General features: G+C 40.4%; 1 protein-coding gene across 3 annotated transcripts; it reads right to left on the bottom strand.

Moving 5' to 3' along the window:
* Positions 1-4,061: 4,061 nt before the first annotated feature.
* SFSWAP (splicing factor, suppressor of white-apricot family) lies at positions 4,062-46,879 on the bottom strand. 3 transcript variants are annotated; one of them, XM_010194067.1, is made up of 19 exons: positions 46,507-46,879; positions 43,890-44,059; positions 43,192-43,329; positions 40,093-40,178; positions 37,985-38,214; positions 37,417-37,525; positions 36,459-36,594; positions 34,907-35,144; positions 34,445-34,576; positions 33,993-34,086; positions 31,442-31,619; positions 28,583-28,816; positions 26,863-27,053; positions 17,173-17,438; positions 11,950-12,105; positions 10,964-11,089; positions 7,522-7,692; positions 6,886-6,958; positions 4,062-4,471 (listed from the first exon to the last, which is right to left on the bottom strand). In XM_010194067.1, the coding sequence occupies exons 1-19, from the start codon at positions 46,764-46,766 to the stop codon at positions 4,403-4,405; spliced, it is 3,057 nt and encodes a 1,018-aa protein (XP_010192369.1). In that variant the 5' UTR covers positions 46,767-46,879; the 3' UTR covers positions 4,062-4,402. The 3 variants fall into 3 exon arrangements, with proteins under 3 accessions (XP_010192369.1, XP_010192370.1, XP_010192371.1); XM_010194068.1 differs by lacking the exon at positions 11,950-12,105 and having other exon boundaries at positions 37,417-37,532; positions 37,989-38,214; XM_010194069.1 differs by lacking the exon at positions 11,950-12,105.
* Positions 46,880-72,089: the final 25,210 nt, after the last annotated feature.

The following is a 72,089-nucleotide window of genomic DNA, read 5'->3' on the forward strand; positions in this document are numbered from 1 at the left end:
CTAGCACGTCTCCCGAGCAGAGCATGGCAGTGACCCAGAAATGGTGGATTATCACCATCCTGGCAGAGCTTTTTATCGTGTTTGTCACGCTACAAGAGATTATCATCTTCATTCAAATTAAAGATATTAAATTAATACCATGGAAATTTCAAGTTCACTGGAAGATAGATGTGGACTTGTTATAAACAGTCAGGACTTGCTTTGAGATGACACAAAATCCAGCAGGGTATTTTCGTACCTATATTCACCTTCTGTGTAATCCAGAGTGGTGAAAATTAAGGCAAAAATCAAAGAATTATCAAGAATCCTTCGCTGGTTCACAGGGAATAACAGAAGCAATACCACAATACCTGCGTGCAGGCAGGTATTAGTTTCCAACCAACTGCTCCAATAAAGCCCTTCCTTTTACAGGTGATACTTCACTGGACTACACTTTTGGTGCTGAAAGTTCTGTCTAAAAGCAAACCAAAATATTCAGAACATGTTCATAGTTAAATCACAACAGAAAAAAGTTCAAACACTGAGCTTTCAACTTTCAAGAGCTGCACTTAGGAGAATTTCAAACAATTTTTCATGAAGTTATAGCCAAGTTAATTTACAAGATGAAAATCAGGATGTTAGATCAGTGCAGTGCTGTATTTCATGCTTTCAGATCATGAGGCAAAAGAAAAATTAGTAAAAAAGATGCTTTAGCATTTCACTAACCTCACTCCACAGGTCTTTAGCTTTGTTTTGTATAATTAGTTGCTGGGCAGAGAAGGGAAAAGAGGAATAGATGGTAAACACAGCTTAATTATGTAGAAAAGTAATTAAGATTTCCTAATAAAATTTATTCACAAAAGATAATAGACATTGCCTTAAATCCAAGAACACATGAATTCGCACTGTCATCACAGTGAAAAATGTAGAGTACGGCTTTGTCTCTAACGCACAAAGTTTAGAAGTGAGAAAGTGCATGTTCCCAAATAATTGGTGTCAGACAAGATGTCATGGTACAAAGAGTTACAGGTGACGATAGGTGTGAAATCATGGTCCATGCCAAGAGACCGCAGAGAGACCTCGATGGCTGCCAGCTTCTTGTCAGAGCCGGGACGCTCAGTGCCATTAACTCAGCCTGACAGGAGGTGCCCTAAAGTGGGAGCAAAGTCTCCTCACCTGTAGAAAAACAAGAAGTATACGCTGAGATGGCCAAATCAGTTTACCTCTGTTTTTATTAATAGGTCATGCACCAGCCGACTGAAGAGCCAAGTAGGAAGCTGTTGAACTTGTCTAATTAATTCAAATTAAAGCATCTTCAATACAAGTTATCACTCTGGACAATCACAGAGAAATTAAAGTCTTGTTGTCTAAGCTGATATTTTTTTTTTAATCTTCAAAACTATAATCTGGAATTCTTAAGACAGCAAGGAAAGACCAGCTAGCACATTCTGGAGCAAAAGAAAGGCCCTTCTGAAGTGCTTTGACAGCATTAGTACCCCAAGTCCTTCTGGCTTGTCACATGTACACAGCAGCAGTAATTCAAAGTACCTACAGCTAAAGAGTTGCTTAAATTACTGTATTTGACCGAACTGAAAGCAAAGCAATCTCACATTGTATTTTTTCTGAAAAGCTGGACAAATGAGAACCAGTTGCTGACAGCTCAGCTACCACAGTGCCTTCCTCACGACCCCTCAAAGCCCCCCTTCTTCCAACTGAAGCTCTCCCAAATTCTGAACTCCCCATTGCAGCAACCTCAGGTATTTCTCATCAGAAACAAGACCCTGGCCATGCAGCCAGGTGATGCAGGGCCTCTTCAGGCCTCTTGGTGCATGGCCACATCAAGGAATTGAGGACGTACAGATTTCATGGATGGGAGATGCAGCAAACCCCAGACCTGCTGCTGTGGTCCCCGATGCTTGGGCAGGGTCCTGTAACTGCGTCCTCAGAGAGGTCTCTCCTAAGGTTTGCACCAAAAGATCACACCTGGAAAACAGAAATCTGAAAATTTTCCATTTTGAAGTTCTTGAGACTTGTTCCTGATATCGGTTCCACCTTCTCCTCATACAGCAGCCACCACAAATCGTATGAGTTATTCACAGGCTCCATGCTGTATTTACAAGCAGTTACTACACAGCCAGTGCCTGTGAAAACAGACCAAAAAAAAGCAGCAGAGACTTCTAAATGTGAATACGTACAAGGGAATTATTCCAGTAAAGCAGTTCAAACCTCTTTAATGTGGTGAAAATGTCCTTTCTGGTTAGAAATGGAAATAAAGAAAAATAACACAGTAAAGCACTACTACTTTTTAAATTCTGGAGAATACAACTACCCATGAGAGTGCTAAATGCAAACAAGCCTCAGTAAACAATAAAGAGTGCATAAAAATGCAGTTTAATCTGAATTTTCCTGGAGCTAAGCGCTCCATCTCACTTCATACCACAAAGGGGAATAAGGAGAAAAAAAAAAAAGGAGGGAAAAAAAAAAAAGAATAAAAAGAAAGAGTCGCTCGCAGGAAGGGAAAACATTTTAAGAAGTTGTTAAAGCAACAACCTTCTCCAAGAAAATAAATCTGCAAAGCAGCAGCAAAACAAGCGGCCCAGTCTATTTATCAGAGTTGGGCTTTTCTGCTTCTACATGACAAACAGCCGGCATCCAAGCTGCCAGTTATTTAACCATGGCGACTTTTAACTCCATTTAGGAGGGAAAAAGAAAGCTGCTGTAAATCTAACATTGCACAACGATCTACAGCAGTTGCCCACAAAATTTACTTCGTGTCCTTTTTTATCTCTGTCTCCACTAGTACTGGTTCATCAATGCGTACACAGAAAATCTTATCTTTCTCATAATGCTTGAAAATGGATTTTCTCCTAGTGAAAACATTACAAATAACTTTGAATTAGGTAAATAGTGGATAACATAATTCTACATTACCATTTAGATGGCTGTTTCATCACAGCTTATGTGCTCAGAGCAATTTCTCTGCATCAGACACAACATTTTATATTGCTTGTAGGAGTGCGAGCTCTGCTAATTAAAATTCGAAATTAAAAATGGAAAAGAAACCCGATCGATTACGGTTTCCAATGGTTTAAATGTTGTGCTCATTCCAAGTGGAATACCGCACCAACTCCCACCTTGGCCATCACGTTACTCAAAGCTGGAATTACTGTTTCTCCTCCCCTTGCTTTGAGCAGAAAGGTTTTGCACTGGAGTTAATAACCTGTGCAGTCTTACATAGTGAACACACCAACCAGTCTGAGTAAGCATCAACTTTGCCACATTCATTTCTCTAACCCATCTCCGACCTCCATCTACTCTCTATAAAATTTGAGAAAATTAGGATATGAGTCACCAGAACTATAATCTTTCTGATTATAGATCACAGAGTTTTTCAGGGGTCATTAAAAACCCCGATTCCACTTTTTATGGAATCAGGTAATTGCCAATAAGGGCAGCTTTTGAATACACCAACTATTACAAAACCTCATAGTTAAAGCAGGCTTGGGGAAAAATTCACATATGCCTTCGTGGACCCATTTGAAGAATGTGTCAATTAGAAAATTAAATAGTCTCGGTGTACAAGAAGGAACGCATAATAAACAACTGCGCAATTCCACCGAGGCCACGAGCTTTCTGAAAAGGGTTAATTGGTACATGTCAGCAAAACATATGTTAGCAAGCATCTTCCTCAACTGTGTGAGAGATGTTACAGCACAAAAACGCTGCATTTCTGTACAGTATGCCTACTGAATGACCACAACAATCCACTCTTTTCTGTAGCTAACTAGGGAAAACAAGGCACACTAAGACAAAGGGGCTACTGCCTTCAAGGGGTCAGCCCCTCCAGTGGAGGCTCAGATCTCTTTAAATGATGCCCCAAATCGGTCCCCTATTAACACCCAAGCAAACCAGCATTCTTCTAGGACTGCTCTGTGCATGATGGAAGACAAAAAGTGCTTCTCAGCTTAAGGTGGTCAGGCAGCCTACAGAGCTATTTTAAAAGGCAGAAAGTACTAAAGAATAAGAAGACTAATCCGTAACAAAAGTCAACCGCAAACAATTAAGGACTCCACAAGAACTCCAGCTAATGAAAGATGTTTCCTTTATTATTGTGTAATACTTCTTTCACAGAAACATGGTATTTACAAATATACACATATAGACCGCTGATCATAAAATGTTACTGAAGAATTAGTCAAAAAATCAATTTACAAAAACCAAAAACTTCCCAAAGGTATTCTGGCTGAAAAAGTTTAATGAAATTTCAAGGAGACGCTTCTGTACAGGATTTAGCTCCTCGAGTTCTGGTAATACTAGACGAGCTGTGAACCAAGCGAGCTAAGCTCAACTGTACGTTTGAGATGAGGCAGTTTTTTATATTGTTCTTTTTCACACGATTCCTCGGTGGTCAGTTCAACAGGTCTCAGGAGGCACTGGTAGTTTGTATGTTTTTGGAAGCTGCAAGCATTGCTCTCACTTTGGCCATAAGATCCTGTAGAAAATAAAAGGAAAACGATCAGAAGTGTGTGGGATTTGAGCAGAGCTAAAGCGTGTGATTGCACAAACCTGCACAAGTGATTGGACTTGATCTTGAAAGCCTTTTTCAACCATAATGAGCCTATGGAAGGGTGAGCTTATGCTCCAGCCACACAGAATACTTACGTGCATGATCACCAGATACAGGAGTCCCTAGGCTAACGACTGGAATAACTGGAGAATGTTCCTAGGACAGTTCCTGATGCTCCTGAAGTCTGTTTTTACTACAACTACAAAGTACTCTGCGTATTTGGAGCAGTTTCTGCACACCAACACACAGAAATCGCCTTAACTGGAATGGAGAGAAACGAGGACCATATCTTCACAAAAACCGTAATGAACTCACGACTACGAACACCGAGGTTTAAAAAAAGGAAAGAATAAAGAGCAAGCTGCTAAGAAGAAAGCACCAACAATTACCCAGTAACAAAAAGCTTTTTTTGTTAGCTTTGTAAACCTGGACCAAAAATTTACATGGCAGTGGTATTTTCACTTATGAAACATTAAGAGTGTTGTGAAACCAAACAGCAACTCTCCATCTCGTATCCAGTGGGAACAGCACTGCAAAAGGAAATGAGGTTTCCTGCAAACGGCATCAAATAATTGGGTTGCAAAAAATGATCACAAAAATAAGAAGTGTGTATCAGTAATGAATTAAAGTTACTTAAAACATTTCTTCACAAACGCAACACAAATGAATTAAAACTCTCAGTTCTTTTAAAGCGTTTTTCATCTGAAGCTCTCAAAACACTTCACAGGGGAATCCAGCATCATTATTCCACTTTACAGATGGAAGGATTTTAATGAGAAAAAATACTGAATTGGTCAAGGTCAGCCAGCACACTGGCAGCAAAATTATCTGACTAATAATTAGGTAAATTACATTTCTTTGGGCCCTCAAAGATAAAAAGATGCTAAACCAATCTGTGTTGGGAAATAGCTTGCAGATTCACAAAAGTTTCATTCCTCTATTTTACTTTTAGCAGACTGTAACTAAGAAGTGGATTTTTATGATTTGGGAGCTATTCCTCAGAGGTGTTTAAACTGCACTGGAAGTCGGTGGCCAGAACTAGTAACCTTCATCCTCTTGCAGCTACACTCCAAGCAAGCAGACTAGTACTAATAAAATAAACTAGCAAATGCTGTGCCATAAGCAATATTTAACCCAAGAAATGCATGAACCTATTGCTGTCATCTGAGTGCAGATGAAATGTGCAGTTTTAAAGGGTGGGAGGCTTCCTCTTCTTTGAGGACCATGATGTAGTTCACATCATTTCTCACACAAGGAATTTCCACGCATTTCTTCGGTAGCCCAAGAAGTGCTATGGTGTTAATTCTCCATTTTCTTTCTCCGGTGACTATACGTGCTATTTTCTATTTTCCTGAATATTCTATTTTTGGGGTTTCTCATAAAAACCAGATCAAATATGGTATGTAAGGTACTAGCCTACTAGTATTAATTCTGAACTATCACCATTTCCCTGGTGGAACTAAATCTTTGAACAATATTAATTTATGGAAAGAATAATCCATCCACTGAAGAAAATAAGAATACAAAAAGCAAGTCTGATTTTATACTGTAAATTTTCCAAAGCATAATTAGGAGCTTTCTTCCTCTCAAGTTGGCATATTTGATTAAAAGAAAGGTAAATACGCACGAAGACGAACAGTATGAGTTAAATTAAAATTTTTGAAGAGAGACACCATGCAGTAGCTTTTAAAAAACTAACACAATTATTTTGACAGAGGTTGGGTATCTTAAAACTGCTAGGGAAGCTGAATGCATTTAGGTTATTGCACAGCATCCAGAGGTACATACTTGATTCACAGCAAACTTCGATGTATCAACAAAGTCATAACAACAAAAGTTCAGAGAAATAAACAGCGGCAAGGGAAAGCCAAGTGAGTTGAAGATGCTGCTTAATGCAAAGCACATACTTACTTCAGTTTGCAAGAGTGTTTTTCCTCTGCTGCCAACACTACAAATTTAGCCTTTGCCAAGGTTATTTCTCCTTCACCTTTCTTCCACGAAACTTAAGAGCACTACATAGTGTAGTAACACCTGCTCCCAGTAATACTTGCTATGGGTAACCGGGGTATTGTAGCATCATGTGGACTTCCTTATCTTAACAGGATATACTGCAGCATCATGAATTTAGCTTGGTCTTTAGAGGCTTGATTAAATTTGAACAGACAGTAGCTGGAGAAGGAACAAAACTGTGTTCCTTTTAAGCAAACAGATTAAGAATGACAACAAACACGTCTCTACATCATATGCAAAGCTCGGAATTGTACAAGGTACTAAGAGAAGAAAACGATATGAGGGGCACGCTTCATTAGGCAATATACGATGATTTTTTGAATTTGTACCTGAGTGATTTTACTCTGCACTGAAGACACAATTGCTGAAGAGATTTGGCCATCTTTTTCCTGAGAAACTCCCCTAAAAAAGCAAAATTAGAATTGGAAATTTATAGTAAATGTTTAAAAAAATGCATTTCACTCTCGATGGCGATTTCTGGTTTTATTGCCCAAATCTCTCATGTTAGTCAACAGTTCTCTCAGTCAACCAGAAGCCGTAAGTCAGTCAGAAGAGTCACTCGTACAACTGATAGGAATCTGAACGGCAGAGGAATTTTTAACAGGACTGTTCTATATTCCGTAGAAATAACTGAATTATGAATCTTGCACACACATTACAATTCAAACCGCTCTATTAAAATTCTACTTCAAAGAGTTATCCCATTTAGTGAGTTTCCAATTTCTAATGTAGAATTAGGTTGCAGAATTTTCTGCACCAGTTTTACTGTAAAAGTATGTTGAGATGTTTACTCCAGCAGGCAACAGAGACCTAATGTCTTCATTAAACTGATGTTTGGTGCTGTCCTCTACTTTTAATACGCACACGTTGCACACACAGAGCTCCTCACCACACAGGTTAGGTCAAAAGACACTCGCAGCCAAGGGATATCAGCAGTGCAGTGTGACAGGAAAAGAGCCCATTACCTGGAGCGTTCCTGGCTGGATTCCCTGCTCTCCACAGGAGAGACACTAGTCGAATGTACAGAGTTTTTGTGTGTGGATGGTTTGCCTGGTGACACGGATGGTGAAGGAGATCTAGCTTTGGACTTGGTACGTGATCTAGACCGCCTCTTCTTCTTCTTTTCATGGGGACTTCTGCGGAAAAAAAATAAATAAAATGGAAGGATATTTGAAGCAGTATTACATGAGCTCAGTTGAAGTTAGTGTTCACACTCCTAAAAGCTTATGTAGCCCTCTTCCACAGGATACTTCTCATGCACTCAGCAAGCATTAGAGTCTTGACCCAGTACTTCACTTCTATTGTTGTGCAAAGTACCTTCTCAGAAGTGCTTTTTAACATATTACATTAGGCAACTACTAGTCCCTGAGGTTCTCACTTGGAACACTGCTCCATGGGTACACAGGAATTACACATTGATAGTTTGAAGGGTACCACTGAAAGGTCTCTCATTGGAGATTTTGCAGAATAACTTTGCTAGAGGGAAGTTCCTTCCCAAAGAACATCAGACACTTGGAATATAATGGGAAATGTAAGAGTTTGGATCCCTTACAATTTCCCTAGCTTGTAAATGAGCAAACCATGGAATCACAGCTGTGTGAAAGATCTACAAGGCAAATCCATGGTTTGTCTGCTTTTTAAAAGAAAGTTACTCCTTTCCTTGTGATCCAATGCAACAAACCACAGGCTCAAAATGATAGACAAGCTTTTGTATGCCCCTAAAACAAACCTAGGCCTAGCAACACGTTTTAAGTGCAAACCGTGACCTGGAAATGAGACACAAACATTTGCCACTCTGAGACCTGGAACCGAGGACTTACGGGCACTTGATGAGTTCATTACTGACAGACGGGGGAAACAGAGGCAGCCTCCTCCTATGCAATATTGAGCTCAAAGAGAATTAAATCCTCTTTATATATACTGGAGATGGAACTATCCAAATCTTTATAAATAGCTATGAATTTATTTCTGCATGATTTACATACCAGTATTTGTGTTACTGCAATTAGAATTACTGGAGTAATGCCTTAACTAGTTAGGCAATACCTCATTGCAGGCATTTCTCTCCAGCATGCACTGCTAGAAGTCTATTCACAAGTGCTGTTGAAGCTTCTAGAACACCTGAAAACACTGCAAAACTTTGAGCCATCTTTTAAGTATCATGTTATAGCTTCCTTTATTTTTGGTTTCTTAGGAATTTGCTACTTTAAAGGCAGCTACGCTATCACTTATTAAATTCCCATATAAATACTGCACACCTCTAATACTTAGAACTTATCATACCAATACCTGATTTTCACGTAGAATTTAACATTCAAGACTTAAAATCGCAAAACCTCCTTACGCTTTTCTTGCGTAAATAATCATTAAGTGGCAGAAGAAAAACCCCACAGCTCTGCTGGCCTCTAACATTTTCATGACTATACAAAACACATCAGCTACAAAGTCAGTTATTCCTTGACTAGCTCATTATGTATTGTAATTGCTCATTTTCTTAAAGCATCGCAATGTAATCAAGCTGTGAGCATATTTCATACTTAACTCTTAAACATCTCAGCCAACATTCACCATGCGACTATTTACAGAAAGCTTTTCCAGTGTTGTTCATCTCAGATTATGACGAACAAGCATCATAACAGCTGAATGAATGTGCCTACCAATTGCCTATTTTTAGAACAGTCCATTTGCTAAAACTAGGTTTATTTTTAAGTATTTGTCTAGGTACAAAAGCTAGCATGAAAGAACTGTATTCTCTGTGGAAAGTAATGCACTGTAGTCAGATTAAAACACTAATTTACATTAGACTTCTTCTTAAAGTGACTATGTTGGCAACTGAGGTACAGCACAAGCAGAAGAAAAAACAACTGCTGTATTTATTCTGAAGTACATCTCATTCTACAAGCAGTGAGCCTGTAATTCCCAGACAAGACAAGGTAAAGCATAGCTTCCTAGGTCTTACATATTTTCTTCTGAAAACAAACCTAAAAATGTACAAGCAATGTTCCCCATTCAACTACTGATATCAGATTAATGCCCTGAGCAAGTTTAACACATTGCAGTGTTTATCAATTCTGATTTTCAATCCTTTGACAGTATTAGATTCCAAAGCTTGCCTACTTAGTGTGACTGTGGTTAATAAACACCACTCAGATGGCTGCTGCCATGTAAGATTGAAACCTGCTCTGAGCTATCAGGCAAAATACACACTACTCGCTCATAGAAAGCTCAACTACTTTGCTTTTATCAGACCATTACACCACTGTGCACATCTGCTCCATAACTGAACATGAAAACTGGTCCATCGCAGCATCTACGTTTTACCTGAAAATGTAACCTGGCAGTCCTATCAGGGCTGAAACAGGAGGCTTTTGGCAATCACCGCTGCAAACCAACCTCATCTATGTTTAAATACAATATTCTTTCTTCAGTCTACATTTTTTACAGTTACTGCCATATTTTGTTGTTTAGCATTCCCTTTTCCTGTTTGAGGTCTAACACTTTCCACCTATACAAACAATACTGATTAAAGAGGAATGTAGTTTGTTTCACAACTGTCGTCGTAATTTACCACTCGGAGTGGCACAACTCTACAAGTAATACAGAGCTGAAAATGCTGAATGGCCAAGCAGCGGACACACCAACACTGCATTAAAAATAGCACAGGGTGTGAAAAAACTCTTGTGCGTGTTTACAGGAAGAAAAATATTTTAAGATTCCGTATCTTTTCTACTTAACCGAATTTGCTGCTGAATTCCACAGAAGCCTCTATTATCTCGAGTTGATGAACGCGAAAAACTGAATCAGCTGAAGTCTACTGATGAAGTTCTCAATTATACCTACCACACATCAGTTAATTAGAGGCTGTCAAGGGATGGAAAGTTATCTGAAGAAACAATTGAAATTTTTTTAATAATCCAAGTTTAAAGTGATCTGTTTGCCTCTTATTCCACAAAATATAGGGAAAAACAGGTTAAGGATTACATCTTCATCAATGAGAAGAATAATTAAGTATGCTCAGTTCAGTAACTTCAGGGTGTTGGGTTCTGTGTTCACTTTAGGTGCATACATACAAGCATGAAAAACGGTCACTTCCTTGCATGTTGGAGACACAACATGCCACAGAATATTAGAGACACAAGACATTTCAAAGCTGTCTGGGCACACACTTTGCAGATGTTTTCCTTCTATAATTGGTGAGATGAACTAATGGTTGGTATGCCATTTCAATTAGAATAGGTTCAGAGCGAATATAGGCAAGGTGCTCTCAAAAAAGGCACCTCTTGATTCCTACTTCAGTCTATTAAAACAAAGCTCCAGGACAGAAAAACCTCAGTTCCGCCTGGGGAGCACACAACCCATCGGGCAATGTTGAAAGTCCCTTCCGACGCCAGGGCCAGGTACACTCACTTGGAACGGGGGCGCTTCCTGCTGTTCCCAGGGCTGTTGCTGATGCGGTACGCTGTTGGGACACTTCTCTCATCCCTCCGCCTTTCTGGGGTGTGAGCCCTTCTCCTGGGTGACCTCGATCGTGACCTGAGCAGGAGAAAACCCTCCGTAAGTTTGCTTCTTGTTACTTATGTCAGTGCTTTTACTTCAGTGCAATGGTGCTGTGACCATATGCAAATGTAACACCTTTCAAATGCTATTTCATACCAACACGGGCCATTCAGTCTCCAAGACTTGTCAGCTGCATAAAACTTTCTTACCCATTCAAGACATTTAGGATGTAGTTCTCCACTGCTTTTCACTCCCAACAGAGTGGGGGGGGAAAGCAATTATTTTTTGGTATTTTGTGGTAATATCAACTTGTGTATTGGCAGGCAGGAAAGTTTTACTTTAGTCCAGTCACCTTTTGTGGCAACAGAGTTCACCAACATTGATACGCAGATATTTGGCTCCAAGCCTGGGACTTTGTCTCTCAAATGAGTGGTGTGTTTTTAGAACTGCTGCATCCCAGAGATAAACACAAGTTTTTGTTTTCAGCACATCTCCAACACTGACAAGTCCAGGAAATTTTGTCCCTGCTGCTGCAGAGTAATCCCAGCACAGCCAATATTTCCACCTGTGCAAGTCACCAACAACATCATCGGCGTTATTGGCACTAGCACTTTGACTTGAGAGATTTTTCTAAAAAAAGTGAAAGACAGAAAGAGAGGAGAAAGAGAAAGCATGCCCAGTTAAGATCAGAGATCAACACACACGCTCCTGGAGCCGTTTCTTTTACACCTACAACAAGAGATCAACTGCAAAATGAAAAAAGTAATCACAATGGCAGTTAAGTGGTGCAAATTAACTGCTTTGTCTCTTAGAAATCTGATCTTTACCAGGCCATTCAGAAGGATTACAAAAGGAAGCAACCCAACAGATGGTGAAGTTTGGGGTCAGTCAGACACCTTGCCATTTTACCAGGATGTCCCTCACAAGAGCTCCAGCAGTCAACTCTTTTCGTTGTCCAAGTTGCCTGATAACTTCCCCGCTCTGCTGCTGCTGCCACTGATGAGCTGCGCAGACCCGGCTCCACGCTCAGTGTCCCTGCGGATGCTGTGAGGCTGGGATACGGAGGCACACACTTCACATGCAGAATTAAATGCGCTACTTTGGTTATTAACTAGACTCCTGAAAAGGCTCAGGCCCTTAACCAAAAGCTGAACCTTAGTGAAACATGTCTATATGGACCGGCCTAAAAAAAGTCCAATCAGAAAGAAAAAGGCATTAGCTTCATTCTTATGAGCTGGCTTTTGTGGTTCTACAACATTCTCCCAGTCACCAAATGTTAAGAACTTTGGCCATTAGCCTCAAACAATTAGAACCAGCTTAACAGTTTCACTGCAATACACCAACTATTACTTTCAGTAGAGTCTTATTTCAAAAGGCATTCCATTCCTTTGAAATCAGTATCACCCGTGTTTAGCACAGTCCCAAAAGTTCAAAGGGTTATGAAGCCTGGCACGCCTCATTACAAAATAGGAATTAAAAGTGAACAGACACTGCCTCAGCAGTGAGAAAATCAGTTCGGAAGGAGGGAAAAAAAACCCCAAGCAACCATTTTTACAGGAGAAAGCTACTTCCAAGTCTCTTAAATTTCTAATACTGAGGCAAAAAGCCTCACACGAACACACACTTAGGTGCACTCTATCCAAACTTACTGAAAATGTCTGTAATGTATGCCACTACTAATTACTGTTTATAAATCATTAACTGGACGAATGACCTGCTTTAGTACTACTCCATCACTAGACAATACAAAGAAAAACAATCAATACCAAAGAGAAGTTCAGACTTCCTACATCTGCTGTAGTTCAAAACACCCAAATTTCACCTAAATCACTGAATCATTGGGTACATAACGAGCACCTCTGCTTCCCTTCTTCTCCTTTCACACACACCCCCCACACTCACGCACACAAACACATCATTAGCTTAGATCACTACTACCAGGATCTACTGGTAGAAACCAGAGATTCAGCTGAACGTGGTCATCATTTACACTGAGCGCCGACCAGCTCTGAATCCCAATGTGTCCCTGTGCTGCTGTGGAGAGCACAGCTGCAGGGACACCTCACACCAAACTTTTAATGGGGCTCTGAAGTCGATTAGAAAGACACTGATGAAGCATCTACTACAGATGACCAAAAGCTGTTTGTTTTCCAAGGCAGATTTAACAGATGTGCCCCATCTTTGCCTCTACAAGTGATGATCTCTTTAGGACTGACAGCTCCAAAGCAAGTCACTGCAACACCTTACAGCGCTTTTGGACACGGTTTACTGTGTCCATGACTTTTGTTAACTTTACTCTGTCATCTTGGTCTATAATTAAAACTGTACCACACCAGGAGCTTTAGGGGACTCATTCTGGCCAGGAAAACAACATACATTTATATGGAGAATTGCTGCTAGCACACCGCATGCCACAGTTAAGCCAATATATCTGGGATCCTTACAGAGCTACCGTTTTTTAAACTTGTTTCTTAAAAACAGGTTGGTTTGTGCTACCCAGAAAAATACAGATCCAAAATACACTGTGAATCAACTTGATATTACTAGAACAGAACTTTTCCACTTTAACAGTGCTGAAGATGCATTAGAAAATACGACAAAAATGCAAGAGGACAGCAATTTTATCTCACCACCAAAGACTATTTCTAAATGAAGCAGAGCCTCTAGATCTCTAACAATGCAAAAATAAATGATAAACAAGCGATATAAAATGGTACACAGAGAAGTATATTGCAAAGTTCACCTATAGGACTTCTAAGCACAATACGCATTTTGGAATAAAAAACCACTAAGATACACCCAAAAAAATAAGAGTTTGAAAGGTATCTTGAACATCACTTGAATAAACAGCAATGGAAGTTACTGCAAATTTCTGTGTTTAGCTTCACTCCCCACGTCTCATCCCTGCCCACTTGTCACTATAAGTTACACGGTAACGCTGATTTTTAATCTTACTTTTTGAAACAACTCACACTACTAAATAGCATCTCCTCCAAGTGTTTTTAAGCAGAAGTTCAAGTGATGTCTACATGAAACCTCACAGAATCTAAGGTTTTAAGGCCGTTCCCCAAACACAGGGCACATCTTGAGTGGCCATTATCACAACTCATTATCATCTGAGTGCAACAGAGTCTAATGAAAAACTATGAAGTGAGCACAGCTCCTCTTTGGGCTGTCACGGTTAATTTCGACATAACAGTTTAAACAACTTCAAATCCAAAACACTTATTTTCACTGTGCAGATACATCAAACCTAATAAGCTACTCCCTAAGAAAGTTGTGAAAGTTTGCTTAATAGGAGAACGATCTTGTTTGTTATTCTTAATTATTTGATTAACAGGAACTGGAGCAGTAATTACTACAGGTTTTTTCAGTCCACTCCTGGGGTAAAATAAAGAACCAATAACCACTTTATGTTGAGATCTGTAGGTCAGAATATACACTTTGAACAGGATAAAATAAGGCAATGAAATCTCAGACATGTAACATTAGACTGAGACATTCAAATAAAGCGCAGTTACTCAAAACAGGGATGTTCCAGTACAATTTAGCACCAATGTCCACACAATAAAGCCGTCTCTAACCTCCACATTTACATAACTGTTCATTCACCACTAAGCTGTAATAACAGGTGAAGCACTGGAAAAACCGAAGAGCAGAGAGGTGGGGAAGGTGCCATGTTTTGAATGAGACACGACAGCGCACAGAAATAACTTTCTCTGAATCGACACTAAATACATAAATAACTAAAAAAGGAAAGAAAAATGGTCCTATCTCCTAGCTAGGCAACAACATTTGCCTGGTTTTGGCAATTACTCAGCCCTTACTTTCACCTGAACGCTCGAGGGACAACAGACATCAGGATCTGACTGCGCTATGAATCAGCGCCCCATTCTGGATTACTCCACAGTTTTCTGGTTTCAGGAGCAAGAGCTTGAATTTTGGAAATACAGTGAGTATGTTAAGGTGTAGCAAACACTTCCAATAAAGCAAACCTTCAATCACCACCATTTCTTGTACAAAGTGAGACCATGTGTACCCTAATAAGAAAGGCAGGGCTAGAAAAGGCTTGAAGAAATAGGACTATTGAGTAGTCTCCAAGCTGTAACTCTTGATACAGAGACTTCCCACAGTGGAGGAAGCTGTATTAAGCACCCTTAGCACTGAGTCAGTATGAAAAGCTTTCCAGTGTCTCTGTAATTAATTTATATCCATTACTCATTGCACAAACCCCAAGGACTGAAAAAGAACGTTCCATTCCCTCTTTTTTGGCGCACATGGAGATTCATTTCATCTTCCTTCTGTCTGCCCAATCAGCCTTTCCACCTCTTTTTCTTAATACTCTTGATGATTGCCTCTGAGCTTCCTGCAGCTGCTCTAGTTCCTTCCGAAGGATGCACAGAACTGGACAGGGCACTCTAGCTGAGGGCAAACACAACAACATCTTCCAGATGAGGAGACACTCGGTGCATCCTGCTCCTCTTCACTGATTAAACCAAACCAATACAGTCACTGTATTCAGTATCAGAAGCAGCAGGAAGGTATTCATTACAGTTGAATTACAAGAGGTCCTCGGCAGAGGTTTAGACTGAGCCATGTGCTTGTGAAACATTCTTGGTGCTTTTTGGGCAATTTCTCCGCCAGCTGAACTATGTCACCAAAAAAGCCCAACAAAAACTCCAAAGGGAGAGCAGCTGGTGGAAGTATTCGAGTCTCTATGAAGGACCAGATATCTTATCTCCCTGAAGCCGTATCTCAGTGTACATCAAACTGAACTTGCAAGTTCCCATTGATCAGGTTACTGTGTGATGCAACCACATGCTACATTATCTTTATCCTATTAAGCAGCATACCCAAGTAGTGGTAAGGATCTCCTCAGATGATTCTCTGTCCTTTTCGAGGTACCACAGAAGACAACTTAGTCTTCTATTTTAGCATTACTATGATGTTTCTCCTTGTTATTACCATGTATCAGTAAAATCATAGATAAAAATACATGGCTTGACAGGGAGTTGACAAGATAAGTGATTCACCTGGGATGACTTTTCCCCAAGATATCCTTAACTCTCGAAGACTTGCATTCCCTTCTTACACAAGGAAAGCTGCATTCAGCAGCATTCCCTTTACAGGCAGAAAAGGCCCCCAGTATTTTGGAATGTGCCTCCCAACACGAGCATCATGACCACATCTACTGTCAAAGGCAGTGAAATATGCAGCACATCAGACTGACTGCTGCAGCCCAAGCTATGTTCGTTTAAATGAACTGCATCTCTGAATAGGAGAGATGTTGTCAGCACAGTATTGTATTTAATCTTAACAATCTAGTATAAAATAACAAGTTGTAATGTGTTAACATTTCCTCTTATCAGTGTAGTTAGGCTGTTAAACAAAAAAAAAGCAGATCCAGAGAATGCCATGTGAAGAATAAGCCCTTCCTACTGACCACAATAACTACCATGGGGCAGGCCATTCAGGTATGACAGATTTTACAGAGGTGTCTAGACCCAAATGTCTTAGAAGTAATTAACAGTATTAATATAAACATAGTATGTATCATTTTATAGCTAGATAATTAATACAGTGAATTTAATCTCATTAATGATGAGTTAACTGCATTGGGTTACATTTTTCTATGGTCTCCCTTCCTCTTCAACTCCAGTTTCACCCTTCTCGGATTCCTGCCCTCTCTCTCCTGCCATTCACCCATCATATTTTTTCCACACGCTACCCAACTTCCTTTCTGTCTGAGCTTTGCTGTTCAACCACTCAATTCTATACCTCTATTTCGTATCTTAATATTGTCTGGTTACTTTACTCCAGCAACAGCTACAGACTTAATCTCTTCCTGCTATAATCACACCTCCTACATATTATCACCAGGTATTTCACAGATCAGAGTGAAAAAGCATTTACCGGTACAAATTTTGCACTATGTAATTAGAAATTAATGATTTGTTATTTCATTAAAACAAATTTCAAAGATCTTCCACATTTGATGATATTTATCCACTGTCTTCAGGGTGACTACATGCTTTGTAATGGGCATGAAGAAGTGCAAAACCAGGTTAAGCGTTAGCACACACAGAACTCTAAAGACCACGTTTGCTTTCCAAACCCACCTTGAGTGCCTCACAGTTCTGTAGGCAGTGGGGAGCGAGTGCTTTGCTTTTGAATGGGATCTAGCTCTGGACTTGGATGACGAGTGATACTTGAACGGTGATCGAGATCTTGTCCGAGACCTTTTCTTGTGCTTTTTCCTTTTCTTTTCTTTTTCTTCTTCCCTAGGAGGATCTCTGCTTCTGCTTGAAGGCCTTTCTGCTTGTTTAACTTCTAAGGTGGGCAAAGTTCTGACCGCGGTCACAGGACACGGTATACTATTGACACTCTGCAACCAAAGGCAAACAAAGAACATTCAGTTTTCAAAGCTGTATGCAAATTTTCAATTTGAGCAAGTCCTATAAACATAGACAACACAAGCATCTCTAGGTTTTTATACTACACAGAGGGCTACATCTACTCCTGTGCATGCCACATACGTGCACTTCATAGCAAAGAAACGTAGGATATTCTGCTCAGTAGTCTCAACAATATACAATGTACATCTAACCTCCCAAAAATTGCTTTAAAACCTCAGTGTTGCATCAGTATTTTGTAAAGCATGCACATCCAGTAGGATTTAATGGACACCTATACAGCTCCCCAAAGATACATATGCAAGGTTGGGATATGCGTGCTAAGACTGTCAGCTTAACTAGGACACAGTTCTGAAGTTTTCATCTTTAGTTTGTAGAAGAAACGTGTTCTCAAAAAATGAGTACTATCAGATAGCTTTTCATCTATTTATCTCCTTTTATTTAAAAAGGGATAAACCTAAAAATACAATCAGCAACTACTGACATTCAAAGTTAAGTCTGGAAGTCACCTTCATCCTCGAACCGTGCTGTTTAGATTACAACCTCAAGGAAAACAGCAAAATGAATTAGTGCTGATAGAAATTATTTCCGTACTTTGCAAAAATAAATGTGTTGCATGTAAAGGGTTGGCAAGATGACAAAAATGATTAATCTCAAAGACAGAACAGGTCCACGCACAATTCATGATCAGCCGGTAATTCTGACTGCAGTCAGTTAAGCAAAACATACCATACTCCAAGAAAATTTCCAATTATCAGCTTGTACCTGAGAGGATTTTGCTCAATACCTTGTTTGGAACAATTCAAGTCAGGCGCTATGGATACGCTCCTCATTTCAAAGCCTGTCATTCTCCCAGCTGCCATTTCAAGGCAACGGGAGCAATCAGTTCCCCCGTCATAATTTCTGTTCCACCTGGCCTGACACTTCCACTGTTTGACAAAGGATGCTCATCGTGACCAGAATAGAAAGCAACACATTAACACCTGAAATAACCAAATTAGAAACAGGTGATCTTTTCCTTTCTTCTTTTTTTCTTCTCCTACTGTGAATACGTGAATATGTCAAGGCAATAATTGACCACATTTGAATAACTGGAAATCCAGCTTTGCTTCAAGTTAGTCACGACACTTTCCAAGCTTTAACTGATAACTGCTATCACACTACTTGTAAATATAACAATAGAGCACTACTAAAGTAGTTTACTTCAAAGATTATAAATGTTATAGCACGATGATTTCAGTGACTGGTTGACCAGAGGCCCATTTCCAATTTCACTAACTTCACAATCCATGTGTAACTGCAGACACCTCATCTCCAGTCTTCAGTTTCCTAAGAGGCCACTGCAGCTGACTTTTGTTCCTTGTCAATGTTATCCATCTCTTTATACAGTATCTGAGTCTTCGCTTTGAACACTACTGAATATGTAACAGACCAGATTGCCTTGAAGTAGACACCTCTAATAGCTTGAAACAAAATAGCTGTAGGCAAAGTACAGTTAAGAGGAAAACAAGAGAGGCAGAAAACCCAACGGTTTTTAGTGCCCAAGTTCATTTGGCTGCATTAAACACAAGCCATCATACCACTGCCTAAAAGGAAGTCAATAAATGAATGACACATTTACCTTCAGCTCACGTGGAGAGATTCTCTCAGCACTCAGAACAAAAAACCCACGACACTAAGCACCCCTAGGTACCCACCAAAGGCACTGGATGCTGGAACCGTGGGCTTTCCTTGACTTTCAGAATGCTCAGCACTGTTCAGGTATCTGAGAAAGGCACAGCTGCAGGCTGCCTGGCTGCAGATCCAGGTCACCAACGAATCACATTTGGAAAGCCACAGAGAAATAACTCCAGCCACCCCCAAGTGAATGTGTAGGTCCTGGAGAGCAAGAGAAGAGCTGACACGCAGGGAGACGTCACCTACCCAGCCAAACCTACACCACGCACCACTGTGACCACAGCTCAGGTGACAGATTGTCAGGTCCCAAGAGCAGGATCTGCTGGGAACAACTCTGCCTGCTTTCGAGAGCAAAATCACCAGCAAAGTGACCCGATTCCTCACCATCAGAGCACACAGAGCTCAGTGAAAGACCCTAACACCAGCAAGTTGACAGGCCACAAAGAAAACAGCTAGGTGTAGAAATATTGCTGCCAATTAAAAATATTTTGAAAAAAATAAACTGTCTTAGTGCCTATCAGGAAGAATTAATAACTATACAAGGACAGAAACAAGCACTTCAGTTCGGTACAAGGCATTTGGTTATCTGCAGTATTCCTAAGACCAGAACACACGTTTGTTGTTCTGGGGTTACATTATTTAATCAATACACAAAGCCAGCGTTAGCAGTGAACCAAAAGGTGCTCATTACAGCAGAACAAAACGCTGGCGTTGTTCCCAGTACAAACAAAATCAACTGGTAAAAAACGTTATCAATAATGGTACTAACAGCTTCACAACTGGCCACTATTTCCTCTGTTCCGAGCAGTTGAATTTTGCCGTAGTTTGGACCCTATCTCAGACCAAAATTAGAAAGAGTGAAGAATGTCAGAACTATGAAGAGTTCATCACCAGCTTCTTTTACTTCATCAAAATCTGAAACTACTGCAGATTCCAGCACTGCACCTTTTTTGCCATGGGTTCTTCAAAGCTGCTGGTGAAGTATTCCTGGACTGAGAATTAGTAAGCAAGTGTCTACCAGCAATGAAGTGTAGGATTGCTCTGGGCATCAGCAAGCAGTTACTGCTTTGAGAAGTTTCTCAGTCCTAGACTCAACAAATCGGCCCAAAATGATTAAACAGAAGTGATAAAACCATCGCTTAGAGAATAAATTCCTCTAGAATAAAACCGTCAGTACTCAACAGCTCCATCAGGGTTCAGCTGCTGCACTGAATAGAGCTATTTCCAGGACACTGACCAGGGTCAGCTCTTCAAAAACTGGACTTTGCATTCCCAGTTTTCAGGGGCCAACTGCAGAGAAAGGAGTGGCTGTGAATCCAGATGTTTCGCCTTTGCATCTTGAGCACTCTGAAGACTGAAAATCACGGCACAGAACATGCTTAGCTCCCTCACCTAACTTAATTAAGATGGCAGTTCCTCACAGTTACCTTTCGCCCTTCCTATTAAACATTAAAGTATTTACAGCATGAGGAATTACAACTCTCACGTAGTTTTTGACACAGGATTCTTGCCGTAAGAGGTTCCAAATGGCAGCAAGCTATCCAACCCCAAATGCCACATCAGTGTGTGACTTCTGTTTTATGTTTTTATCTGTTCTTCTGAGAAAGTGAGAGAAGGGAAATGTACAAACAAATACACACACATCCCTCCACCACCCTAAACTGGAGATACAGATACCTGTATTCCAGGGGAAAAAAGGGTGAAGTAAGAAATGAACGGCCCTGAAATATTCTAAGGCATTTTTTCTTTAAATACTTATTGGACAGTTTTCATTAGATAATTACATTTTGCTCACAAATTAACATTAAGAAAACATGCAAATATAAAATTATGTTGCAAATTATGTTCCACTATTATTCCAAAGGGGCATGCATGTAATTCCTACAGTCCATTACTAAAAAAGCAGGATCAGCTCCAGCAGGAAGTGTGATAGCCGTACACTATCTGGTTTTGACAACCATGTTATGCTTGGCAAAGCTTGAATAGCATTTTATTTTTAAACATGGCACACTTCTGTTTCACTTGTAAACAGACTGCTTTCCACAGGGAAAATAAAAATTGTTACATACAGGACAAAAGTAAGGACAAGGCATCTAAAGAAAAACGATTAAACACAGCTTCAAAAGAGGGAAGATGAAAGAGCCAGAAGAAGTTAAGGTTTGCTTTGTGCTACAGGATCTTTATATTCAGAGGCACAACAGCAGATGATGTTTGGGACAAGCCATTAAAATAGAGTTAGTTTCAAATCGTGTGCTTGTCTGGTTTTGCAGCAGTAGGGCTGTGGATTTCTCTCCTTGTTTAAATCCAATGCTATGGTTTATACAGATAACAGTTCGGGTCTTTTACACGCGTATCAAAGTACTACCACCTCTAAAGCATTTCTGATACAAGAGATTAGCAGGATAATCTGTATTAGGAACCCCTCAGACACATCATGCTGTACCACACTTGCAGAACTCCTGGCACACCACCACGTAACGTCACTGAAGAAGTCACACACATGGTGCCCTGGTGAGGCAGCCGCCAGTGCTGGCCCCTGCTCCTGCTCCTGTTCCTGTCAGCTATTACCAGCACCAGCAGGTTCTGGGAGACACTTCATTGATTAAATGACTTGAACAGGCACCACCAATTTCTCTGACAAGGAATGCAGGTCTGCCGGCCTTCCTCTGACAGCAGCAGCAGGGAGAGAACTTCACCTACACCAATTACATTTACCAAAACTTTCTGCTGGAAGCAATGATTTGGCAGCTTAGATTCTCCCTCTGCCAGACTCCCATAACCTGCTGCCATCACCAACCACTGTTTACAAAAACATTAAGCAAGTGTTAAGCAGCAACACAGACCATGCCAGTTTTCTTCTGTGAGGCTTGGCTGCACACAGACGGAGAATCCACAACAGATTCTCTTTCTTTCTCTAGTTCAGACCTTTACTCCCAGATGCACCTAAGAACCACGCTGCTCATATGGACAGAGTTGGGGAAAATCCAAAGTTTTGATGATCTGCTTAATTCAGGTTTTGGTACATATATATAGGAACAACCACCAGCCTTTATTCTACTTACATATAAAGGTAGTATTATTTTTTAAAATTTAAATTAATTTTAATGCTTTTGGAATAAGGTTTGCCTTTCAGATGATGAAACACCTTACTTCATTTGCTTCAAAATAAAAAGCACTCCAACGCAGCACTCCAGATAACCTGGCATACTCCAGTTGTGCGTACCTAGAACTGCACTCGTTAAAACCACAGGTTGTTCACTGCTGTAGGCCAAAGACCCAATGTTCATTGGGGAACGACCGCAAACCCTCTTTCCTGAAACACTGCCTGACAGCAGTGCCAGTTGGCCTGGTTTTCTCATTACAAAAGCGTCGATGTGAATTATACATACACAAGAAGAGAGATGCCACTCGGTTACTGCTTACACATGTCCTGAAAATGGGCACAGACCTCACTAGATACACGGCTGCTGGCAGCTGATCAGTTCTGGAAGCAGAGCTAAGCTCCACGTGTTCCAAGCACTGCTTGGAGGAGATCTTATGCACAACTGCGCTGCTGTAATGCGTGCGGGAGTGGTGAGGAGCCCTTTGTGAGAAGCGGTGCTGCTTCACTGCTCAAGCTCATTTCTCAGCCTTTTGTTCCTCTTGGTTGATTTCACTTCAAGGAAAAACAGGAAGCCATAGAAAAGAAGTAATTCAGCTATGGAGAAAGTAGATCTGACTATTTTTAAGATTCAGCTGAAGCTAAAAAAGCTTAAAAGCGCTGTGTTCTGTGGTATTGACTGTCCCAGTTAGTGGAAACAATTTTGTTCAAAGGTATAACATGTATTCAGTATCAGCATTTCTTTCAACAAATACCAGATATCAGGAAAATCTGACAGAGGTCAAAAAAAGCTTTGCTCATTTAATGCATTTCTACACAGTGTGATAAGCGGGTTTTCACACAAATGTACTCGGTGAATACACACAAACAGCATTACTGGTCTTTATATAGCTATTAGGCAGGGGCAATCTCACGGGAATGCTGCATCTCTCATGGACATGCTCAACTCCTCTTCAGGCTTTATTGTTCACCTCAGTCATTACTCCACTTTTGAGACACATCTTAAGCTATAAAAATAATTGCACTACATTAAATCTATGACCACTGCACATCAATCTTTGGTTCCTGGACTCCTCTCTGGGTGCTCCTTCCCCCAAAAAGGGAGACTAAATATGTTAAGTGACATTTTTGGTGAACTTAAATAGCTCATTGTTTCTTTGTTTTCTGAAATTTCCCCAACTAGTTCCATTGGCCAAACTACAAAACTAATTTTACTTAGCTCTCTCATGACATTTTGTTACAGACTTTAATTACAGCCACTGTAGCTACTTTTTGTTACTGTTGCAATCAGTGTTTTTGAATGCATCCTTTTGTTTCTAAAACATGACTGAAAAAGCTCAAAAAACCCCTGTGCTATGTATTTACTTATAAAGTGATTGAGATATCACGATGCAGCTCACTGGATTCTCAGTGTATAAACGAGAGGTTAACAAACCTGCAATACGATTTCACTGATATCTTTTCCCAATAAAATTTTCTGAATCAAATGGGCTGTTACAAACAGGGAAACCAGGCAAGCAGAGCAAGAGGCAGATTACACCTTGGAACGAATGCAGGTGGAAACACAACTAGAAACATATTCATGTTTCAAAATAAACTTTTATAGGAGAAAATCTATAGGAGTTTATCTACCTAAACAAATACAAACGTGTCAATAAGCAAACTACACTTACGAGGAATATTATTTCCAAAGACATCATGGCATTTTACACTAGTCGTTAACACAGTACAAGCACTGCCAATAGAAAAGTAAATTTTATTTCAAAAAGCAACATTAAAATATATATTTGAAATGCTAAATAAACCCTTCTATAAAGAAAGCGCCTCCAAACCATTTATACTGGCAAGAATCAGTGATACTGGGTGCTTTAAACTTCTCAACTACACTGGATTTTTGTGTGTGAGGAAGAGAGATGCCTCCTCTGAAACTACAGGGAGAAGGAAAACAAATATTTTAGCAAATAAGTTCACTGAGAAGCAGGATTAGGGTGTGGATTTTGTTGAGAACTTCACTCGCTTTTTTAGAGAATTCAGCTCATAACTTCAGTAAGTGCAGATGTGAGTGAGGACACCATCTGCTCTTCCGAGGAGTCAGCTGTTGCTGAGGAGTGACTGGTTATACAGACGTTTCCTTAAAGAAAAATACCAGAAGATCCTGAGCTGAGAAATATCTGTGTCCTTGTCAAATCCCCCCGAGATGGAGAGCACAACTGCAAGTCCGGGGAGTTTTGCACTGTCATTGTGTCTTGCATTCACTCTTCAATATGGAAATGGAAAAAAGTACTGAACACTTGTGTCAGTCGGGGAAAGACTGTCAGCAGTAGCAATGAGAACCCCAAACAGGATCTCTTTGGGGATGTGACCACTCAATTCACTCATCTGCTATCCTAAGCTGATATGGATCACCTGAACTGCAGGTACGTCTCTCAATTGACCGTTCTCTTGGAAGCGTTTTGAAGGTGAAATTCATGATTTATTTGGGAAAAAATCAAGAACTGGGCAATGAATTACTGGTTAGGTACTGACATTCTTTCTGTGGGAAAGGAAACGATTGAAAGCCATGTCATTCATTCTTGTTACCAGCCTGCCAAAATCAATAGCTGAAAGTTTCAGTACTCAGAGATGCAGTTTTGCTTGAGCAGTGCAACCAAGAGGGATTTACCAGCTTTTCTGGAAGTGACATAATCCTGAAAGCAGGAAACTGAGGTTCTACTTCCCAACAATATTGGTATCTGCAATGCGCACAGAAGGTCTGACTGCAGCATATACAGACAGACACAGTAAACTTCAAGATGGCTTGTGAAGGATCCTGCAACAATATCCCAAAGCTGCATGAATTTCCACCCCTATTTTGGTTAAGTTGTAGGAAACTACCCAGTCTACACCAAATTCCATTCCTTGTTCTTCCCCACAGCTGGTTACAGCTATCGCAGTGAAGACACGAGTCTAAGGTGACTTTGCTGAAAACAGATTTTGACAATCTTTCATCCGTTAAGAAAAGGGATTGCCTGGACTTGCTGGAGAAGTCCGTGCAGCTGCTGGAAACAGACTGCTCTATCTCCTAGCAAGTACGTGTCAGACCACGCTGGATCGGGATGTGCTTATGAGAAAGTGACGCTTTGGCTGAAGAAGAGTGAGCGAACTCCTGCAAGTAAAATTATCACTTCTTAAGCTAAGACATGCACTATATGGGCAGAAACAGAGAGTGGTTCAGTGAAATATCTGGAACAAGGGGAAAAAAAAACCAAACAAGAACGAACAGAAATCAAGGGGGAAAACAGCACATTCTTCTCTGTAGAGGAAGCTAAGCTATTAGGAACTTAAATGGAAAAGTGACACTTTGATAGAAAACACAGCTCTGCTGCCAAAACCTGCAGATGGGGAGAAAAGCCTGTTCAGGACAGTGCTACGATGCATGAACAAATCAATATTTGAAGGATTTTCCTATATAATAAATTCAGATCCCTCATTTAGGCTTATAAAATTGCAGTTACTTTCTTGAAATCAGAAACGGTTCGTGGGAAACGTGTTATTTCTTAGACATTTTAAAACAGTAATTTCTGTTTATTAGTAGGAAAAAAATAGGAAATGCGTGGCTTTGATCAATACAGGTTTTGAGAGTTTGGTTTCATATTTCCTTACTGAAGTTTCACTGCTGAAGTCTCTTGGCCCAAGATTCCTCTTTAACCTTCCTACTCAAAACCTGTAAGTCTTACAATACTGATTTCTAGAGGCTCTACCCAAAAAGGTATTTTTATTATAACCACTTATCAACAGAGTGACCAGCAATAGTTCTCTTGGCTGCAGAAGATAATGCAGACTAAGTGATTAGCAGTGGTACCTGCATGAGAAATCCTCTTCTTCCTCTTTGTGGTAAATTCTAGTAATCCAACGTACAGATATGAAAAATCAGGTTTTAATTGCATTTGGAAACAATAGTCCAACGGCCAAATAGCATGGAACTAATTAGGAATTTTATAGTGTTCCTAAAACCTAATATTAAGTTATCATCAATATCTAGTTACTAGCAACCAGAACCAATACAGCCTCGTTCCTCCCACCTATGTAGTTGTTTCCTTGATTAAGGATGTCCCAGCTAGAAAACTTAAATCAAATAGATCAGTTCACTAACTATTCATCTCGGTGTCATGCCAGTTACATGAATAAAAATTAGATGACAAAACCCAGCAGAATACGTGATGTAAGTCTTGAAGTAAGCACAGATGTCTGTGAATCATTTCTGAGCTGGCAAACGTCTGCTCAAACCAAAATACACATGAAGTAAGTAAACATTGGAACAGATACTGCAATAGTCTTGAAGGGTAAGCAATCTAATTGATGGACCACTAGTAGAGTTAAACTTGCAAGCTCATTTTCCTTTCTGTAACTGGCGAACTGACCTCTGAATTGCACATCGTATTTCTCTACCATTTTAATGACAGATGAGAGGCACATGTAAGATAACTGAAAAAGCTTACCCGTGTTTAAAATCCCTATTTCTCCCCATTTAGAAAAGCTTCTCTCTCTTCAGTCAGCTTCACAGCACACTGTCAGATTCACACTCCATAGGTAGGTTTTCTGCTAGCTTTATGGTAAAATGAACTTCATTTCCTGCTTACCTCACTGCTGAAGGAATTCTCTTCCAGCTTCTCAGTTTCTGCCTCTGCCAGAGGGTTCTTCAGGGTCTGCAAGAACAGCGCAGCTTTCCTTTTGCGCTCTGCTTGTAGCTGCTTTTCCTTTGATTCTTTGGAGGCCTGTGCGAGCTTCTCTCTTGCTGCAGCTGCTAATCTGTCCTCCAGCTTCTGCTTTGCTAAGAAAGACAATTAAGTACAAAGTGCAGAGTGAGCCAATGCTCGAGGAACTTGGGTTTCCTTGAAGCAAACACACACTCCAACACACACAAACAAACAGCCCCTCCAACCATTCTGAAACCTTTCTAATATGTCCATTCAAAGACACAGCAAGGACATCTCAGCTTGAAATTACAAAATTCTAAGCATCTTAATTCACAGATGTGTCATTTGCCTGATGAAAAGCAGTACCAGCAAAGTAAAAAAAAATTAAGCTTAAAGAAAATGACATGAAAATCCAATCCTGAAAATTCAGGATATTTGTCCTTTTCTATTTAGAAAAGTTATCATAAAAAGTATCACTCCAAATTCAGAAGCTTTTTCTTGTTAAAAAGTGATGCAAACGCTCCATTTTGCTCTTTCCATAGATCTGATCTTTACATTACGTGCTCCAGCCCTACTTACACACACCTTTAAATGGCCACAAAGGGCTGCTCCAGACACTTTCAGACACTGTTTCACCATTGCTACAACCAACAGATACTGTAACCTGATTACACAAAGAGAGTAAGCCAATTTATTTAACTGTGCACTTAACGGATATTGTTCAACCTTTTCCACCTTCTACTTCCACTTTTGTGTGTTGTGCATGTACAAGATACTGGTTTTTTGTTCAATAGCACAGTTTTTCCAAGACACAACTTTTCCCAAACATATTTATTATAATTTGAAATATTTCATATTTGCTTTAATTATGTATTACCATAGCACACTCTGTACAACTGAAGTTTGGAAAGGAACTGCTGCTGCAAGAAAAAAACCAAAACTCAAACCAAAAAACATTTAGAAAATGAAAAATTAAAGTTCCTGTGGCATACTCCTATTTGTAAGGGAAATATTAAGTTTTCAAGCTGGTAAACACTGACAGCATCTTCACTTTATTAAACAACCTCTGCTGTGAAACAGCCCTGGGGAGGAACGGGTGAAATTTGATCCCTTTAAAAGATCATTTCATTCAAATTCACACAGCATACCCTGCTGCCCTCACATACATAAACACAGTAACAGGAAAAACCCATACAAAGACTTAATGGCATTGCATTATGAGTACAAAACATCAACAAGGTGATATTAGTCTATATGGGAGTGCTATACTGAAAAACAGCCTGAAGCATTTCATTGTTCTCTGCAGAAAATGAGAAACGGAGGTATCTTCTTCTGGGCTCTGTTAATGCACTCTGGAAATTAGAAGTTTAGTGTTTTACTCGGAGGCTGTAATGGAAAACCAAAAATAAAATTCAGAAAGATCAGACATTAGGGCAAAGTACTCAACTCCAGTGTTACAAGTTTGATTTTAACTGAGCAACCAATGAAGATTTCATCCTTCACAATAAGCAGGAAACTGGAAAAAGAAAAGAATTCTGATTTCTGTTAACATGATGCAGTGAAGATCCAGATCCTGACAATGCCACACTTGTTTGTATGACAGCGTTGTAGTTTGCCTGCAGGACTCAACCTTTCCCTTTGTTTTCAGTGTAACATGGGATACCTTGTTTAGCTTCCAACTCCTCCTGGGTAAGTTGAGGTTTTTTCTCTTCAGCAGCAGGACAAGGAGTGGGAACAGCCGGAGTATGGTTTGCAGCACTATTAGCATTTTCTTGGCCTTCCTTGCCCTCTTCTTCCTCCTCATCACTGTCATCGTCTAATTTAACACGGTTTTTCTCCAAAGGCAGAAGATCGTTCTCTTTGGCCTTGATTGCAAAGCTTATTGGAGCAAATGATGCTGCGAAAGAACGGTTAAGATTTTACACATCATTAGACTACAGCAGAAAGCACGTGGAACTTCTTGACTTTATCCACTACTTGTGCAGACACCACCACAAAAAAGAAACTTGTATCATCCTTATGTCACAGCAATTAATTTGGAGAAAAGGACACCACAGTATTTTTTATCTCCTTTTTTTAACCAAATGTTGGAAACTTCATTTGCCCTGTAAGGATCTAACTCAAAGTCTTTTTCTAATACTTCAGTAGCAGCAGGGAAAAAGCAAGCTACTCTAAATCTCAAGAATTACATTTCCTGAGATGAGATAAATAATTTCATGTTCTGTCCCAAATAAATTTTAGTTTTATTACTACTTCTTTTCCCAAATGAACAATCTACTCTTCAGGGCTTAGGATGAAACGGTTCTGCGCTCAGCCTCCTATCTGACGCACTACAGCATGATACGGTCCCTTATGTTTCCTTCACACTAACTCGATGGTTTGCACAACAATAGCATTTGCCAGGCTCACAGAACACTATTTAAAGACTTATTTCCATCTATATGAAAACTAATTACTTTGGGGAGTTATCATTTCATTACAGGAGATATAAATGCAAAAAGCTAAGCACTTTTCCCCACATGTCTTAGCTAGCCTTGCTGCAGCAGGACTGGTGGTCAGCTTCCCTTCGAGCAGTGCCTACCACTCCTACGCAGAAGGACAGCAGGACACACTGATGCCAGCACACTCCAGGGAAAAACGCCTGCGAAAACCATGGAATACCACAATAAAAATGAAACTGTGGGTCATTTCAAGCTAGGTTGTATTAATGGAACTTCAAAAAATAACAGGCATAGCTAATATTTAACTATATTTAAGCCTGAACTAATCCTATTGCCTCACAGAGTTGCCCTTGGAACGTTTTTTGAGAAGCATTTTCTTAAAAACAAAACAGAACAAAAACAAAAACACAAACCAGAATTAATCTCTAAACCACTTATCCGAAATGCAACTTCAAAGAACAAAGAATGGAATTTCTCACACACCTCAAGCAAAGCAAACTACTACAACATGGTCTGCTGCAGTATTTGACTGTCTCAGGATGCCCTTTGCATATATATTCCTTAAGATTTCAATTACAGAAATTTAAATACAAGAATTAAATTACATACCAAGGTTTATAAAATATCAGCTTTGCATCTTGTAATTCTGGGGTAAGGAAATAGAAATGAAGTACACAAGAATTCCAAGAGAAGAGAGATTTTCATAGTGACTTTCCAAACTTTTCACATGACAAAACAAATCCTAAAACGGGATTTTACTCCCTCGGAGGCAGAAGAAAAATCTAGCATGGATGTTATGTCTGTCTTGCAGCCAACTGCTGTATTTAGCTTACAAGAAAGTGGAATTTGTACCACATTAGAGGAAATGGAAATAACTTCATAGTAATAGGATTGTCATAAAGTGACTCACTGGTTACATTCCATCTTCTAAATTTGAGCAGATTATTATTATTAAAGCGCAGGCTCCAGTTTGCCATTTATTAATAACATAACAAAAATAAATGATATCATTTTCTGTTCTCTTAATAGGGCATCTTTGAAGACAGGGAAAATTGCTCATTCCCTGGGGACGCTACTCAACCTACCCAGAGAAAAAACTGCAGCGTATGGACAGCCAGACAACACGGCAAAGAGCTCACAGCTTGAGCCCACGGAGGGAAAGAAATTGCAGAGAGCAGCAGGGAGAGAGAAGAATTCCAAGCGTTCACAGGGAGCAGATAAACTTCTCTGCAGTTAAGCAAGCCACTGAAGTGGCAGGGAGGCAGGACCTTGACAGTAAACAAAGCCACTGAAGTGGCAGGAAGGCAGTACCCATCCATGGGAACACAGGCCAAGAGTGGTTTTCCTGTTTAGTTTTCTGTTTGGTTGTTTTTTTCAGTGCCTCTCAGTTCTAATTAAAAGATTTAAGTTTCTAGTTTTTACTGAAAAGAAGGAATTTTAAGATTTTTTTTTTCCTAATAGGCCAGGAAATAATTTCCCAGGTACAAATAATCACTGTTCCAACCTAGGACACTAATGGTGTGTTGGCCAACTCTGTTTAACTGGCTTCCCAAGAGACCTTCCCATTTTGTCCCTCTGCTGCTATGGCTGCAAGAGGAAAACCATTCCACTTCGCCATGAAAAGGATCTTTTTCTCCAGCACGACTAACGCCCAGCATGGGCAGACTGAGCAACTGAGCGATAAGCCCAGGGCACTTCCTCCATACGTGTGGTTTCAAATACGACTACTGCTTTTCTTCAGAAGGAATAACTTCTTTCTTGCACAGAGCTTGTAACTGTCAAGTTTAAAATGACTAAAATAAGATTCTACTGGGGTCACTGATGAAAGTCTTCAACTTTGCATAAAACTCAAATAAAACAATTGATTCTGTCAGACCAGAAATACCTGGCAGTCTGATAAGAAAGAAATACAAAAGCAATCAAATTACTTATTTCAGTCCTTTTTTGATGCTTTCAGTGAAAATAATCTCCACATGCTGATATTCTTTTCCCTACCTTCCCCCTGCCTCCCTCCCCACCTTTTTTCTTCTTAAGTACACACCACCAGATACTTTCACACCCAACACACCACGCTAACGTACCTTTCACCAATTTACCATCACTGACGGTTTTAGGAGGAGGAACATCCTTTTTAGTCCCTGGAGCTCCTTTAGCACTTGGCTCAGTTGCATCTTCAGCTGCGTGTTCATCTGCAAACTGCGTCTCACCTGGTGCATCACCAGCAGTATCTGCTGGAACTTCTTCAGATGAAGATACTCCCTTTTCAAAAGAAATGGGCATGCTTACTGACTGGGTATAGTTCGTGAAAGAATTAATGCAGTGCCTGTGGAGCTGCAATTTTGCCAGCCATTTCAAAAAATCTCATTATCAGCTAATCACATAACAGCTACTTTTACATCAACAAGCACTCCTGACCAAGAGTCTGCTGCTTATAAATAAAGTGTTCCTTCAGGTAAACCCACAGGCTGCAAGAACTACAGACCTACAGTAAGAACGTGTTATTTCACAGCAAAGGAAATGTTCTTCAGCTGCTACACTTCTGTCAACAACTGCTGACTATCCCAAAGTATACATTTTAGGTCCCAATCTCCTGGTTCCAGGGCAAAACCCATTAATCCACAGCGACAGAATGAAAGCTTAGGACATTTTTTCCTGATGTGCAATTGCATTTCCTGTGTGACTGCTCTGGTGATCCTGCTCTGGCAGGGGTTGCACTGGGGGAGCTTTCCAGGTCCCTTCCAGCTCCTGACTTTCTGTGATTCTGTGATACTTTCTTTACAAAATCAAGTTTTATGGGGATCAACACAGGTTAACACATTTGATTTGCTCCAACATTTTGTTGAAGAACATTGGGTATATCAGTACTTTTTGTGACATTAAATCAACACAGTATAGATGTGCTGAGATTTTCAAAAGAGTAAAGAATTACTGGTTCTACTGTTACATGACTGAATCATTCAAGACGACCTCTAAATTCACAGTATAAAATTTTATGAAGGTTATTGTAGAACATTAAAAATATTTACATGGCGAGTCAGGGCATGACATTAAAGAACTTAACATTTAGATAAGACTCTCTCAATAAATAGTGTGGTTGCTTTCCACTGGCTGCTGTTAAGTATACTTAATGTTGAAACATCAGGTATCGAAGAGATGCTTTCATTGCTCCCTGCAGCCATTCCCTGACTAACAGAACTAATTCCTGAAAATCCTCAGAGGGGAAAAATGCAAGGAAATCAAGGACTTCATTCTGTATTTACTGAAGCCAGTAGTACAATTTCTTATTAACTTTAATGGCCAAAAGGAGAACAATCACTTGCTTTAGTTGCCTATATGTACATTACTAAAGCATAAAGATAATATTGAAATCATTATTCTCAAAAATTAAAGAGAATGCCATTATCTACAAAACCATGCAGTAGGAAAATATGCATTGCTACCCATGACCTCAAGGGACTTAAACCAGTTTCTGCCTGCTTCTTAGCTGTACTCATTTGAATGCTTAAAATGAACTCTTTATTCTTACACATTGGTTAGCGTACAATTTTCCCCCCAAATAAACGTTAACAAGTCCTCATTATGTGCACATTATGAATTCAACCCACCAGTCTGCGAATAACAACATCTAGAGTAACAGTCAGCGTTGTGGTACAGGACAATTTTGCATGTAATTTATCAACTGAGTAACATCATTATTTAGCACAGCTTATCTTTAAACAGTGTTTTCAAAACATTTTTCACTATTAGAACAAAATATTAGACACAGGTGTTTCAAACAGCAACTAGTATTGAATTTCTTCATTTTCCACAAAGTGATTTTGAGGAGTTTACCCACAGGCCTACCTTCTTCAGTTTAAGGCTCCCCAATCTAAGCCTTGAGATGACAAATGACATAGGGCCTAAAAAAAAAATAGCTCTTTCCCATGAAAAGTTAACATCAGATAATGTTAATTCTGATACTATTTGCAATTTTTTGTTTCAGTAAAAGAACACTCTAATGAGATTATCTAACAGGAGAACAGTTAAAAACAAGGATGCCAAGTCTGGGTATCACCTTCTAATAACACGGACAAGAAAAAGCAAGGCAAGCAGGAAACCGATGTCAGATTTAGAAGCTCCAACAGTGTTTCATTCAGTCAGTCACAACAGCACTCTTCTTTAACAAAACCTTCCTCAGAAAACAGCATGTCAGAAAAGCAGTTTAGTTACTACGCTACTGTTCTACACAGAACCATGAGGCACACGAGGAGGTACGGCTGTTAAAAAGCTGTACCTAACCTTTGACAACAGAACACTAACCCAAAGCCTACAGAACTCTCAACCTCCACAAAGCACACATTCCCTTGTATGAAAAGCCAAAAGATTTTCAGACTGCCATTCTACATTGCAACCACACTGAGTGGCTGCTTATACTAAAAATCAAGAACTAAATATCACACCACCTCACACATCCTTACTTAAATGCTAGACAAAACCAAAACACGACGAAAAAAGCACTTGCATCCTTTGCTGAGTAATTTCTCCATAATTCAGAGAGTTCAATGTTTAAAACATCTCATGGTAACACAACAGACAAGCAAGTCCTCACTCACACTGCATTTTTAATACAAGTATATACAAACAGACAGGTACCTGACAGTTGTCACTGCTCTCTTTTTGAAGGAAGAACTGTTTTTTAAATTCATAATAAGCATTATACTGGTGCCACGGTTGCAGGAACTCAAATCTGTTAAAAGAAAACTGAGTAAGTGAAAATGCACGTGAACATAGTAAATACCAACAATCCTTTCCCATCTAATTTTGTCTAGCAGATGGAACGATATTTTGACATTTGAAAGCGCTGTAACTTATGCCTAAACTTCCAAACGATGCACATTCAGAGCACGCTTTCTACAGATGTTTTTGTTAGGCTGGTTGTTTAGAGGATTTGGGCAGTAATGCTTTAAGTAGGACCTTTAAGTAGGTCCCTGAATTTCAATTAAAAAAATGATAGTACATCTCGAGACCCTGCACGTCCTGGTAATATATTTAAAGATGAAAACCTCAACTTTTAAAATAGAAGTTTAAAGAACATTTTCTCTTACCTGAGATCGTTCTTGGCACGAACACTGGTTTCAAATTTTATCCCATTCCTAGCAACATACTCAGCTAGCTTATCAATAACAGGTTGGATATCTGGGGGTGGAGGTATAATGGCAACCACTGGAGCAATTGTGCTGAAAAATCAAAAGTACATCATTTTTATAGATGTAACATAAGTATCCTTCAGACTTCTGTCCTAACAAACACCATTGCATACATGTTTGAGATTTGTCTTCATTATATAGTTAAAAATAACCTGATTTTCCATCACACAAAAAGTTCATAGCAGCTGAGTAACAGAAACCACGTACAGCATCAAAGACCAAAGTGGAGGTAACCGAAGCTGCATTAACGCTGGTGAACGTTACCGAGGAATCACCAATAACAGAACTACTACTAAATACTTTGTAAGGAAGTGCAGGAAAGACACCCCTCCACCCAACAAGCAAAGCTGGATGTGGTACCTTGTAGATGTTGTGGTAGAAGTCAACCCACTGCTGCTATCGGTTGTGTCTGGGGGAGGTGGAGGTGTAGTACCAGGGGGTGGAGGTACTGTTGCTACCCCTGTAGTGCTTGATACGGTCACCCCTGCAGGCAACGCACTGTAGTAGGTGGCAACATCTATTCCTGGAGGTGGAGGTGCGAGGCAATAGGTTCCATCAGGTAGCATATAGTAACTATAATACATGGCTGCCACGGTTGCTGTAAAGAGATATGACAATGTTCCAATCAGAAGAAAAACATCCAATTAAAAAAACCCAAACAAACACATTACTGCATCAGTACAAACACACTGGGAATCCAGATTCACACCACACACTAAGAAATGGTAACTAACTTTTTGTGAAAAGGAAAAAAAAAAAAGAAAAACGTTCATATTAACACACTTAGGATGAATAAGAAACACAGATTAAGAGACAGAATCAGAACGTACTGAAGGTCAGTTGGAAGCCAAATAGGTATGAGTAAAGAAGTGAACCAGAGAGGCCTATTTAAAAAATGACCTAATATGAAATCATTCTGCCTAATCTAATTCACCTCTGGCAGTTTAACTCGGTTAGAACTACGTATGCATTAAGAAATAAATGTGCATACATTCAAAACTAACATAGAGAAATTAAACCACTAGCATCACTATATATGTATTAAACCACTATATTACTATATAGAGACACACTCTCTTACTGAAACCTCAAAAAGTAAACAGATTTTGCAATTGAACACCAACACAATGAACCAATTTGAGTAAGTTTTCCACATTAGAAGCTTCTCCAAATCTAAACGTTTCTTGAGTGCAAAGGCTTTATAATTTAAATATATCATTGCTTTTGTTATTCTTTTAAGAAAAAAAAATAAAATGGAATAAAGAATGGGTTCTTGTAGCTATGGAACTTAAAAGTCATTACTCCCTCTCTGATATTGTAATAAGAAAAATAATTTAAAAGATCAATTTTATAAGAAGACTTATTTATTGTAAAACTAATTCCAACTTTAGAACAGAATACTACACTAAAAGCAGGTTTTATCACTTCAGTGGGATCCTTCAATTTCCATGATTTTACCTTTGCAGATTTTTTAGTTTTAGACACTCCAGCAAAACTGTCCAAAGCAGATTTATCATCTGCACTTTGCTTAATGTAGTAAGCTCTTTTTCATGGGAATCTCATGAATTGCTTTATAGGACGGTTTTAGATCCAACAGTAAAGGCATTCATTAGGCTTCATTAGCAGAAACTGATGGAAGTGATCAAAAAACCCATGGAGGGTACCGTGCTAACCCCACTCACAGACTGGACACTTGGCCTCTCACCTGCCCACCCCTTCTACCCCATTGCTCCTTTTCCTAAGCAGCTAAGAATTCAACAGACCCTCAGCACAAGGATGCACCTTCAAGGATTTAAGAGACTGAAACCAAATAAATAGCAGTTATCAATGATCAAGTGTGAAGCTAATGGACTTTCTTCCCACTACAATTCATCAAGACACACCAGCAGCTGTCTAATCACCACGCACTTACAATCAGAAGAATACTCTGCTTGTGATGTCTGCACAGCTGCCCCATCTGTTGACTGTGGCGTGGATGAGTTATTATCTGATTGCGCTTTGCGCACCAGCGCTGCAAGTGGATGATCGGGGTCCACTACCTTCAAAGGCTGAAAACATTGTGAGAATAAAAGAAAAGATTAAAGTTTCAAGTACACATTTAAAGTATGACAGCACCAACCTAATTTGGAAAGCAAATTTATCTAAGATAAAACAGACATCAGTTAAAATGTCCAAACACTGAAGTTACTGTTTTTGTAGCTCTCACACCTGAATCAACTTCTTTTTAAAAAAAAATTGTGGAAAAGAAAACAAAGCAAAAAATACTTCAATGTGAACAGAAATCCACGACCAAATGAAGAAAGCAAGCTGGTATTACTCTTACTCGTTTAAGAGTAAGACAGCACCACTGCCATTCCTCTGAAAGCCTCGAATGTGTACAACCATCTGTCAGTCCCATTATTCCAACACTGATCAAACTCAGAAAATAAAAATAACACATCCAGCAAAATTTACACGTAATGAGCAGTACTAATTCTGCTGAAATATTATTTACTGAAACTATTACTTCATGTCAACATTTTATCTACCAAAATCTGAAAAGAAAACATTCCCTCTCAGCTTATATACAGAAGGCATTAAATATCTTAATCTTTTCAGCTTCAATACAGGTTCCGTGGGATAAATCCTTAAATGATGCCCTCAATACCAGAGGGCATCAAAAATAGAAATATAATTCCTTACAAACGGAAAAACAATAATTTACATACTAGAGAAAAGTTAACTTGAAATTTTACCAAAACAGACTTAAATTACTAAGACACAGCCTGGAAAAAATGATCTTTATTAACAAAAGATCTTAACACATGCATATTAGAATTGTTGTGCAGATGTTTTACAAGGCAGAAAGTAATTTTAACAGAGTCAAGTACCTTCATGAGCTCTTCAAGCCTACTGCACTTTTTAGATGCAAAGAGACTTGGATGCAGGTAATTTCCATCATCATCGTCATCATCATCATCATCTTCCTCAGATTTAACTCTCGAGTCTAAATAAAAGCAATTTCTGAATTTTATTTGGGTTTGCTATGGATTTGTTTTGGGAGAGAAAGATGATAGAGGACAAGTGCACATTCTTAAGAAACCAGTGTTTTCATAAATCTGCTTATTTACAAAAACATAGATACCAGAAGACATTGCTAGCCATCAATAAAATTAAAATTTAAGTGCATAGACCAATTTTCTGTTGGACTGGAGCTATACAAGTGTTTCTAAAAGCTCCACGATGATAGCAGCTCTTATACCTGAAAGTTTCCCCAAACCAACTTTTCTAATAAGAATCTCCTCCAATTTAAGTGAAATTTTGAACTGTCGCACCCATCTCAGTCACACGATATCAGGATTGCTACTGCACCACGCCAAAATGATGCGGCTGCTTTACCAAAAGAGTGGATGTTTCAGCAATTCACATCCTGCAGCCATCCCCTTGACAAGCAACAACTTACGTTTTTTCTCATCCGCTTTATTTTCAGAAGGAGCAGCGTATCGTCCCTCTTTCATAGCTTTCTGAATGAATTTGTAGTAGGGATTGAGGTAGTGATCAAATCGCAAGAAGTCAAACTGGGAGTTGCGTGCTTGCTTAGCTTTTAGCATAATCTCAAACTGTGCTCCCTGCTTGCAGACAAAGTTTGCAGTTCGTTCTATAATCGCATGCATTTTTGCTGTTGGTGGCTGTGGGAGTAAAAGAATAAATATTTTTGTAAGCAGCTTGTAAAGCGTGGTAGAACTCCAGAAGGAAATAGAAAGAGCAGCAGTTCCCTGCCCCTCTTCTCAGCTTTCTCTAGCAACTGAGTTTCATAATCACTTTCAACCAGTGAATGAATATCAGCACTGAAAAAAACCTAAATCTTCCTGGCTGTTCCTTCATTTCCTTTTGCTAAATCCTCTCCTTCTATCAGCACAACTGTTCCTGCCATTGCACACCAAACTGAAGAGGGGAACAAATCCTGCTTGAGTTTGATGCAGCTAAAAAGTTCTTTGAAGCCAGGTACATCCCATAGCCACACGGACACTTCTGCTCACAAGACAGAAGACAGATGTGTTTCTTGACATAGCAATGACAACTTCAAGTGTCAACTACCTCACATCACCTCAAGGTGCTCTGAGCACTCAACATGTAAGGTGTTCTCCTCAACAGCCATTCTTTATTCTGTTATCAAATACAGAATAAATACACTCAACGGTAAAACTGAATGACTTGACTAGAACAACAGCAACAACAACAAAAACAAACTTCTCACAATTTCCAGTCTAAGGTCAAGTATACGCTGTTCTCAGAGCTGCTGTCTAGACAATTTGGTTTGATTTTTTTTTTTAAATAAAAACCAAATATGCCCACATTTGCTTTCTGCTCATTTGAATGTACAAGAGTTCAATACTCGACTGAGAAATTACTTCAGTAAATACACTTTAAATTTCAGAACAAAATCCGAGCAAAGCAACTATCTAAAAACACCAGCAGTTACTTTTTGGAAACAGCATCAAAATACTAAATAAGCAGCTTCTCACTGAGAACTCAATGTTCTCATTCCAGGACTGAAGCATAACTCGTAATTTAAAGGCAATAACATAGAAAAATCTTCCCTGAACTCAGAAGTACGTTCGTAAGCACTTCACTAACAAAATGTATTAGAAAATCGTAAACAAAAGTAGAGGAAGTAACATTAGAACAAATAAAGTTGCACATTAGATTTGTTAAATAGCTCTTATTTCATATAACAATATCTGGTAATGAAGTAGGAAAACACACAAATACCCTGTGTTCACTATTAGTTATTCTAACAGAGTGCTTTGAATCTTTACTGGCCAAGGTTATAAAGTTGAGGAGGCAGCCCAAATACAAATTAATACTTTCATGATCACAGCATAGAAGAAACAATATTATCTGACTTCTCGGGATCTTTTATGAAACTTGAAATAAATTTTAAATCCTCATAGTTACAACTGTATTCAAGCAGGTGAATGTTCAGCACCCTTCAGGAAAAATACATGAGTTGCAATTATGCTTGCAGTTTACTATGTAGCAAATTCTGGTAACATCACATGAAGGAAGCAGTCTATATGCTACTACTTCCAAGTTATTTCAGAATTTGCTAGAAATAAACTGCTTCTTTTCTCCTTGGCTAGTCTTAAACACAGTTTTTATATTAGATCCCTTTGGGCTCTCTTCAGATTGGAACTCAATTAAAAAGAACTCAGAAAAAAGTCTTGAACAAAAGTAATCTCTCGGTTTGGTGGTCCTTTACATCTGGAATGTCAACCCTAATATCTCAGTAAGTATCCACTCCAAGAACAATTCCCTTTTTTCCTGTAATACCACTAAGTGATACTTAGCATGAACACAGCAATAATTCCAGTGTGAAAAAGAAGATTCAAGAGAGCTGACAGAACTCAAAAATTGAAGAAAGAAAAATCTGAAATTAAACAACTATTTTAGAATAATGTAAAACGTGCCACAATAAAGTTAATGGGGAAAAAAAAATCAGCAAAGCAGCATAAACTCCTTGAAAACTGACAGAAATACAGGTTGTGTTGAATGTACACACGTACCAGTTCCACATCAGAAGGAACGTTCAGTCCCGGAGGGGCAACAAAAGGTTCTTCATTTTCTTCTGCGTTTTCTGTCTGAGCTGTTTCTACAAGAAATGACAGAATAAAGTGCTATAGGACAGAACACGTCAAAGTACCCAACTGTTAACAGAAATCTTACTAAAATACAGTATATATAAAAGGAAGTGCAATCAAGGAATTTCTCAGATGAAACTATAACCAGCATTTGCACTGAAGACATTTAAACAATGTTCCTCCCTCTGACATTACTTGTACTTTATTTAAGATTGTATAAATTATGTCTTAATAGAGGTACTAGGAAGAACAAAACCCTATAAACCTCAGCACTGACTACTGTACTGAAGACAAACAAGTGTCAAAGCAAACAGAAAACACTTATTTTCATGATGATTCCTTTTTGTTTTTACAAGAAAACCCATGCAAAATTAAGGGGAACCATTTTCAATGCACTGGATGGATCCTTTCCTAACAGTGATTAAAGTATTCCAGATATCTCGTACCTCTAAAGCTGTTAAGACCGATACATCTGGTCTATCTGAATTCATCTCCCTGTTAATAAACCATTTCAGTTTAAGCAAACAAACCTAAGTACTTTCCTGAAAGCTGTACGGGAATGCAATAGGGAGGCTAAAATCCACTTCCATCATCTCAGAGATAAACAAGTAGTTGCCTTAAGAACTGATGAAAATAAATGTTGCCATTCATCTGTGAGTTCAGTCCAAAGTTAGTATGGCTCCTTTTATATCAAACTTAACAGATTTATTACATGAATTACTCATCTAAAATCATTCATTTATAAAGGCTAATTTGTATTACATTCTGCTATTTGGTTTACTAGAAATGTTCCTCTGAAAATATTCTGCTTTATAATTTTTTATAAAAATTGAAGTGGAAAGCTTACTTTTTAAAGTAACTTTTAGTATTATCTATTCTACTAGCTTTAAGAGAAAAACGTATTCCAGTTTTATCCTAACAAATGAGACAGCACAAACTGCATGAAAACCTGACATGGGACCTATGGGCACAGACAGCAGAACAGCCCAGTCATGCATGAGGTGTCATAGCAATTCCTGTGTACAAGCTCTTGCCCATGCCAGAAAGAGAGTTAACTTTTTGTTGCTGTCTGGCGGGGTTTTCTGTGGGGTTTGTTTGTCTGTTTTTTAAATGAACTCAAACAGTTTAACTCCACAAAAGCATACAAGGAAAGGAGGAAGAAGCAGCAAAGCAAGCAGAAGAGGACTGCTTGTTTTGACAGTAGCTTCAGCTAACACTTGAAGTGTTCACAGAACTACACTCTGAAATTCACATTACCATTATCTGCATCTTCCAATATGGGATTTCACTCTATTATGGTTTATAAAAAAAAAATTAAAGAATTTATAGTTCCATATTATTGGAAACAGTTAGCATATAGCAATCTGTTAAAGGTCTACATAGTTCAGCTGCAGCAAAACACAACATCGATGTTTGTATCTCACTTTTGCCCCCAGTACTTTTCACCCCCCAAAGTACTATGAAGTGTTACTAGAAAACGCTCCTTTGCTATCCATCATTACTAGAAATTTTCTAGAAGATGAGGAGTTTGGTAAAAAAGCTCACAACAGAGATAATGTTGCAATGACCAGCTATAACGATCTCTACTCGTCAGCAGCACTGAGAGTTCTCACATTACACCCCAAGATGTTGTAATAGCCTACCATGACACTTGCAAGCTGCATCAAATATTAATTACCTAAATATTAACTTGCTGAAAGACTGGGTAGTTACATCTCTTTGCCAGTGACTAAGTCATCACATTTTAATATTATTCCTAAAAATATTACTTCATTAAGACAGAAATACATTATTCTAGATATCTCCTCGTTCTGGGAAAGAAAAAGAATGTAGAGCAATCCAGACAACTTGAACTCACGACAGGTCTCTTACCAAACGAAACTGGAAGTTCATTTATTCCTTACACACTTAATCAAAGGTAGAACATTATGGCACATTCTCATGCAGTTTTGCAAAGGCCTCCTACAACATGGACAGTCTATTAGGTTCAGCACCCTTTTTAGTGATCAATAGAGGGGACATTCCCCTTTTTAATCTCTATGAAGTACAGAAAGATGGGTAATCCAAAATACAAGCATGTTCTTCTCTAATATCCCTAATTTTTCAGTAGGCTTATCTCTATATATACACAGAGCCACACAACATGAAAAACATCCCTATGACCAGAAACACTCAAAAACCATAAGAGAACTTCGTAACTATTTGGTTGTGTAATCCACCAAACAGAAATAAAACAAATGAAAGAAACTCCAGAAAAGACAACACAATTCAGCACCAGTACTGAAGGGTACAGGACAAACCCCTGGTAGAATGCAAGCAGCATCGATGCTGCCCTGACACGACCTCCCACACAGCAGCAAAACCCACCAAAACCTCTTCAGCGTCCAAAATGCTCCTGCCTTGTAGCACACACCTTGGTAAACAAAGCACACCTCATACCCACCAAAACATAGACAACGCGATCACTAATTAAACAACTCTAAACTTACTAAGATACAGCTCAGCAAGACTTGAAAGCCTCCTTAAGACTTCATATTAAAAATGCAAAATTATCGTAATCAAAGATGGGAACATGGGAACCTGAGTGTTGCATTTTTTAAGGTCATGGAGAGGGGCACCCTCCGTTGAAGAGAGACTCATTTATAATTATTAGGATGACAAAACCTAAACTTAGAAATATATGTTCTGGCTATTACTATTCTGTTTGTTTTCCTTCTTGACCAAGAACCATAGTGGTAACAGCCAGCCATGTGATGAATTGTATTTCTTTTCAGAATAAGAATCCGTAAGAGAGTAGAATTAAGTTTCCTATCCTGACTACTGTAATACTGCCTGCACCGCAGCAGGAAAACCTTTAAGCACATCAAGACTGAAGTTTGCAAATACTCAGCAGCACATTTCCATAAGGCTTTGGCTGAAATGCTTTGAGGTTTTTTACGTGCATTGTAATGAAACACACGTCTTTCAACCCTCAGCAGTGAGGAACACAAGTCTCTATTAACCCTTACTATCTTTACTCCTTACCTCTTTGCTTTGCAGGCTGGTGCTCCTCCTCCTCAGTGGGTTCTGAAGGGTCATAATAATCACTGCCATAATGGAATCCCACTGCATTATAGGTACCATCCTCTGCCAAAGCTTCACTCAGTCTTTTATATTCCTCCTCTTGAACAAAAATGCAATTACCAATCATTAGAATGTACTTAAAAGCTAATTTCTTAAAAAAAAAAAAAGAAGAAAAGAAAGAGTAATATTTCTTACTTTACTTTTTAAATGAGAAGTTTTCACCTAATCATTTTAACTTGCATTAAAAATTGAATAGAAAAATGCAGCATATATATATATATGTATATATGCTGACCATTTATTTCTTCCTGAAGAGGTAAAGGCTGCGGGTTAAAACATTCTGATGTGGTTACGCATACAAGAGCACAGAATTTCATTCATACAACACTGAAAAAAAAAAAAAAGGCAGAATGTGTTTATTTTGGGGTTTTTAGGTCTGAAATCCCAGTCTGCCCTCAGAATCTGGGCAATTTCTGTGTGGATCTATATTTAAACTATCCTGAGGTCCTCTCACATACGCAAAGACTCCCGCTTTTCGAATCCACTCGGTACTGTCAAGATAACATCAGAAAAAGAGAGTATAAAATTAGGAGTAAATTTAATTTCATAAATACTTATTTAAACATGTGCTAAACTCAGGAAGTTTCCTTGAGCAATACCTTGCCTCGCCTCCTCCTCAAGCAAGTCCGTATGCAAGGCTAAATACCTCTCTTCATCACAGAGGGCTTCTATTCTAGCTTCCTCTTCAGACAACTGATAATCTCTGTTCCACGTGGAGTATTCAGCATCGTATTCAGAAAGGTCATGCAGGTGACCACGTCCATCGTACCTGCAGGACGAAACAGCTGGTCAATGCAAAAAACTTAGGGCTTAGGTTTATGTGACTACTTAAATACTTACCCATTAAAAATGAAAAAAAAATACTTATACGTTAAACATATTTCCTTTTAGAAGTTACGTTTAATTTTGCTAATCATTTGTCACCAACTATCGAAAATTTGTTTAATAGTCTAAATTCCTCTCAGAGAAACTAATAAATTATTACAATTAAAGGCAAAGGTATCCTTTAATAGTTTAAGTGGGATCCATTTCCTTAACAGCTCTTACCGTACGTGCTTCAACCAACCAATCAATGTCACTTGCAAAATACGTTTTTCTGGAAAGTCAAATAGCTTACATTCACACAAACCCGAATACATAAATACCTATCCGTAAGAACCAAACGGTCGAAATTTCCTCGCTTCTTTCTGCTAGTCCCGAACTCTCAGGAGATATCTTCACCATAGAAACTTGCGTCCATTGGAGGTAAAATCATGGCTAGGCTCGGCCCCTAGCCATTTGGCTGAGGAAATAAGTTCTGGGTTATGTGATAGAGAGACACACATACATAGGAACAGTAACATATACATGCAATTTAAGGATGTGCACCGTAAAAACGGCAAAGATCAATGATGTACAGTTCCTTTCTACTACGGAGAAACAATTTCATGTGCAGGAAAAGCTCTGCATTGGGATAACGTTTACGCATCAGTAAGAGAAACTGATCGAAAAGTAAAGTGACAGTGAACTCGACTCCGCTGAGGTGTCTTCCCACACACAACTCTTGACTTGTGCCAACTTGCTAGACCAAAAACAAAGAAAGTAAATATTCTTACAGCAACAAGTTAATGAAACACGTAGGTCTGGTTAACCAAGCTCTGTCCACAGGCAAACTCCAGCCCATGACATCTCACAGCAATGGGCTTTTCTCAAAATTCTGAGAATGAAGACTTCCTGCTGCTGCAGGTAAAAGGAATCTAAGCTTCCAAAGGAGCCTGCAAGAGCAGTAACTGACAGCTACCTTAACTCACAAGCGGATCTTATCGTGATTTTTCGGTATTCTATGTACATACATGCACATACTCAGCCTTTGTTCCCAACAACTTCTGTAACGGCTGGAAATGGGGTTGCTGCTGTGTAGGACCACAGACGTGGCCTCTGTCACAGAAGTGATCTGGACTAGAAGTGTGCATCGTAACACTCATATTCTCACGAAAGAAAGAAACTAAACATAGCTGTACATGTTTATGGTTGGTTTTTTTAATGTCTTCATATTCATTCCAATTTGACGAATTAATTTCAATCATAAAAAAAATTACCAATGGCGTAAACACCAAAATAGTGCAAGGGCTCTTCTTTTTTCTCCAGTCTTATGGAAGGAAATGAAAAGCCCTTCCCTTCCTGATTTTTTTCCAAGCTAATAGTTGCTCAATCAAAACAAGAAATACACTTTATAACACCAAACCAATGACGAAGTTGAGGGAACAAACATCTACAGCATGTCACGCGACCCTTTTCAAACCAAAACCCTTCCATTCTTCCCACTGAGGTTTTCAGGGTCAGCCACAACTCTCAAACTGCACTTTCAGTGCTCCACTCCAGTACACTCCACCTGACCTCCCATTTTCCCCTCTCCCCACCAAAATATCCAGAAAATTAATTCTGAATAAATTTATGTCTAAATCTCACCCTGCACTGCTGAAACAACTTAAGAGATCAGAAGAAAAATCAAAGCAGCTTCTAATACACTCTCTGGCTACAAACCTCTGTCTACTTAAAAGCAACCAAAAATAGCCACCTCTGACATAAAATTTGAGAAGTAAGCACCCTAAACCAAAGCCACTCTGCCCAATACAGTGAATCATGGCACAAGGGAAAGATAATTAGGCCAAGAATTCCTTTTGGGGTACATCAGCAACAGCCTGCAGCCAGATTATGCAAGAGGAATAAGAAAACCCCTCAGATGGACAAATACCTTTCCACTCCCCACACTGCTCCCTTCTCAGAGAACATATACAGTGCCTGAGGAGTGTTCCCAGAAAGCAAAGCTCCCTTGGTTCCCAAGTGAGAAAAGATGCTGTTTGTGGTTTGCATGGAAAAGGCACAGATTACACCCACTCTCCACTCCACCCTGCAAACTCGACCCTAACGAGTGGGGCAGAAAGACCCAGCACACACTGACTGGCGGGAGGAGGGGAACCTCCCAGCGCTGCCAGAGCAGGGAACCCCAAGTTCCCGCTGCCGGGGGCGGCCCTGCAGCGTTACAGAAGCATCACTCGAACCACTGCACCACGGGGAGCTGCCCTGCAGCTCTGCCAGTGAAGATCCCCACGCGTCTGCCAGAGCGAGGCCTTTGTTCATCCCCCGCCCTCACTTGCCCACAGCATAAGGGGGGGAACAGAAAGAGGCTATAACAGGAGATCTCGCAGCAGAGTCTGGGGGTTGTGTTACACCGACCTATCGATCATGATCTTGGGGTCTCCCATCCAAGGAATAAGGTGTCGCCCCTGCTCCTGGTACTGAGCCTTCTCATCATCTCGAAACAGCTTGCAGGCATAGCCGAACACCAGCAGCTCCACACGGCTATTCCCCCCTCCACCTCCTCCTCCACCTCCTCCGGGGGGCCCGGGGACCGCTCCCCCGCCTGACAACAACATTAGGGGCGGCGGGCCTGCTTCTTCTGCAGTCCGTCGAGAACCTCCGACCCCTCCGTACATCACCAGGAGATGCAGCGAGGAGGAGGAAACTCGCAGTAAAAACGACTGTCCGAGAAGCGAGTCCCCCCAGAAGGCCGGGCCCGCACTAAACTGCCCAGCTCCAGAGCACCACAGTCGCCATCACCCGAAACAAAATGGCACCTCTTCCGCTTCCGCTGGCAGGGCAGAGGCGAAGCTGGCTTCCGGCGGGAGGCAGATTCGTGAGTGATTTTGGCAGTGGAAATGCAAAGCAAACACGGCGAGGCGAGGCTCGGCGAGGCTCCGCGTTAGCGGCAGAGAAGCGTGGCGTCTGCCCGCAGCGACCCGCTGCTACGCGGAGACTGATACCACAGGCGTAGCGAAAGTGCGGAACAGGGAGAAGGGGAGGAGCGGCGCGGGCGCTAGGGCGGCCCGGGCCTCTGAGGGGCTGGGTGGCTCCGCTGAGGGGCGGAGCGGCGGAGGGCGGAACTGCTGGGGATTGTTGGGGTCCTGCCGCGCCTCTGGGGCTCTTGGAAGTGTTTGGGCGTTTTAGTGGCCCAGCTCAGCTTAACTGGGTACATGGAGTTTAACAAGAGAACGAGGGAGGTGGTGGAGGCCCCATAGGGGAGAGGGAGCTGCCTGTCCTGGTGTCTGTGGCACTGCTGAGGAGCCCCACAGAGGACTTAGCGTGGGGGCTTGTAATCTAGGCCAGGATTGTCAATACTGGTTGCCTCAGGGTTATTGTTTTTGTCACTCTTCAAGAAGTATGAAGAAATGGTGTTTTGAGTATGTTACAGTGACATTTTGTAAAGAAGCCCGTTGTGCTTTGCAGCTCTTGGTGGGAGTTAATCCACAGCCTTTGTTACAAGAGCTTCTGGATGCCCATGAATGCAGGCAGAGCTGCTGGGGTTTTCCTGTGTGAACAATTCACTGGTGTCACTGGACACAAAGGGACAAAATATGTAAAACTGAGAAAAGCCATGCACAAGCACTGCAAAAGAGATGGGTAGCTTGTGTCAGCATTTAGAAATACCTGCTACCATGTAAGCTGACTGGAGGAGGAATCCAGAAACTTCCTTGGATGCATTTTTGTTCATCTGGAGTCATTACATTGAAAACAATACACGGGTTTCCACAGTATCTCAAAGTGACCAACAGAATCTGAGAAAACTTTATACTGCTGCTTTTAGGTAGTTGTGATGCATCAACAGTTCCACCTCCCATTCCACGTCTTAGAAAAGATGATTAAAATCTACTAAGCATCTCTATTCAATAAATACGTGGAAGCTACCAGTAATTATCTGATCCTTCAAAGCTATCGTTAATAAATCTGCTAATGGTAGATGCTTCCAATATATCTTACTGCTTTATAAAAATAATGACTGAGTTGTTTTAATGAAGAGGGAAGTTCTAAGTGTAACATTTGCCTTTGAGAAACAAAATACAGACCTGAACACCAAGGGGACAGGCAGGAACATGTCTGAATGTTGTGCAACAGCTTTACACTGGCTGGGAAACATTTGGACTAAAGAGCAGAACAGGAGAAAACAATAGAACTGCAAGAAAAAAAACAGGTTTTGATGGGGAGTATGAGAAAGCAATTGAACGTTGCTCTGCAGTCAGGATTTTGTGACTTCCATAAGTCTTCTGGTAATGCAAATGATTCAGCACAAAGATGGTATGGCACAAACTGGCTCTGTGCATTTGAAGTGTCAGTGTAGTAAGATAAATTCAGACCATTTTACTGGGATCTCAGCATTTGAGACACGGACATGAACTGTGCATGAATGAGATACAGGACAGAAATGGAAATCTTATTTACAAAGAATGCAATTACAGAAAGATGGAGGGAGTATTTTAATGATCTCTTTAATGGTGAATTGGATAAAGGCGAACAAACAGCAATTTTCCAGCCAGCTGAGCCATTTTTAGGAGAACCAAGAGGCGACCAGAACACCCAGGAACAATAAAACACCAGGTGTTGATAATGTTCCCACTGAATTATTAAGAACAGGAGGGGATAAGACTTTCACAACTAATTTGTGTTAGTTTAGTGTTTTGAAAATAATGTAAAGAAATGGGAAAAGGGAACCACGTGTCTGTTTTTGAGAAAGGGAACAAAATGAAACCTGAGGCCTGGGGCAGCATCTCGCTGTTTATTACCACGTGTGATGTTCTGGACTATTTGCTCACATGGAATTAGCCTGTAACCAGGAGAGATTAAGAGAGGTTTCTGGAAGAACAGGACTACTGCACAACAGTTATTTGCAGATTACCGAGGAGAAACAGGAACATGTGCAGAGTTTTAGGTAAGCAGCTCCTTACAGAAACACGTGCAACTTTTCATTAGTTAAGAAGCTATAATTTGGGAATGGGATTTGGTATAAATTCAAAGAATAGGCTTGTAGTGTTCTGTATTGGTTATAAAGGGACAAAACTGTACATGAGAGCGCTACCATAAAGGATTTGGTTGATCAACACACGCACAGTATTTTTAATAGTAAAAATAGAAAGCTGGCACATCACTGTATTAGTCTGGACATTGGCACTCGCAAACTATTGAAGTAGGTCTGTTATTTTTGTAGAAAACGCTCTGCTTAGTTGGGCTGGAGCCAAGATCTGAGTTGTTTGGTTTTTTCCTCGGTCATCATTTGTTCATTAGGGAACTTGGCATGGACCTGCTCTGCCATCAGATGCCTTTATTCTGTCTCAGGGGTGTCTTGTAACAAAAGAGCTGCTGTGTTCTTTAGGGAAAAAGAACCTGCAAGGTTTCCTTGGACCCTGAAACTGTACATAATTATTCTCTTAAAGAATAGATTCTCTAAATTGTCGTGACTTTTGGAGCAGATTTTATTGTTCTTACTGCCATTACTGCAGCATCCACATATAAAACATACAGAAATTCCAGTCCAGTTGAATTGGAATCACTTTTTAAACACAGAATTGCTGTATAACAGTAGCTAGGTAAACAACTTAGGGGTGTGGTAATGACTGCAATGTGTAACTGGCTACATGGACAAGGTGCAGAGTAGTGCTTACGGATTTCCAGCTCTTTTTAGTTATAAGCTTGCTGTAGTTCGTAGCTTTGTTACTTACTTTATATCTAGAGAGCTACTTGCATCTTACATGAATTGTATGAAAACTCTATTTAACTGTCTCTTCAAAAGATGAGGTAAACCCTGTTTCTTTAGCACAGTGTTTATGTGACCACTTTTCTTAGTCTGGCAAATGACGTGGATATGCCATATATCCTTGGTAGGGGGTTTTTGTTTGGGTTTGTGAGTGTGTGTGTATTTCACAGCCTGCCAATTTCAGTGACTGATTTGTTTGGTTCCTGTCTTTAGGCCACCCTTTCTTGAGGCTGGTTGTAAGAAACAAACATGCACGTAAATATAAACAGAAAGCAGTACACAAAGCTTGTCTCTTTTCCCTTCCTTTTGCTTTCTCCTTTCTTTAGTCAAAACCATCTTCACTGTTGTGTTTTATAAGGCGTTTTATTACTGTTTGCTTGAAAAGAGTAAATGAAAGCTTATGGGTAGCACTAACAATCACTGTTGGGTTTGCTCTTGAATTCTCCTCAAGCAGTAGCTTTGTTCTCTTACAGTTTTTTTTCCAAAAACAGAGCTTGTGTATGAGACATTTTCAGTTAAAGTGTGCAACAATTTCTGCTACTGTACAAAAGATTCATAGAGGAAATGAAATAGTCTTAAAATATAATCGGTTTATAATTAACCAAATTCTTTACATTCTGCTTTCATCATAGATCTGCTTTTGTTGTTACTGTGAAAACCCATGATGCAAGTTCCGTAAGGGACGTGTCGAGGTTTTGTTTGCAAAGCATCCTGTCACTGGGTAACAACTTACACTGTTTTGTTTCTGTTTTTTTTAAAGCAGTGTTCTGTCTCGCAGATAAAGTAATCAAAATGAACTGCTACTTTATACACAGCACTGATGTGTTTAAGAGCAGCCTTCAAAGTTGGTAGTGTATCATCTGTCTTAGGGCAGGGAGATTTTACACTAAATTCTTCATGCAACAAAGCAGCCAGCCCTGTGTTACAGTCTGGCCAATTGCATTTACTGTCCTCGTAGCCCTAAAGAGGAATCCTCTCTGCACAAGAGGAGAAGGTCATAGCTGAGCAGGTTTACTGCATACAGAAAATAAACTTATTTATCCTATGAGTGGTGCCATTTGTCTAACAGTGTGATAGCATTCCTGGCTAAACCTTGACAATCCTTGATCTGCTGCTTGAAGAGAACCCCACTTGATACACAAAGAAATAAATCTTTTCTGCTTTTATTTTCTTTTGGGTATATTACCTTATTGGCAATATACAGATAACAGGTCAAAGTCTGCCCTTGTGTAACCTGTATTAAAAGCCACTGTTATTTGTTTATGATAGTAGCATGCTTAAAGAACCCAAGAGAGATTCATTAGCTTTAATGGATTGTGAGGCTATATTTATGACTAATAACAACAAGGACGTACAGATTATTAATGGCTGTCATTTTATATGATAACATGGACATAGAAGCTAGGGCAAGACTTGCTTGCAAACTTCATGGCTCTGACAATTCATTTTTTTTGCAATTGAAGTAAATGTTGTTCTTCAGCAGCAACTGCTTTTTGGAGGCTTCTCTCTCAAACGATGCTAAAGCACTCCTGGCCCTCTGTGTGCTGGAGAGAAATCAATACTGCACTCCTGTGTGGAAATAATCACTGAGGATTTGTGCTGGGTAGACTGCTACTCATTCCTAGAGGAAAAAGGTGGAGCAGCAGCAGTTTGTGTTGTCTATTAGCTTCTTTAATGTTCTGTGATCTTCTGTTCTACAGAGTATTTTTTGAAGATTTTCATTTTGTTTGCACTTAATCTTTAAGTGTTTTACCAAAGATTAGTTATTCAAGATAACGTGTTGAAAAATTTCATAGCTAGGAGGTATCAGAGGAGCTCTTAAGCCTCCCATGGCTGGGGCCATGCTGTGTGGTGATCTTCTTTTGGTTTTAACGCTGGTAGTTGAGTGACAATCAACTTACTTCATTTGTTTCTCTAATCCATAAGAAGAGACACAGGGAGAAGTAAAAAGAGAAAATAAACTACCAAGAATTATGTTTCCCCCTCTTTTTTGGCATTCTGCCTGGGAACAGGTTGGAGAATGCTTTACTGTCTTTTAGTTTTGATTTTTCAGTTGTTTGCCTCGCAATTACTTTCTAACTCCTGTGAATGTCCACAAATAGCAATTTCTTAAGTCTACCAATCTGTCTGTGCAGCGAGTTGTCTGCTCGCTGGACTGCCATTCACATCACTGGAGGTTTTGTTGGTCCATGATGGAAAGCAGAGCGTTCAGTTCCTATTGCAGGATGTGAGCCATGAATACAATTGTGATTTACTTGTGCTTGATAGAAAATTAAAGTTTGATTGTGCTGAGGTGTGATGTTGATTATTGTCAAATAGAAATCATCATCTCTGCACCTTTGTGTGTGGGTGAAGAGGGGAGAAGTTGTCTCCTGAAAGGCTGATGTTCAGGATTGCTGATGGAGTCTGCCTGGGCTGCAGGAACCACCGCTACATGGACAGCTTGCCCAGCAAACCTCTAGACAGAAATGTTGCTATCCAGCCCTTGATAGTGTGCAGGAAACGATATAATCACATGGATTTAGGAGAAAAAGTTTGTTTTTGTGAGGTCTTTAATAAGCAACTGCTCTAACTGTGATATTTCATACATGCTTTTTTATTAGTTTGTAAGTCTAAAACATTTGAAAAATGCTTCTTGAAATAAACATTTCTATGAGTCAGAATATCACTTAAAAAAATGGTAACTTCTGGGTAGCCAGCTTACAAATCAAAGCAGACTACAATTGACCTATCAGTTATGCAGCTGAGTAATAACTTGTCGGGAGTGCGAAAGCAGCCACTGATAGACACAAGAAGCCAGTGCCAGATGGCACAGCGTGACAATAGGCCGCATGCTGTTCCTTAAGGCTCCCTGCATCTTGAAGTTGACTGTTGTGCAGACCTCCAGCAACACTGTCTTTTGCAAGGCTGCATGATTCACAGAGATGCCAAATAAGAAGGCTGAAGTGCCTTCATATTGATATTGCCAGTTTGAGTAATCAAATCCAATTAATTCTTCCCTCTAAGGCTTCAGATTTTCTTGGATGAAAAACCCTTAAGTTTCTCTTTCAGTGTTTGATGTTTGGCTTCCAAATGTCTCAGCAGTGTCAAGTGTTTTATACTCAACAGCTGGTGCTTTCGGAGTGTGCTACACAGTGCGCCTTCAAATCAGTCAGCGTAAAGCCGTATGTAATTTGCCACTTTCTTTGTGTGTTTTTTCTCTAGTGCATCTTGCCATCATCCCTTGCAAAACTCTTTCCCATTCACACATCAGCTGTGATCAAGTGAAGGGCATGGGAAGCCAGTGGACCTGTTGTCCCTTCATGCTGGATCTGCTGGGTACAAATTGCTAGTGTTTCTGTAATGGCAATATCTAAGGCTTGAATCCAGAATAAAAAACAGCTCACTGCCACCGTCCATTGAAGTGTACTTAAATCCCTGTGCTCTATATCATTGAGGTAACATCCAGTTCTGAAGGTGAAGCTGAAAAAGATACCTGTACTTAATTGTATCCGATTATTTATTTTAGATACTTTAATCTGAGACACATCTGAGTAGAAAATGCTAATTAAATGATGAAAGAGACATCCTATATTAGAATTGATTATCCTAAAAATCATTTACTTTTTTAGAGTATTGCTTGTTGCGCTGTCTTCCTCTGTTGAAGTCAGTTCCCACAGCTTATTTCTTTTTTGATGCTGCTTTTCGTAATACATAATTCTCTGTGCAAGGCTCAGAACATTATTGCTCTGAGGGGAAAAACCTGAACTACCAAGTCTGGAAGCAAAGATCTCTTGATGCTTCATAAAGATGCCTCTCTACCTAATGCAGTGGTTATGGTTTTCTCAGCTTGAAAGTCTGAACTGCATAAGACATTTCAGTTAATACAACTTGCCTGTACAGGAGAACCAAGAAAAAAATGCTTCATAGTGCTGGGTAAGTTAATAAAATCTGCCATGAGTAAAGACACACAGACAAGGTGTATTTGCCGTCTCCATACTGTGTGCAATTTTGACATAAAAGAGAAGTATGCACAGTAAGGAGACAATACTGATCAGCATGAAAAGCTGCAGTCTCAGCGTACAAGCAATCCAAGCCTTGTGATGTTTTTCCTATTTTTGTCGACTTTATAATAGAGGAACACTTCAAAGACAACGATCTCAGCCTTGTTCTGCCTCCACGCAGCAAAATGATGTGTGTATCAGTGCAGCTGCTCGGGCTTGTCTGTGAGCCTGTGCCATTCCAGTGGTAGGATGAGACTTCTGGTAATGTTTGCTTCTTGGCTTGCTGCTGTGCGCAATCCTGAATTCGTTCCCATTTTGTATGAGAGTACACTTGTCCTGAAGACATTAAACCATATCTCAGAATAACTCAGTTAAACTGGTGGTGGTGTTCTTGAATAATCTGATGAGTCAAAGAAAAAATTACAAGCAATGGGAGTGTTAAAGATCAATTTGTGTTATTTTTCTCCAGTAAACCCAAGGGTTTCCACTGCTATGGACCTGAGGCAGAAAGACTTGATCGTTATCATTGTATTGCTTCTGCTCTGATCTGCACAATCTTGGTCACATCTTAGCATGTTAAATAGGTGTCACACTAAGGGAGAGCACACCTAGATGTGTTAACATGGGAAGGAAATAAATGCTCCTCAGCAGTCAGTCAGTCCTGATGCTCCTTCCAGTAGAAGTAATTTAACGTTCAGGCCATGGTGGCTTCTGTTTAAGAACTTCAGGGTTTGAAATATTGAATCAGACAGCTGGTCCACGTTTCAAAGGAAAATAAAGCAATAACAGTTGTTCAATATGTCTTGGGAAATAGAATTAATGTCTTAGAGATCTAATTTATGGCGTAAGCAGCACTATTTTGGTGATGGGAATTCAAGGTAGGCTGGACAGCAATAACATGAAAACTGAAATGAGAATGTTAATTATGCACTTACACTGTCTTGTGAAACTACCTTATATCTCTGTCCTAATGATAAAAGCAAGCAAAAATAGAATCAGCCACACACAATGATCCCTAGAATCTGGAGTAATGAACCTCCTCCTGAGGCTCAAGGTTTGTATTTCATAGCATACTTCTTATTTTCCAGGGCACTTTACAGACAAGTTGATTTCTTCAAGCTTTGTTTTGTTCTGTTTCCATAAATCTCATTTCTGGAATAGGAAGAATCTTAAAAATAAAAAAAAATAAAAGTATGGCTCTGGTTTTGGTTTAAACCTTGGGTAACCTGGTTTGACTTCATAGGAACCCTGCTCTGAACAGGAGGTTGGCCTGGGGACCTCCTGAGATCCCTTCTGATCTGAATGATCTTTGGATCCATACATCTCTTTCACTGACACATACCCAGTGTGCAAAACATGTAATCCAAATAATTTCAAGAGAGTCTGTCTCTCCTCTAGGGGTGCAGGCAGTGATGGATCGATAGTGGGAACTATGCTGCTGTAAAGCCAAGATGTGGATTTTGTTCATTTTTAAGTTTTCCCCTGCAGCAACCATTCCATGTGCTCTCTACAGTTTTGGCCTGGATTGCATTGTTCTTTATTATCAAGGCTTTTTAAATTATGTGTATGCAGGAAGCTGCCACTGCTGAAGAGTTCTCATTTTTTCCCAGCTTTTCAGTGCAGTTTGTTGCTCTGTCCCTGTTGCCTTTCCTGGGAACTCACACTTGCCAGCACAGGAGATGACAAACTCCAGAAGATTAGTGGTATTTCATTGAGCAAGACGGACAACACCACAGCTATGTGAATCACATCTGGACTCTTCTGCCAAGAAGTGGATCAACGAAAAGCTCTTAATTTTAAATAGCATTTATGGGTGTGTACCTGCATGTACGTGAGGGTGTGACTGCCTTGCTAGCAACAGGAGGATAAAGAGCACTTCCTTGAATTTCTGGTCTTCTCTCATCGTCTGAGAGCAGATTTAAAGGGCCTTAACAAAACTGCTAGAGGAAGGCTGTCAGGGATTATGCTGTATCAATAGTCGCCTGGTTTTGACTTGTGAAAATTGACCACTGAACTTCTGTTTGAGTATGGAGGGAGGCTAGGGAGCAGAACCTAAATGAGCATCAGGCAGTCTTGACCATTGAACCGAGGGTTAGAGGCATGAACCAGGCACAGCACAGAACAACTGGATGCAAACTTTAAGCCAGATGCAAATATTAAGCTGAAGGCTCAGAAAATATTTTCTTTTGAAACACATAGGCTGACTAAAAAGCTTTGAAAGCCTTCGTGGGAGAACTTTGGCAGCAGAGTAGATGTCTCAAATGTAAGTTTATATCAATTTGTGTGAACAGGGCATCAGGATTAGAGAAATCCTAGAACTCCTCCAGAGATAAAAATCTGCATTTTGAGCTCAGACACCAGTGAGCTCAACACTGGAAAAAGACCTTAATGCTGCCAGATCTAGTGCTTTCGTATCAAAGCTGAAGGAACCCAAATTTAAGAGACATGATTTAACAGAGACGGAATGGGATCATCTTTGTACTGCAGCAGGGCACAGATACTTCTTACTTTTTTGGTTGGTTGGTATCTGGGTGACTCCTGACAGCCTGCTGTCTTTCTAAGATTTGTTTCTGGATGATGCTACATTAACTAATCATTGGCCTAATTGTATCTGCAAAATGTCAGTGCTGGTTTGGAATGTGCTCTAGGAATGGAGTGCTTTTTTTGCAATGTTAATCCTCACAACTACAAGAAGTCTGTAGGTGCTTCTGTTCCCGCTAGATGCTGCTGATTTGTTTGGAAAAGGAAGCAGTGCTTATTCAAAGAAACTGAGACTTTCAACTATGTCAGAAGTACTCACATGGGGCACCTCGGTGTTGTTTTCTTCTTGTTTTCCATGAGCACTGTTCTAGCTGAAAAGGTCTGACGCGGTGCTTCAGAAATGCAAGCAGCAAATACCATCGTGTTCACAAATGGTCTGCAGAAATACTTTATCTGAGAAGCCACAGCGCAGAGTTTTGCCATTAGACAAGGTCTGACCACGCAAACCTGTCCCAGGTGTGTGCTCTGAGCAGGATTATTTGAGGCTGACTTTCTCCTGGGACGCCTCTGTCGTGGCAGGCCCGTGAAGCAGCACTTTTGTTCCTCCCCACAACCTGTTCTTGATGTAACTTCCCCAAAGTTCACTTCTTTATCGTTTTTATTGGTAATTTTATTAGTGTTTTTCAAAGGTTTATGCTCAGCAAAAAAATAGGTTTTGTTATCCCAAAGGAAGACTTTTTTCTGTTATGAGTCTTAAAATTCAGGCTGCCAGACAGGTAATGCCAGAAATGACTCTGCTCTGTGCCTTTCTCATGTGTCATAATCTGCTTTAACCACTGTTTGAAGTCTGGTAAGTTTATTCTTTCCTTGAGACCTGATCATCTCAAAGACAGAGAATTATTCTCTTTCATTCATTACCCCTCCAACATCAGTTCCACGTTGCATTTGATCTTGGCCTTTCTTTATAAGCAGTTTACTGACAAAAAAATAAACCTTAAAATACATCTTCCCTTTTCTGCTCTTTGTGGTGTTCTGTAAATCCAGTCCAACCCACCCGCTCCCATAAGGGCCCGTCTTACTCAGATGTAACAAAGCCCACTCACAATAAATAGAAATAAAATTCCCGAATGATTCAGTGCATTCAACCAGCAAGTGTGACTCCTTGGTGTGAGACTACAGTGTGGGCTTTAATTGTTTTCTATGCAATTATTCTGGCATTTTTACCTTAGGCAAAAATCTGATGTTATTGAGCTATTGCTGAGAGAAGCCTGAGTACAATATGAGTGTAAGTAACTTCAGATCTGGTCAAAGTTCCCAGACAGGAAAATGTTTTAAATTGGCCTTTTAGCTCTTCTTTCAAGGCTACCTAAAAAAATATCCTGAAAAATAATTTTCAGTTTAAAAAACTGTAACACTTCTAAGATTTAAGTGTGTGGCATGAAATTTTCCTCTCTTGCATACATTTTCAGCCTGAATTTTGTTACCAGAAAAGTGTTTTAGATGGGGAATGGGTCATGTTTGGGCAAGGTTGGGTTATTGTTTTAATATTATTTTTTTTCCTGGGTAGTAATACCCCCAGGTTTTGGAAGAAGCACAACTTAGAATTTGGCAGTGGTCTTTGTAAATGCAAAATGTTTTGTTGCGAGAGGCAGCCACTCTTGCTGTTGGAAGGCTTTGAAAAGCACCCGTTGGCCAAACTGCCTGAATATTCTGTGAGCTGCTTCCGTGTGCCAATGCCCCGCTCCAAGCTAAAGGGAAAGCAAACCCCGTGGTGCTCCTTTTGGCTGAATTCAAGAAAAGGGCAGCGGTGCTCAGGGATGTCAGGAGGACACAACAGCTCAGGGAAGTCCTGCAATTGGAATATATTGCACATTTAGGTCTGTTACAGAATAATTTGATGCTGGATGGCATTCAGGGCTAACAGCACAAGCTGATGAGGAGATCTATGGCACTGATGCTTTCTCGTTCAGTGCAGCGGTGGTAGAAGGAAAAACCTGTCTTCTAAGACGATGGAAAAGGGATTATTCTCTGTCATAGTTGCCTATGTGTTCAAAAGTACAATTTGGTTTTCCTATGCTATTTTTCACATGCGATGTGCCCAGAATGTTCTGCTGGTCTGAGACTTTATTTGTGCCTTCTCAGCAAATGGCCTGTTAGCAGCCAAACGGAATTAATGTATACGATGCACATTGGGCTGTGGGATTTTCATTCCTCAGTAAAGAAGGGCAGATATTTGGGAAGAGGAGAAAACACAGGGAATTTGAAACTAACCCATAAGTTTGAGTCTTTAAGACGCTTCCCAAAATTCCACTGTATTTAGCGCAGTGCAATGCCCCGACCTTTTTAAAGTTCACTGGGAAACTGCTCAGCAATCAGCTGAACAAAAACTAGTTTAAAGTTTCATATTATCTACATTCCCCAAGTGAAACAAATACTCAGTTTTCCTTCTGTGTTTAGCATAGAAATCCTAAGAACGTTTGTTTCCTCCAAAGTGTTTGGCAAACCATGCTTTCTCGCGTGGTGGCTTTAATCCCCTGCATGGGGAGGAGGAAAACTTGGCTGGATTTCCAGAAAATTGGGAAACTGTCTGCAGTAGCTGCCAACTGTTAACAGATTTTATTTTTTCCAAAGAAAACCCCATTATGTCAGAGAAATGCTGCTGTAATTTAGTAGTAGTTTATGTAGGATTATTTATAGAAGTCATCAGTATTTCTTCATTTTAACCTTGGTCGAAAAAGCCATTGAAAAGATATGCTTTGCTTTCACCTTAACAGCAGAAAGTTAAAAATAAAAGGACCAAATTTGTTTACTAAACTCTACCATTTAGGAAGAATATTCAACCTATTACCCTTTCTGATAACTTCCCAAGTTACATCTGATTGCCTAAGTCCTCCTCAGCTGCCTTTGCCAAAAGCCTGGGTCTGAAAAGCGTTTTGTCAACTTCAGTAAGAGAAGATCCAGATGCCTTTTCTTTTCCTCATATAATCTCAGAAGAAAGGCAAAAGCTGTAGACAAAATTAAAGATTAGAGATTTTCCCTCACCTCTTTCTTTCTTTGTTTCCCAGGCGAATGTTTAGAAGAGCCACGGTTTCTGTGTAACAAAGGGTAACATCGGAGTCTGCAGTACAAAGAAAACACTGCTAACAGTGCTTTCTCTGTATCAAGGAATCAGTTACTACTTAGATTTCTTTTTAACTGCTAAAAAGAAATAAAGCTCTCAAGTAGCACCCACTCACCTCTCCAGAGTGTGATCATAACTTTGACTGCAGAAGGAGGGAAGTTATTAAAGAAACGTTTTCTCTGTGCCACCAGGTTAAGTGTGTAGGGGTTTGCCATTGTTTTTCTGTTTTGGGGGAGTTTTGAGCAGCCTGCTTGATTTCTGGGCTGTGTAGGCTCTTTATGTCCTTTTCTGCAGCCCTTAGGTATCTATAAATGTACAAAGCCTTTTTCTTCTGAAATCACCAGCTCCTTTCTCAAATGTGGAGAAAGCTGCTACCTTAGAGGGTTAAGTTGGTCTGCCTTGGCTGTTGGCTGATCATTGATGCTTAAATGGGCAGAAGAAGCACTATTTTGATCCAGCTTCCCTGTCCCTGGAGCATGCAGCTGTTTTAAAATCTTTCTGCAGTCAGCTCTCTAAGATACTGGACAGAGTTGGTCAGGATTGCACCCAGATTTAAAAAAAGAAGAACAAATACAAAACCCCCAAACAAACAAACACAAAACAAACAACCCAAGGAATTCACAGAAAATACCAGCAGAGTAACTTAATTTACAGCATTTTACTCTTCACTTAAAGAATCCTGTTTGTTCTCTGCCCAAATTTGTTATCTCTTTGGGTAGGTCCCAAACAAACATGTGTCGCTGTAATTAGTTGCTTCCTTCTTTGATGTTTTTCCCATTAAAACAGAACCAACTGTGTTTTCAAATAAATTAACATTTGTATAACAAATGCTTTCATTATTATACTTGAATGTATGCATATTGTAGAGTCAATTTAAAAAAATCTGAAAACACCAGGTAAAAGTTCCCAGCTAGGAGGAAGAAGTGGTTGATCGGGCAGTCGTGGCGCAGCGATTCAGCACAAGGCCACAGTGCAGAGCCTTGAGACGTGAGCAGGGTGAGGGAGGGGATTCTGCCCCTCTGCTCTGCTCTGGTCAGACCCCACCTGCAGTGCTACATCCAGTGCTGGGCCCCCAACACAAGAAGCCGTGGAGCTGTTGGAGCAGGCCCAGAGGAGGCCACGGAGATGCTCAGGGGCTGGAGCACCTCCCTACGAGGACCAACTGAGAGAGTTGGGGCTGTTCAGCTTGGAGAAGGGAAGGCTCTGGGGGGACCTTATTGTGGCCTTTCAGTTCCTGAAGGGGTCCTATAGGAAAGCTGAGGGACTTTTTACCAGGCCAGGTAGCAATGGAACTGGCAGAGGGGAGATTTAAACTGGATATTAGGAGGAAATTCTCCCCTGTGAGGTGGTGAGGCCCTGGCCCAGGTTGCCCAGAGAAGCTGTGGGTGCCCCCTCCCTGGCAGTGCCCAGAGCCAGGTTGGACGGGGCTTGGAGCAGCCTGGGCTGGTGGAGGTGTCCCTGCCCATGGGGGTTGGACTGGGGCGGTTTGGGGTCCCTTCAACCCAAACCAGGCTGTGATTCTGTGAGTGGGTTTACATGCCCACCACTGGGAATTGCTGCTTGTGACCGGGAGACCTGACCTCACTCACAGCACCTACCACATTGCTCAAAGTGACCCTCTCTGGTGGGTGGTCTGTAGTGTCCCACCTCTTCTCTACGTGGGGATTTGTAATACAAAATATCTCTCTTCAGAATACATTTGATGTGCTCTTACTTACCCAGGATGTTTGTTAGTGAAAAAGAGTGGACTAATTACCAGTTATTTTGAAATCACTCTGTCTTTATCTATGGGCAGCATTAAACATATGAAAAGAACTGAAGATTTCCCCCAGATTTCCACCCATGTCTGCCAGAGCAGTTAATGCTGCCAATCAGCACATCCCTGTCATGTAAAGATATCATGTAAAGATAACTATGGTGTAAAGATGACTATCAGCTCTTGGCAGGATCTGTTTAAGCAGACTCTCCTCAGTAAATGCCATTTTATCTCCAACCACAAGAGTGACTGCTGGAAAATTGCACTGAATGCTTCTGAGCACCAGTTGAAACCTTGTTGTTCGGGGAAATTACTCCATATTTGTATAATCCCTATTTGGGATAGAATGATCATTTGGAAATGCGCATAGCCAAGATACCAAGTGTAAATGGAAATATGCTGAGCTTTTCAGTTTTTAGTGTATATAGTTGTTAAGAGATTGAGAGAGGTTTCAATTACAATGAAGTAGTATTTTCATGGGAAAAGACACGTTGGGTACTGAATAGTGTTTTTGTAGGAATCAGCAGATGGAAACGGAAGCCAGACATATGCCAATTAGAAAAGATTAAACATAAATCACAACTGCTGCAATAAATCCATAGTTCTCTGCCCTGAAATGCATTTGAACTAAGCTTAAGTATCTTTTTGGAAGATTAACTTTAGCAAAATATGCATTAAGCTTTAGTCAAATGTAAATAATTGCACTAGGTCTGAGAGAGATACTTTTCCAAAAAGCCATTTGATTAGACCTTCTGCATAGCTGGCTCGGGATGGAGCATGACTGCCTCCACGGGGGCTGGCAGCGGAGTGAAGGAGCCGTGGCATTAGGCAGACACACACAGAGTGTGTTTCATACTAGATATGAATGAAAATGAATGGAAAATGGTGATGTGCCCCGGGACGATATTGTGTATATGGCGATAGCTAATTGAGGAGCATTTTGGGGAGGCTGAGCAATGCACATACTGCACACCACACAGAAACAGCGTTGGTACGGTTACCAGGCTAATAACCTACTGTGAAAACATCTTGAACGTGATGGGAGATGGGAGCATTGCAGCTTCACACTCGTGTTAGCTAATGCAGTCTCCAAAACAGGATGTTTCCCCATCAGCCGCTAATGATGAGGAGGGATCGTACTGTTCTAGAGACTCCTTTTCCCTTTATGAGAGGTGGCGATTGAACGGCAGGCGTTCGGAAGACGCGTAAGGAATTTTTACAGATTTATCTGTGAACCAGAGCTCTTCACTGCTCCTGGTTACGTGCTCAGGCTGATTCAGAGTATGCGTGCGACTCACCTCTGCAGTTGGGCATAACCTCTGCTGCCTCTTCACAGCCTTTGGTTTGAGTTTAGTGTCCACAGATCCAAATGTGTCAAATACATCACTGAGCACTGTCCACTGACAATTTATTTGTCTTCATTCTCAAAGCTGAGCTCAGGAAACCAACAGCATAAATGTAGTAAAGGATCTTAGGGTGTCCACTGGGGCACTTCGAATGCCTCTGTGCTCACGTAGAGCAGATCAGGTGCCGTGCCAACACCCCGTGTTTTGTTTTTATAAAAATGTATTCTTCTGCTCTGAGCTACTTGTTATTGTCTTCAGTGCTGATAGCACGGGGAAAGAATGACACATTTACTATCAATCAGCACATAGTACTGGCTTTCTGTTGAGAGAAATATTGTTTGTAAGAGCAGCAGTTGGCAGCACTTACTGGCAACTTTTCTCATCTATTTAAGTGATAGATAGTAGCAGCCTGACTGCATGGTCAGATGCATCTCTGGTAGCGTGCTGTTTTGTTCTTATAGGATCAATGTAGGGTTTGAGCCACTTATGAATATGTTGTAGCCTGCTATAAAAACAGAGTTTCCCAGTAGCTGAAGCGTATAATTTATTTTAAAGTTTGTGTCATTGATACTGCACAACTTTTGGGGATTAAGCCCTTGTGAAAAATGTACTGATGCTTTGTATAGAAAAATCTGATTGTACTGTGAAAATACAAAAAGGCAAATGTATTATCCTGGGTAACTCCCACCTATTTACTATTAGTGATGCACCAACTGGAGAGGGTTCTTGTTCTGCAAGACAGGGCAGGGTCTGAGCAGGAGAAAGGAGACGTTTGTTGTCTTCCTTAGTCAGAAGATGGTGTTCAGCAATGCACAAAGAGCGCAGCAAAACTGAGGAGCAGCTACAGATTTTAAGTTCTAGTCCTGTATTTTGAGCACAAGCCCAATTTTTACCCCTCGCTGGGAACATCTGAGTCGAAGGCTCTCCAGCTCATCTGCTGAGAGGCAGATTGGTTGTAACTGCTTTACCAAGTACGCGCTGGTTAGCTGTCAAGAACAGATTGCTATATTCACTTGAGTCTTGCCCCAGCAGTCATTAATTATTCTGGTCATCCTTTTCCTTAGGCAGCAGGTCAGAGATAGGTCTAATGGGAGAGTTTTCTGCCCTAGAGGCTTCCTGCTCCTTGGACAGCATATACTGCAGTACCAAGGAGTAACACCTCTGCAGGTCTCCAGGTCAGAAGAGCTGGATGCTGTAGGACTTGTGCCTAATGGCACTGAGGTGCAGGCTTATTCCTAGGTATGTCAGCAGTAACTAATAAGTGCAGGACAGATGTATCCAATTATCTCCTATTTATTGTATTGCCTTAGTGTCCTTTGCTAAAACAATAAAACAAAGCCAGCTCTTGATGGCAGCAAGTAGTAATGCTCTGAGGAAAAAAAAAAGTAAAAGCAACACAAAAATATGCACCAAACAAGCCTAGGATTTTGCTCAAATTAGGGGAAAAAAAAAGAAAGCTTGTTATTCTTCCACCAAGCAGCTGCTGTGATTGATAATTAGGGATAGAAGTGAAAAGCCGCCAGTTCATTTCTGCACTTTGTTTTTAATGCACCAGTGGCTCACACCAGAACCTGTGAGAGATTTTTCGCTTGATCTTTAAAGGGCAGGGGAGTTATCTGCTAAGCAAGGTAGTGCTGCTTCTAATAGCAGATATGAACCTCATAAATCTATTGAGAACCTACTTATTTTCTCTTTACATTATCTAGTTTTGGGATACCCCCAAAACAAATACATCTAAAAGCTGGGCTACTCACGTTATTCTCCTGAGTTTTGCATCCTTTGTCACTTCTTCTCCTCAGTAAACATTGGATGGCAAATGAAACACAAGCCTTGAAGCCAGCAGTACTAGAGGAGACTGGGAGCAGATGCTTTTTTAGAATGATTGTCAAGTGGTAAAAACCACATTAACATTGGGATAGAGTTTCCTGCTTTCAGTGGACACTTGTTTAAAGGAATTTTCAGTGACACTCTTGACTTTTCAAAGGACTGAATCCAGTCCCATTTACAGATGAGATGTATGTGGGTGGGAATTACTGCTCATGGACTGCAGTGTGCTCTCCTGCATCTATTAGGTTTGCTTGCATAATGTTTGTTAGAGACACGTGATAAATGGTTGTTTGGTCAATATTCCATGCCTGTTAGAGGATGAGCTGAAGGAGATTAGCCAGCAAATGATCGCCATTGAAATGCTTGAGTTATGTGAAACAGAATTAACTGAGGAAGTTGGTTTGAGTCTGCATCAACTGCACACGACTCCTTGGAAACGGGAGCATGAGATCCTCTGCTGACTGGGGGGGTCCTCTAGGAGGAAGCAGCTATTAATGAACATTGCATTGCTTACTAGCTATGGGTTTTTTTGTTTGGCACAATGCTTTATTTGTGCTCTTTTACGATCTCCCGGTCAGCCAAATTATGATCGTGTTGAACTCTCAATTGCAAGCAGAAACAGGGGATTATAGGAATTAGCATAATTGTTTTATGCAGTAGATTAGGAAAAGATTTCGTATTTTGAAGTACCTTCATATTTTGAAGAAAATCCTTGCTATAGATATAATCTCTTTCTTTGTTTGCATTAGACATTCATGTAACAGTGACATTTCTTATGTATGAATTGCCTGAAAAGATGCTGGTTATAGCAGCATGTTTATCTGCAGCAAAATACTATTCTATGCCGTGGGTTACATATGAAATGAGTTAAATTAGAGAAGATGGGTTAATCCAGAAAGTCATGCAGGTTAACACCGTAACACGGATGACACAGTACTCATGTTGACCCTCTTTCATGATTGTCGTGTCTCTGTCTGTGCTGCTTTTACACCTCCAGCCTGATTATTATGTTGGCAGCTCTACAGCAGGGGCAGAAGTTGGTGATAATTCATGCCAGCCTTTTGGAGCAGTTGGAAGCTATCTGAGTTATATATAGTAAGAACCAATTCTTGATTTCATTAAAATTGATGGCAAAATTCCCATTGACTTAAGTGGGACCTGAATTCCGATTCCAAATAGGAAATGAGTTGTCCTAAGTGTGTGTACTATAAATATTCAAAGCAACTCTGAATAACTCAAATGGCGTAGGATTGCAAATAAAATACCTCTTTAATATCTCACAAAAATTACATGAGTAATATACTTTCTCAATAACATCAGTTGATGCCCTCTCTTTCAGAAGTGCTTGGGTTTTTTCTTTCTTTCCACTGTATGTTAGGTTAAATAACCTTGATGTGATGACAATCCAGTCACAATTCCTTCCAAATAAATGGCTTGAAAATACAAAGTATATTTAATCTCATTAAGGGTAACCACATGGAAAAAAATTAGCATCCCTTGTAATGAAGCTGTCCGTGATGTGATATGGAGGGTGAATACTGCAAATCAATACAAGTTGTTCTGCTCATCGGCATTCAGGAAACAAGTTGTGTTAAAACCTGGCAGGGAAGTCTTAAAATACAGACAGAAATTAATTCAATTTTAAAACTATCAGTTTCCCTGTCTTATAGTAACTTGATTTAGCTAGATTTGTACCAAGCCTACCTCCCCTAGCTGCAGAGGGGAGAGCTGTTGAACAGGCACAGAGCGTCACAGACTAATACAAATATGAACAAAACTGGAATTTCATTAGGGCACACAAACTTCACAGCTCCCCCAGGGTCAGCGCCAGACCTGCTCTACTTTTAGGTGCCTGTATTATGTTCAGAGTAATTATCAGCTGAGCTGTTCACATCTGTACTCAAATGAAAAGACCCAGAAAAGTGGCATCAAAAAATTGACATGATTTTTGTAGCATTAACCTTTGTAGCTTTGTTTCTGTAAAGTGGATTTCCTGTCCTGCTACCCTTTGACTCCATAGCTTGTTCTTGGGCAAAGCATGGAGTGATTTTCAACAGCTAAAGGAAGGACATCGTAGTTGAGTGCAGCATAAGAAAATTTCTCTGAGTTGACCAAGAAACCCCCACTTGAATGACATCCTTGGAATAACTGTTAATGGAATAACTGAACAGAAATAGCAAGAGGAGATCAACACATAAATATTATGATCCCTATAGCTGGAGTGCTTTCCCCCCTAAAAACCCTGCTTGTTTCTTGCATCTTGTACATACGAAAGAGGTCAGCTGGATTTATACCTTCAACTGCTGTTAATTAGGTGTTGTGTCTACTCACCTTCTCATTGCCTGGTTTTTATTGCTAAATATCATCTATTATAATAAACTGCTGGTACTGATGTGCTGTCTGTAGTGCTAAGTTACCTTCTGTATCCTCCTAGGACTGCAACCTCAACAGCCACAGTGTAAAAAGTAAGAGGAGTTGAGAAAGCAGGAGCTGGTTGATGCTGCAGAGCACCTTGAATTAGCAGCAGCAGAAGCAGGACTGGGCCTGTCCCCTCAGACGCTCATTATATGCTTCTAGATGACAAATTGCAGACCACAGTAACATTTTGCCCTGTAGTTGGAGATGCAAACAAAGGGCTATTTTACAAGTGTTTTGTCTGGGCTCAGATAAAAGCGCTAGTAAGTAGTCCTTTATTTACAGGAGTGATTAATGCTTTCAGCTTTGGAGCAGTGTTTGTGTTACAGTCACTATGGTTCGGTTTGGATGGTTGAGTCTTCATGACCTATGCCAGGGTAATGGTTATAAAAAAAACCTAAAAATTAATGGGCATGTGAAAACATGGAAGGGAGAATATAGCAGCTGGGACCCTCCATAATTTCTTACCCATGGTGGGGAAATAGATCAGGTCCACTAAAAATGTAATTGTGACGCTTAGCAGTTATATATTCCAAGGACTCTATAAGCTTTACCTGAGCCTATTCACAGGGGAGAAGGACGTTTTACATTCTGATGAACTTACATTTCACTGTATGAGCTGGTGCACACATCTATGTGAACCTCTTCATGGAGATCACTTGATGGATCTACTATTGGTAAAAGTGGTTTGAGATCCTTAATGGGCATCACAAGTATCCCGTTTGATGGGGAACAACATCATTAGCACAACATGCAGAGTAACCAGACTTAGATGTCAAGTAATTTCCCACCTCTCCGTAGTTATCAGTTCCAGAAGGTGCTTTAGGCACATTGTGGGAGTCTCTACTCTCCACTCTACTCTTGCCCAACTCTACTTAGTGGGGAGGTCTGAGAGATTTGTTGCCCTCAGGAGTAGGCTGTGTGGTTTAGACAAATTGGTCTCTGATTTTTAGAGAGGAATGTGGTTTTTTCCCCCCTAGTTGTCAGTTTATATACCTTTTAGATGGACACATTTGTAACCAGGCAGTTATCATTTTGTCGTTGTGCTTTTCATGTCATAACCATATCCAGGTGTAATCTTCCCTTCCCTCCCCTGTCCCCAGCAGCAGAGCAGCTGCTTGCTCACGTGTGGAGAGCATACTGCAAGGCGTCGAACTCATTCCAGTTGTGGGATGAGTTGCTGCTTACAGAGCAAAGGATTCCTCGGGCTGAAGGTATCCTGCAGTCTCCTGTGTAACTGGAGACAGCGCAGCATCGGTAGTAGGTTTAGGTTGGGTTTTTTTGTTTTTAATGAGTAGTTATTTTTCACTTGTGCCCTATTTATTCTTATGCGGCAGCGTATCTGAACAAAACCATGCAATCAGCTAATCACAGTCCCTTACAAAACTAGGAGGTTTGCAAGCATGCACTTAATAGCTGAAAGACTGTGATCAAATGGAATAAGTTAAGAGCCAAACTAGAAATGCTTAGTCCCTATTTTGAGGTGAATTGTCACAGCTCTGACCTTAAGAGCACTGACAAGCTGCAGCAACACGTGTAACTAAGTGCAATTTAGCTGGGGTAGGCAATAGAGAGTGAAGATGTAGCAATAACTCCAGGCAGTAGGTTGCACTGATGTGTGTGCTGTCTGCATCCGCTGTGATGTTTACCTGGGACATCTGGACAGCGAGTTGAGGACTGCTCCTTCTCTGGGAAGGTCTGGGGGTGCTTCCACCCCATAACGCTCCTTGCTCTGTCTTACCCCTTAGCCTAGTGCGTGCATGGCTGAGGGATGCATGGAGATGCTACAGGACCCAGCTCAGAGCAGTAGCACAGCAGCTGCTGTTTCTGGGTGTATTCCTCCAGCTACCAGCCCGCTGTTCTCACCTACCAGCACCGCTGTGATGCTTTTGGGTGCTGGGCTGATATTTCTGCTCGCTGTTCTGGGCTGCGCAGGCTCGTTTCTGAGAGCTACCCCGGTGGTTGTTACAGAACCAGACCTTGCAGAACCCCAGGAGCAGAGCTTTTTACTAAGTCTCTGAGTGGCAAAGGAATTCTATATTTACCAGAACAATTCTCACTTACCCTCACTTTTAGGAGCAGTTGGAGTGATACGGGCAGTGAGGTCTTAGCCTTCCTTTTGGTGCTTTGACTTTTATCAAGTTCTCTTGGGAACTAACAACTACAGCAAGGCAGGATTTAATAAAGCCAATGACAGTTATAAATCAGTTCCCAAAGGCGTGAGGTATGTGTAAATTAGTTCTCTGCTCTGTGTGTCTCTTTCCTAGTTCCTTTGAATCAGAGAAATGCAGGAACTCAAGGAATTGCATCTATTTTCATGGCCATGAAGAAACTTAGAGAGAAATTACTTCCCCTCCTGTTATGAGTAATCTCTTCAAATGAGAAACCCAGTTTCTGGCCCCTTAAACCACGCAGTGTGGAACAGATTGGAAATACCCTGTTCTGTGGACATAAGGAAAGGGGGTGGCGGTTCCTGACAGAGCCCCTATTACATTAGGGCCAGGACTCTGCACTGCACCTTCACCTGTGTGGGGAGCACGCAGAGGGCCATGTATTCTTTTTATTCATATGTCCTATTGATAGATATAGCCCGTAAAGGAATAAGAGTGTTGGAACTGTCATATTGGTTAGACCTCTTGATCAATATCAAGTTAGATAGCAAACCATATGGAAGAAAAAGTACAAGAAATGGAGTATAACAGCTCAGCATGGAATAACCTGGATCAAGAAGTATGCAGCCCCTCAGCCCATAACAGTTATGATTTGGTTTTTCTCACTCTAGGACATATGAACTCATTCTCCCTCCAAAACACCTTTGAGGGGGAGATGGGTTTAATTTTGTTATCCGTTTGGCAATGTGTGGTGTTAGCTGAGCATATATTTAGTTATGAGAACATCCAAAGCTGCATTTTACAATCCTGTTGACTTTTTCCTCCATTTCCTGACTTTTCTAATTAGCAGAGCTATTTATAATATGTGGGAGAGAAGAGTAAAAAACCCAAACAGACCACAAAATCCAGGCCCCCAGAGTCCCCTCAAAACAACAAAAAGGCAATGTGTACTAGAGAAAGATGTGTTCTTGCAAGGTTTGTTTTTTGAATGAAGTGTTCAAACAGAGTCCCTTGACATTTGGAAAATATGTATACTCAATTATGCTAAATTTCCTAAAGCTCTGGCATTCCCGCTCCTGTGTTTGTGAATAACGCTGTCATCATTCTGGAGCAGCGTAAATGACGAGCCACAGACCCTTTATCCTCACCGCTCCCTTCCCACCTTTGGTAAATGCCAGATACCTTTGTTTTGGCTGCTTTGGAGAGGGCATCGCAGCCAGGCACATCGTCTGGTCCTAACACTACCATGGCTCAGGCCCTGTCCGCTGCGGGTCACAGCCCTCACTCCTTCTCTGTCTTTCCCACCCAAGGACACCCCTGTGCTGTGTTTCTGTCATGTCCCAGGCAGTTGGCAGAGCTGGGAATGCACCCAGATGTCCTAACGCCAAGCACTGCGTTCTCCCCGCTGTGCTGCGTTTCGCACAGCGTGGGATGTGAGGGAGTCTTTAGTTTGCTTCGCACAGTTGTTAACTCTGCAATCAACTTAGTGAGTGGAACGTGCTTGCTGAATTTGTGTATTTGCTTATTTCAGCCTTCTGTAGATGTGCGTCTGTAATGAAAACTCAATCAAATTTTAATGGTCTAAAAAATAAATAATCCAGAAAACAAACCAACCCTTTCATCAGCAGATCATTATCTCATTGCAGGCAGGTCGTGCCGGGGCGCCACTGGCCCAGAATCCAAACAGCATCAAACCAGAAGTCATTCTTCAAACACGAATCCCAGAATGAGCCCCTGCATTATATAAGATCTGTGAATTATTCATCAGCTCTGATTTAACATTCATCCTGCCGCTGAGGCTACAGCCAGCCATATATTTGCTGGTAAAAATAACAATTTGCATCACAGTGGATAATAATGCAAAGTGTTATTTTATCCTTAACTGACAACATCGTTACCACGATAAGTTCAAGTACAGATAGAAACTGTATCACCTCATACTTTGAAGTCCCCTGAGACACAATAGTAGTTCTTGTACAGTTGTTTTATATACGTACATGCATGTGTGTTTTTATATGTGTCTGCAGAGTCACACGCAGCAGAAACTCTGCCTTTGGATTCTGAGTAATACCAGAGAGGCAAAATAAAAGAACCATGCAAATAACAATATATTCTGGGAGTTAGGACTGCACTATACTTCTGGCTGTATGCTAAGCAATCCTTCATGTCTGCTTCTCTTTCTTTCTCCATTCATTTTTCAGCACGACTTTTCCTTACGCAGTACACACTGTGCATTCAGTATCTGCTTTTTTCAGCTGCAAATGTTACAAATTATATTCTTTGACTTTTTCCCTTTGTTTTTGCATAGCAGTTGAATACGTTGGCTCGTGAGGATAATAACCTACAGTGGCCGCCTCTGCCTGCAATGCTGAATGTATGAATCAATATAACTGAGTGACGGTATTAATTATTTCAGCAGATTTTCCCAGTCCGGTGTTGCAGCTTTCATTCAGTTACGTATTATTTAGTTCCCTGTAGTTTGGTAGAGCAGCAGCAACGTGGGTTATGTAACCTAAAGTACAAGTTCTTTTGGTTTTCAGAGTAATTAGTGCTTTCTTCCTAGAGAATAAAGGGTCAGGTCCTCACCCCAGCCCCATTAGGCTGGCTGCAGTAGACACAAGAGGCACCAGTCCATTGACTTGAATGGAGCCTTTCTAGTTTTGGACTGTTTAATCAGCTTGTAGGACCAAAGAGCAATAAAATGAACTCTCTGGCCTGTGTAGCCTACGTCCTCTTCCTCAGCGCCTCCTGAAAACTTGCAGAAGTCTTGTAAAAGTCTTGTAAAAGTCCTTGAAACAAAGGTGGGAAATAGAGCAAAAGAGCAAGCCCTCAGTAGACCCAGGTGGAGGTAGGGAGAAGTATAATGTTGAACTTAAGAGGCAATAGATTTAATTTGAAAGCCAGGTGGAGTTTATTGAAGATCACGGAACACTTATGATACGACTTAAAAAAGAAAATGATTGGCAAATATGGTTGACCAAAGCCTCCATTTTACTGTGTTGGTGAATAATCATGGTGAGGAAGACTATTGCAGCCGTTCCTTACACTTTTTATTTCAGAAATACAACTCTTATATTTCAGAAATACAACTCTTGCTAATTAACATGGGTACTAGCAATTAAATTAAACAATGCCTTAAGATGCCCAGCTCTGCATAATATTCAGTAATGGCTGTTTCTGCAGGGGATACTTTC

The sequence above is a fragment of the Mesitornis unicolor genome, unplaced genomic scaffold (assembly GCF_000695765.1).
Source record: "Mesitornis unicolor isolate BGI_N332 unplaced genomic scaffold, ASM69576v1 scaffold31231, whole genome shotgun sequence".
NCBI lineage: Eukaryota > Metazoa > Chordata > Aves > Mesitornithiformes > Mesitornithidae > Mesitornis > Mesitornis unicolor.

What these genes read in the sequence shown, in the direction of transcription:
- SFSWAP (XM_010194067.1), bottom strand. Translation starts at nt 46,766, where the DNA reads ATGTACGGAGGGGTCGGAGGTTCTCGACGGACTGCAGAAGAAGCAGGC. An exon ending in GCGGATGAGAAAAAACGTAA is followed by an intron (nt 37,526 to 37,984) that starts GTTGTTGCTTGT and finishes TTTAGACTCGAG; the next exon opens with AGTTAAATCTGAGGAAGATG. An exon ending in TGATGGTAAATTGGTGAAAG is followed by an intron (nt 28,817 to 31,441) that starts GTACGTTAGCGT and finishes GTTCTTTCGCAG; the next exon opens with CATCATTTGCTCCAATAAGC.